The sequence below is a fragment of the Xenopus laevis genome, chromosome 9_10S, assembly GCF_017654675.1.
Source record: "Xenopus laevis strain J_2021 chromosome 9_10S, Xenopus_laevis_v10.1, whole genome shotgun sequence".
Lineage (NCBI taxonomy): Eukaryota > Metazoa > Chordata > Amphibia > Anura > Pipidae > Xenopus > Xenopus laevis.
Window position 1 is genome coordinate 31806324 of NC_054388.1, and position 72089 is coordinate 31878412.

Genomic DNA, 72089 nt, shown 5'->3' on the forward strand with positions numbered 1-72089 from the left:
TTTTATGTATTGAGTTTCCATATAAATGATCCAATACCTGTTTTTAAATATCATTTTAAACTAAATGGTACTTTGATACGCCTTTGCTTATTGAGTGGGACATTTTTAGTTGTACTTGAACAGCCAACACTTTGTCACATTGGTATAAGGTGTCAAAAATGCCTTCCCTTTACAGATAAGCATGTTAACAAAGTGCTTAATAGTATTGCCTTGCAGCACTGCTGTACTCTGATTTCTTCCCATATTACGAAAACACACAGGTTGTCTCCTGACCAAATCAACCTGGGACGTATAAATGTGTTAGGGACCGAAGACTGGAAGCTCCACTGGGGCAGGGACTGATGAGAATGGTGGGTGTCTCACTCTGTCCAGCTACAGTCAGGTGATTCCAGTAATGGCCAATAAAAGGGCAACCATGTTTGGGAGTTTTAAACTTCAAAGCAAGTGTTCCAGGTAAAACAGTCCCTTTGTTAAATAGAATAGAATTCTTAAAGTTAAACAACTTCTCCACAATTTAAATAATCCACAATGCTTTGCACTGTGACGTTCCATTCCTTATTGAAATTACTTGTGCAGGGAATAGTGGGGTTTGGAGGATGCAGGCTAAGGACAGATGGCTGCTGATACAAAGTAACATCAGTCAGCCAGCTCAAAGTAGTCAAACAGATCTGCAGAACAGGGGGCTAGGCTTAGGGAACTGTTCCAAACCATTAAAAATCTTGTAAAGTCTGCATATTTTTTAAATGATGAAATTATGTTTACTTATCAAAAAGCTTACGTTATATTTGTGTGGAGTTCCCCTTTATTGAATCAGATGAAAGTTGAGTTTGCAAAAAAACTGGTACCCTCCGAACCACCATGAAAAAAAAATTACTTTTGGTAAAAATTTTGAAAAATCTGGCTATTAAACTTGCACCCTCTGATGCCAGGAGAAAAAATAGCCCAAAAACTCAAGATCACTTTTGGTCAATTTCAGTCATTGAAATTAGTAAATTGTTTAGTGAAATGTATCCATTGTCCATTTGTTTGCAGGACAAGCAGGCAGCTACTCACAGCTTTCCTAGGAAAATATCTTTAAAAAAATCTATGGCCGCCTTAACTCCTCCACTTAAGAGCCAAACCAATCGCCTGCGACCAGTCTTCACCAACGCCTAGGGTTGCCACCTGGCCGGTAAAAATGATGGTTAATTCCAATGTTATTAATAGGAAAAAATTATAAATATATAGGAAGGCCGGTATTTTTTCCCAGAAAAGGTGGCGACCCTACCAATGCCCTTTTTGAGGCCCTGGCACTTTCTGCAGTGGGACTGACAGGGAACCCAAACACTTCAGAGTTAGAACCACAGTAAAAGAAAAGATTATTATTATTTTGATCAAATTCACTCTCTAACTCCATGGCCACCCTATTTTAAATTGTGAAAAGCCTGGCCCTTGCCTTACACACACATAAAAGGAGGGGCGGCTCGAAAATAACCTCTCACTTGTCGTCCTAGTTTGCACTTTCCCGTTTTGGTTAAATTTGAAAAGAACACTCTGAAAGTAGAAGGTATTCATATCAACCATATATTTGTTGTTTCTCAGAGCTATGAGCAGAGACAAAAAATAAAATAAACAAAAACAGGCGTCGAAAAGTGCACACAAACTACCGCGTGTAACTAGTGCTTTATACTGAAGCGCTACTGAAGCGCACACGCTTGCTCTCCACGCCCCCCCACTAAAAAGGGCTACGTACGCGTCACCGTGCTTTAATATTCATGACGTGACGTCATATTTTCGCGACATGAGCTTCATGACGTCTGGATTAGCTGGCCGGCAGGAGCTGGACATTTAAACAGCGACCGGGGAGTGCGGGATGTGTTGAGAATCACGGAAAGCGGGACTGTTAGGCGGTATGATTAGGCCCCATTCTTATTTCAATCACTCCACTCATTGGCATAAAATGTTGGCGAGTAACAAAGCTCTCTAGGAACTTATTAACAGTAACATGCAGCAGGAGGCTTCTGCTATAAAATAAATGAGATTACATAGTAGCTGCCATATCGCTTGCCTCTGCTCTTACACATCTTCATGCATTACAAGTGTGTGGAGATTGCCTCCACTCTGTAGCAGCTCCCACCTTTCCTTTATGCTTTACTGTGTTTTAGTGGATAATAAAACGAGTTAGTCTAAGGCTGCATACATCTGAGAATAGCTGAGTAACCCAGGAGACATTGTACATTTACTTTTAGTGGACACTTTACATTTTGTCCTGTTATTAATAGACTAGAAATCGGTAGATTCTGGCAATTGCCAGAGTGGCTGCCATAGATAGATATATAGTCACTATTGGGTCTTTGGGGGCTGTTTGGGCTTCTATAAGCTTGAAATGCCATGGTCTGTTTTTTATTTGAATGTGATGCTATTAAAGTAATACACGATAGATCAGGTGCTGCCTACTGCGCTATCCTGCAGCTGTGGTTGTTGTGTAGATTCTATTTATATGAGGCCTGATAATTTAGTCAATACTAGAGCAGGCACTCAAATGAAGGCAGTCTTCCACCAATTTGTCAAAGCAAAGTGAAAGTTTATTGTGTCCCACGCCTTACGCACTTCGTGTCTTCAACACGATGATTAATCACAGCCTATGATTAAGTTTTGAAGACCTGAAACGCGTAAGGCGTAGGACACATTAAACTTCACTTTGCTTTGACAATTTGGTGGAAGACTGCCTTCATTTGAGTGCCTGCTCCAGATTTATCCTTTCGGTTGTCCGCTCCCTATGCTGAGGGTTCAGGGCGGTACAACATTTGCCACGTAATGTGGGGAGTAATAATTTTTATGGTGTGGAGACCCTCTCTATGTTTTACTGCACAATTTAGTCAATACTGACAAAGAGGAAGGGACAATGATACAGAGAGAAATGATGGAATTAGTGCTCATCTCCAGGCGTTTTATTCTGTACCCAATGTGCAGCATTTTATGGGACTCATCAGATGTCACCTTAGTGAAGAATAGAATGCAATGTGGATTTTTAACATATTCAGCTTTTTCAGATGGTGGTCTTCAGGTCTGGACTGAAAAATAAGCCCTGACATTTCAAGTATACAAAGGCACAAACGGCCCCCAACAGGTCCAATATATGGTGACTGTCTGCGGCAGCTTACACAGCCCCTCTGCCATTTGCCAGAATTTACAGATGGCCAGTCCAGGCCTGGTTGTCTCCCTTTATCGTGAGCCTTATGAAAGAATCCTTGGATACTAATATGATACTTTTTGCCTTACTGCCAGCAATGATTTTAGAATAGAAATGCTTCTGATTCCAGTATTACCGCTGTTGTTCCAAATACAAGTGACTGCTCTGGGCCATGCATATGGCAGGTTGTTGAAGAGCAGCAATTTAGGTAGGAACAGTGAGGGGTTACATCTTTAGTAGAGCACAATAACAACAGGGTATGATGGAAATGGTCTGCTTTATATAAGTAATAGTAATTTGTAAAGAGGCCCAGAATGGCAATCTGTAGATTTTGGCAAATTCAAGAGAGCCTGCTGAAAGATGCCATTGACAGTCTCTATTTATTGGGTTGGTAGTGGGCTGTTTGACCTTCTACAACTGCCAGGGCCTATTTTCAGTTTCAACCTCAGGCTGTGCTACAAATAATGATGTACCTGTCATGCTTTGGTGAATTAGGTGATTGTTGTGCTATTGATTATTTATTTTTCTTTGTTCCAAATTGACTGCATCAGCACTTAATATGTTGCTGTATATAGGTATAACGTGTGTTAATTAGGGATGCAACGAATCCATTATTTTATAATTTGGCCGAATCCTTTGTGAAAGATATGGCCGAATACTGAACCGAATCCAAACCCTAATTGGAAATGAGAGGGAAAGAGAACCGCATTCACAGCCCATGTGGGTACAAACTTTTTGACCTCATTGTTAATGTGATGAAAAATGACATGGTTGTTTGGATTCAGTTCGTCCAGGCATCTTGCCGAAAAAAGCCAAATCCTGGATTTGGTACATCCCTAGTAGTGATGTATGGGTGCTCCTCGCGGGTGGCCAACTTCAAATGCCGGCATCTGACTTCCGGGTTCCGGTTTTTATAGTCTTGCGTCTGCTCGCCCCGCCCCTTTTGTGACGCCATTGGCAGGGTGGGTCTATAAAAGGACCCCCGGAAGCGTGTGCGGGCACTGGTTGGAGCAGGGCGGGTTATGGTCGGGTACGGGTCAGGGAAACCCTGACCCACACATCACTAATCCCTAGTGTTAATTATTCTCCTAGTCACAGTTCTTCATGAATGCAGCCCAAGAGAATGTTTACTGAAGTATATACTTGGTATGCATCATGAAGTCAGGCTCTTGAGTCAAGGTTGTCACAGTATAAGTAGACTTATATAAACGTTAAGGAGGGCATTTATGTTGATTAATCAGGCAGGGAGCAGGGCTTTTTATACATACCGGTTGTTGTTATAGAATACAGTACATGGAGAAAAGTTAGTGTTACGATTTTTTTTGTTTTTTTTTTGTTTTTTTGCCCCATAGTCTAAACACATAGTCAATTCCATGTGCATTTGAACAGTAAGTTGGAATTGGATGAGTAACTGGTTTATATGGCAGTTGATACTTTATATTGTCTGTTGCTACAATATAGCAGAGTATTTGGGTTCAAGTTTCACTTAGAGTTCCAACGTTGGGTTAGGTGGTGATTAGTTTAAAGGAGAAGGAAAGCTAGCAAAGCAGTTTATTGCCAATAGATTAGCAAGTTATAGCACTATTTATTATGTAGAATGCTTTGCCATACCTGAGTAAACAGCTGTAGAAGCTCTCTTTAGGATAGCAGCTGCCATATTTTCTTGGTGTGACATCACTTCCTGCCTGAGTTTCCCTGCTCACTCAGCTCTGGGCTTACATTACAGGAGGGAGGGGAAGAGGAGCAAACTGAGCATGCTCAAGCCCTGCCCTGGATTTTTAAGTTGACAACAGGAAGTCTGCACAAGTCCATGTATACACAATAGAAGAAAATAAATGTTGTGTTTCTTTTGACAGAGGACTCAGAGTAACATTACTTTGAGGGTTTACTGGTATATTTATATAGACCTTTCTGATAAAACTTACTTAATTTTAGCCTTTCCTTCTCCTTTAAAATAAGGTTGCATATATTCTCAAAGGGGCGATTCACCTTAAGCTTATTTTTTGTATGTATAGTCTATTGTTATTGCTATTTTTTATTACTCATCTTTCTATTCATGCCTCTCCTATTCATATTCCAGTGTCTTCTTTAAATCATGGAGTGCATGGTTGCTAGGGCAATTTGAACCCTAGCAACAAGATTGCTGAAATTGCAAACTGGAGACCTGCTGAATAAAAAAAAGCTACATTTAAAATCCACAAATAATAAATGTGATTTAGAACACGTTCAGGAAATCATTCTGCGTTTCTTATGGATGACAAGCAAAAACCTATAATTTTTTGGATAGCTGTTTATGCAAGCATCTGATTGGTCTGTCAAACTTGAGCTACAGTTTTTCAGTTGCTGACCACCCTGCATAAAATAATGGCCGATCCAAGTGCCTGGCCGAACCAAATCCAAAAAGTCACTTTACTTTTTGTCACACAAAGAAAGAAGACTAGGGGAGATTGTGGATGCACACCTAAGGCCAATTTCAAAAAGTTTAAAGCCCTGTCTAAATGATTCAAGTAAATATGCAAGTGCATGTAATTTTGAAACAGGGTTTTTTTGTTACAAAGTTATGATCATAATATTGATAAGCCACCATACCACGTCAAGGTAAAACCCCACATGGTGGTCCCTAACTTATTTATCTTTAGTCATAGTAAAAAAGGAACATTACCTCTCTGTAGTAACAATTCTTTATGTAAACATCTCCTGTGCTTTGGTTTCAAACTCTGTGCTAAATCTTCACCCGCCAACTGCTAAGCGGCTTTTAAGTGGGAGAGACTGCCTTAACCAACGCCCATTTTAGAAAAGTAGAAGTCAGGTGTTGTAATTAAAGACAAAGTAGAGTGATATGTGCAGTTGCACAATAGTGTGTATTCATATGTAAGTGAAATGTAAAAGTGTGTATGGTAGTGGTAAGGGAAAGTGTATGTGTATTTGGGAGTATGTATGAAAGTAAGCATAGAATGAAAGGGTGTAAAAGAGAAATAAATGAAGGACACAATAAGTGTGTGTACATAGAGAAGTGTCTAATGGGACGTTGGTTTTTTCACGGCTAGATCCTCCCATGCCGCTAGCATCTATGGCTTTTAAGGGAGACAGATTGCACAAACCAAGGCACAACAAGTGAGGGGGACCACCAAAAGTAAAAAAGGGGTGGGTATGAGGGTGCAATAACCACATGAGCTTAGCCAAAGCTCCTGGCAAATACAAGACTAGGGGAGATTGTGGATGCACACCTAAGGCCAATTTCAAAAAGTTTAAAGCCCTGTCTAAATGATTCAAGTAAATATGCAAGTGCATGTAATTTTGAAACAGGGTTTTTTTGTTACAAAGTTATGATCATAATATTGATAAGCCACCATACCACGTCAAGGTAAAACCCCACATGGTGGTCCCTAACTTATTTATCTTTAGTCATAGTAAAAAAGGAACATTACCTCTCTGTAGTAACAATTCTTTATGTAAACATCTCCTGTGCTTTGGTTTCAAACTCTGTGCTAAATCTTCACCCGCCAACTGCTAAGCGGCTTTTAAGTGGGAGAAACTGCCTTAACCAACGCCCATTTTAGAAAAGTAGAAGTCAGGTGTTGTAATTAAAGACAAAGTAGAGTGATATGTGCAGTTGCACAATAGTGTGTATACATGTGTAAGTGAAATGTAAAAGTGTGTATGGTAGTGGTAAGGGAAAGTGTATGTGTATTTGGGAGTATGTATGAAAGTAAGCATAGAATGAAAGGGTGTAAAAGAGAAATAAATGAAGGACACAATAAGTGTGTGTACATAGAGAAGTGTCTAATGGGACGTTGGTTTTTTCACGGCTAGATCCTCCCATGCCGCTAGCATCTATGGCTTTTAAGGGAGACAGATTGCACAAACCAAGGCACAACAAGTGAGGGGGACCACCAAAAGTAAAAAAGGGGTGGGTATGAGGGTGCAATAACCACATGAGCTTAGCCAAAGCTCCTGGCAAATACAAGACTAGGGGAGATTGTGGATGCACACCTAAGGCCAATTTCAAAAAGTTTAAAGCCCTGTCTAAATGATTCAAGTAAATATGCAAGTGCATGTAATTTTGAAACAGGGTTTTTTTGTTACAAAGTTATGATCATAATATTGATAAGCCACCATACCACGTCAAGGTAAAACCCCACATGGTGGTCCCTAACTTATTTATCTTTAGTCATAGTAAAAAAGGAACATTACCTCTCTGTAGTAACAATTCTTTATGTAAACATCTCCACCATGTGGGGTTTTACCTTGACGTGGTATGGTGGCTTATCAATATTACTATTGATAAGTATATTAATTATACTTTTTGAAATTATACTTTTTGAAATTGGCCTTAGGTGTGCATCCACAAACCCCCCCCACACAAAGAAAGAAGTCAAACATTTTTCTGACGCAGGGGTTTTCTTTTCCCCTTATTTCCTCAATTTGCATATGCAAATAAGAATTTGGTTTGGTATTCGGCCAAAGCTTTCACAAAGGATTCAGCCTAATCCTAAAATAGTGGATTTGGTGGATGCTTTATGCTTGTTATGACCACCCTCCTCCCAGAAAAAAACATATATCTATTTTAGGAACAGCTGAAAATCTGTTTATCTGCAGGGCCTGGTCTCTGCTGTTTTGCAATTGCCCAGACCCTTCTGTATAATTGCTAGTCATTGGAGAGAGAGCTAGGCATGTATTTACATGTGATTGTTTGATGTGGAAGTAGACGCTGGGTCTGAGTCACACCTGGAACCTGCTCACTTCCTCAGTAGTGATTCATACACACTGTCACATAGACCAGACTATCCACATCTCCTCGTGCCTTGGGCTTCTTTCTAGGGGCTTTCCACTCTTTTATGTAGTACTTCCTCTTTGTATAGTAGGTCATCTATAAGAGTCTCTTTAGAGCCTAAAGGCAAAGCAGAAACCATTTTAAAGCCTGTACACACCTGTATGTCACTTTTCATGTGATCAGCATAATCATCCCATTTGTTTATTATTATGACCCTAATCTTTAATTTCTCTTTAGAGATGTTATTTTGAAACGGATGGCGAAGGGCTGGTCATGGAAGAGTCATCTGTTCAGAAGCAATCCACTAAACCCTTGTGCATCAATGGCTCTAGTGCTGATACTGTGCATGTTCTCCTTGAACCACTAGATGCCACCAAACAAATGACTCCCTCGGAACTGGGCAACACGGATATCATGGTACAGGATATAAGTAGCTTAGGAAGCCATAAGATGGACAGCCCTTTGACTGAGTCAGTCAATATACAGAGCCAAAATAAAGCATGCACTCAGGATCCAGATATAAAACTGGATGTAAGGCCAGATCACAATCATTTAGGTTGGCAAGGGCTGGAAATAAGACATAATTCTGGTAGCTTGGACTTGCATGAATCTCATATAAATGAAATTAGAGATGAGGAAAACACACAAGAGATCGCTGAACAAAGCCCAGGCAATACTGGCACCCAGGAGCTTGATACAAGTGAAACACCAAAAGACATTGAAAATCCCTTGAGTTCACAAGAAGATCTAAAACAGAACCCAGCCAACATGGACACTCTGGAACTGGCTATAATACAAACACTTCATAACATGAGTCATGCTATGAACTCTCCAGAACAAACTGTAAAGCAGATCCCAGGCAGTATGGAAATAACTGTAACTCTGCCAGATGATATTGATACAAACAGCCAAGCCATAAGCCAATGCCCACTTTACACACAGGACACAGATGTGACACAGAGCCAAGATATGGGTTCCCAAACTGTAAGCCAACATGCAGATAAAATGGACTCTCAAGAGCTGAGTATAAGAGTAGATAATATGGCCACACAAGTGTTGAACATGGAACCTGCACATGAAATGGACTTCAAGATGCGGAAAAGCATTATAGAGAGTGGGAAGCCAAGCAATGTCAATGTTCAGGATCCAAACGAGAGAAGGACTTTAGAGAACGAGTGCATCATAGATACTTTTTCAGCTCAGAGCTCAAAAAACATGGCTGTCCGGCAACCTGGCATTGTTCAGAGTTCTTCAGATCACATCTATATCCAAGATTTGGCCACAAGACCTAGCTCAATAACCATCGCTACCCAGAAAATGCACAGAGACATCCCATACCGTAGTTATCCAGTAAATGCCACCATTCCTATTCTTGTTGTTTGTGTTTTTTTTTCTATAAACTTCTCTTCTTATATGAATCCTATTATTTGTTGACTATTTTAAGGTGTATTTGTTTGTAGGAGAAGATCTCAAGTGTGCCAGTACCATCTATCCCATGTTCTGTGTCTGAAGCAAGTAATTCTTATCAGTCCCTTCTCTCTGAGGGCTCAAACTCCATTCTGGTTCAGTCGGACACAACAGCAACAGCCTTTTCCACCAGTTCTGTAGATGGGATCATTAATGCTTCTATCAATCCCCAGATCATTCAAGGTAAGAGAATACAAACTCTCTTAATTTATTCATCACCCACTCTAATGTGTGTTATGCATGTCTTTTATTACTACTCACTTCCCCATGTTAGATTTTCTGTGTCTTCATTATATGAAATGTTTAAAAAGATCTTTGTTTCCAGGCTGTATTGTGACAAACCCTGAAGGCAGTAACTCTATCACCCAATACCTGATCCTTCAGGAGCAAGATAATAGTGAGTATTGTGCAGATTGGGTGCATGTGTGATGAGTTGTTGATCACAATCTTTATATAAATGCACTGACACAGTTCAAAATTTACCATAGGCTTCTATAATTAAACATACTGTATATGTTAATTGGAATTAGAGTTGCATTGTGCTTCATCCTTTGTGGGAGTTTAACAAAATCTGTAGGGCTCTTGCTTACCCTTATCTTCCAAATGTAGTATGTGGCGTAATTATGGGTAATGGTAATTTTTTCAAGTGTTGAGCCTGGAGATAAACAAAACGTTGTGTCAAATGTTTCACATAAGGTATGTGAGATAATGTTTTATGGGTAATGGTTCTTAAATATTTTGCAGCCTCCTCCATGACGGTGACTTCTGTGCCTGTTGGTGAACGCTACCAATCCCATGGCTCTTCCTGTGCTTCTGAAAGTATGGCTGATGCAGAAAGTTTAGAGGGGATGATGGAAGTGGTCTTTGTGCAGCAATATAAGTGTAAGATGTGTAAATACAAGAGCACATCCAAACCTACCTTGCTTCGTCATGTGAGAGAGCGCCATGTTCAACCAGGTATTGGAGTGCTGCGCAACACCAAATCCAGATGCGTCCTGGTTTGCACATGGGTTGTTTTACTGACACATATACTGTGCATGTTATAAGCAATGTTATGATTTTGCAGAACCAAATATTTGGGTTAAACATGGCTTGTGGTGTAAAAGACAGTTGTTGACAAAGTCCAAGTAAAGCAGGAATACGTTCACAATTCCTTATAGGATTTCAAGACATTTTCAATAAAATCGTATCATTGAGATTCATATCCAATCATATTGTTTAATATTTAATTAAATATTCCTTTTGATAATGGGCAATGATTATTTATAAATTCAGTCAAGACAACTCGCTAAGTGCAAGGTTCATAAATGATTCCAACACTTTAGAGAATATATGAACTTGACATTATTTTTTCAGCTTCCAGAGAAGAGAAGAGAAGCCATGAAGGGAAAGTTGTGAGGCCAAGAGAGGAGGAAGAGGAGGAAGAAGATGATGATATTGTAGATGCTGGTGCAATAGATGACCAAAATGGTAATGGGCAGTACTGTTTTCCATGTTTTTGAACAATTCTTTTTATTTGGGTGCTGGATTATAAAAAGTAATGTAATATAAAGAGTTTTATGGAGACCTTGGTCATGCTTAGGGCCATACAAATTTCTTGGTGGACCTTATCTGGCCCACATACTTCCAGTTGAACAGCCCTGGTAATGGATATACCAAGATAAAGGATAAAAAGTTACATTACCTACTTCCCTCTTAACTGAAAAATTGAATAACCACTTATTATTAATACCTGTACATTCTTTCAGATGACAGTGATTATAGCCCAGGAGAAGATACACCAAACCATAACGTAGAATCAACTCATGGAATACTAATAAAAGAGAGACCACGTAGGAAGCCAGGTCGCCCACGCAAGATTCCTCGGATTGATGGTCAGAAATGTCCTCTTACTTACACACTGTCCATTTGCTATGATGTTGATATTAATCATATTGTACCTGCAGGTCCTAAACTAGACAGTGCTCCCATCCCAATATCCAGCAACGACAGCCAGACAGACCAGGGTGTTACAAACTCTGACCTTGAGAACAAGGACCCTGCTTCCTTGCCAATGCCTGAGGAGCAGAGTCCACCTAAGAGAATGCGAGGCCGCCCTCCTAAACACCTTCACGGAAAAAAGTACCGTAGATTCAGAGGTAGTCGGTGAGTTATAAGGAAAAGTGCAGTGAAGAATATATTTGTCAAGTAAAAATATAACGGAAGACATTTTCAGTGTATGATTTGTTACATGAGAAGTGTTTTTTATATAATTATTTTCCTTAACTAGATTTTAATGGTAATTAGGTATAGCTTATGGTATATGATCAGCATAGAATAAAATGGTGCAAATCGGACCATGATCATCTCTTTTCCCACAGGGTTTATAGAGTGCCTAGTAAATGTCTTCTCAGGCCCTTCATCTGCAGAATTTGCGGTTCCAGCTTCCTTACACATGATGATTTTACTTTTCATGTGACGTCGCATGTTGGTAACGACCCAAAAGCATTTCAGTGTCAGCAGTGCAGTTATCAGTGCCGACGTTGGTCTTCACTTAAGGTGAGTGAAACTGTGTGATTGGGTAGGTTGATACAAGGATATCTAACACAAGGTTGGTGCATGAGATTAGACACAACATGAGGCTAGTCTGACAACTGCTATTTTATCTGTTTTACACTAGGCGCACATGTTTAATCACAAGGGGATCAAACCATACAAATGTGAAGAGTGTGAGTACACAAGTGTTTACAAAAAGGATGTGGTCAGACACTCAGCTGTGCATAGAGAAGATCGGTAAGTCGGCGCGGTCTTGCTGCTATCCTCTTTTGTACAGCGAGTTTAAGCATTTTCTGTCTTTTAAGTCCTGTTACCAAAAACCTTTTTCTGTCCCCTTTAATTATTTGCATTTATTAAAAAAATAGATCAATGTGATACACCAGTGCCTGCAGCAAGATTAATACACAGCTCAGTGGTTAACTCACTTTCGCTCAGCGAGGCCTAGGTTAATTTCCTAATGAAGTCTTTGACCTTGGACATGTCCCTTTGCCTCAGGCACAAAACTGTAATGGCATGGATTTATTCTGCTTGAACATTGCATACAGTACTCATCACAATTAGTAGTTTTATACGAGTTAAAATAATGTAATTACGGTAGCCGTTTGTCATCTGATCTTGTCAGTGGTTCAGTTTGGGTCACTGGCTTTATTTATATTTTTTTAGTTACAGTACTACATTGAAATCTTGTGAGTGAGGGTTAACTGTTAGTATGATGTAGAGATGGATATTCTGAGACAATCGGCAATTGGTTTTCATTTTTTTTTTTTTTTTATTTGTGGTGTTTGAGTTATTTAGCTTTTTATTCTGAGTATAAGCGAGCCATAAAATTGCAGCCTCACAGAGCAATAGATTTTTGGCTGCAGGGGTCAGTGCCCCCTCCCTCCCCCCCCATGTGAGAGCTGCAAAGAGGCAGAATATAATGGCAAATAAGTTAAAGGTGAATCACCCCAGCAGATGTCCACCTCTATCCTATAGCAATGTTTATTTTATTATGCTCTGAGTCAACTTGTGTTTTGTACCCATTTCATGTACCTTGTATGAAACAGTCTGCTTAACTGTTTGTTATGTATGTATAATTTCTGTGCGTTTCAAAAGGAAATAAAACTTATCTTTCAAAAAAAAAAAAAGGTGAACCACCCCTTTAAAGAGGTGGTTCACCTATAAGTTAACTTTTAGTATGATATAGAATGGCCAATACTAAGCAACTTTTTGGTCTTCATTATTTATTTTTTATAGTTTTTTTTAAATTATTTGCCTTCTTCTTCTGACTTTTTCCAACTTTCAAATGTGGGTCACTGACCCCTTGTAAAAACGAATGCTCTGCGAGGCTACGAATATGTTGTTATTGCTACTTTTTATTACTCATCTTTCCGTTTATGCCCTCTCCTACTCATATTCCAGTCACTTATTCCAATCAGTGCATGGTTGCTTGGGTAATATGCACCCTAGCAACCAGAGTGCTGAAACTGCAAACTGGAGAGCTGCTGAATAAAAAGCTCAATAACTCAAGAAACACAAATAATAAAAAATGAAAATCAATTGCAAATTGTCTCAGAATATCACTTCCTTCGCCATACAAAAAAAAAAATGAACTCAAAGGTGAATAACCCATTTAAGCTAGACTGGAAGTCTTTGATACCGGTGTTTACAAGAAATAAATAACACACGCCAATTTTATGTGGTGAGTGTTTTATTCCCTACAAACTGTGTGCAATAATGGAATTTCCTTCTTTCTCCACCTTTTTCTTCCTTTTTTTTTTATTTTTAATTTTTTAGGAAGAAGAAATCTGAGAAGGTAAAAACATCAAACCCAATATTTAAGCTTTGCCTCGCAGAACTCTGACCTCATTCTACTGACTGCCAGTAGATGTGCTGATGATTAGCAACACTGCTTATACCTTAACTGCATGGTATTGCCTCCTCCATCCCTGTCTGCTCTTGTGTCCCCCTGTGTCCTCAAGAGTCCTTATCCTCATGTAACATCACCTGCTACCACGACTTGAGACTGATTTCTACAGGGATATTTACCACTCCAGTTTCTGTTGTTTCGTGGGGGGTTTAGTGAGGCCAAGGTCGCATAGCAATCCCTGAAGAAGAAGGTTAAAGCAACAGACAAGCGCAAGACTCTTTATTGGTGATTTTCCTACAGTAGACCGTATGATGCTTACCTCCCTCTAGCATTATTAATTGCTGTTAAAAGCGGATGGTCCTGAGGAAAGCACTTGCTATATTTAAAGGAACAGTAACAGTAAAAATTAAAGTGCTTTGAAGGAATTAAAATGTTATGTACGGTTTCCTTGCACTGGTAAAACTGGTGTGTTTCCTTCAGAAACGCTACTATAGTTTATATCGGTGATCCCCAATCAGTAGCTTGTGAGCAACATGTTGATCTCCAACCCCTTGGATGTTGCTCCCAGAGGCATCAAAACAGGTGCTTATTTTTAAATTCCTGGCTTGGAGGCAAGTTTTGGTTGCATAAAAACCAGGGGTACTGACAAACAGAGCCTCAATGTAGGTTGACAATCCACATAGGGGCTACTAAATGGCCAATCACAGTCCTTATTGGGCACCCAGGAACATTTTTCATGCTAATATTGCTCCCCAACTCCTTTTACTTCTGAATGTTGCACACGGGGTTCTAACGGTTAAACTGCCCTTTTACATCTTTTCTCTTGAACCAACATTTCGTGATGGTCTGTGTGCTGCCTAAGAGATCACCTGACCAGAAATACTGCAGCTCTAACTGTAAAAGGTGTGGAAGCAAAAGACAAAACTCTGTCTGTTAATTGGCTCATGTGACCTAAAATGTATGGTTTATTTGGTGTGTTTGTGTGCACAGTGAATCTTATGATCCCAGAGGGCGGCCCTTATTTTTTAATAATTTCACCGGTTTTATGGATAGATAGGGTGGTTCACCTTTAAGGTAAAGTTTATTATGTTATAGAACTGCCAATTCTAAGCAACTTTTCAATTGGTTTTCATTATTTATTATTTTATAGTTAATTGCCTTTTTCTTCTGACTCTTTGCAGTTTTCAAATTGGCATCGCTGACTCCCTTCTAAAAAAATAAAGGCTACAAATGTATTGTTAGTTTTACTTTTTATTACTAATCCTTCTATTCAGACTCCTATTCATCTTCCAGTCTCTAATTCAAATCAATGCATGGTTGCTAGGGTAATTTGGACCCTAGTTACCAGATTGGTTAAGATGAGAATTGAAGAGCTGCTAAATAAAAAGCTAAATAACTGAAAAACCTTCCATAATAAATAATGAAAACCAATTGCAAATATCACTCTCTACATCATGCTAAAAGTTATCTCAAAGGTGAACAACCCATTTAAGTGGCCTCTTCTGTAATGAGCCACAGCATCTCTGTGTTTTTCCATGCAGACTTCAAAACCAGCTTCCTACCCATGCCCTGTTTGTGGCCGTATATACACCATGCAAAAGAGGTTAACACAACATATGAAGATACACAGTGCTGAGAAACCTCACATGTGTGATAAGGTAAGCGCCTCGCATGTATTTTATTGGTGCACTTAAATGCTGGTAATGTGTTCTCAATAGCTTCTGTTTTACCTGCAGTGCGGCAAAGCCTTTAAAAAGCGTTACACCTTTAAGATGCACCTTCTGACTCACCTGCAGTGCGTGGGAAAGAGCAGGTAAGTGTCTCACATATACAAACCTGTCTGACTTTTACCTGTCCCTTTGTAAAGACTTTGTTACTGCAGATGTTATATCCATTTTGGATAACCCCTAACACCCACCCCCTTTCTGTAAGATTAAACCATCTGGCGTCTTGTAAGTTGATTACTATGGAAGGTTATAAATAAGTTTATGGCCAGCCAGTCTGAGAGAATAGCAACATAGGCAAGACAAAAATTGCAAGGTGAGCCAGTAAAACCTTTGCAGATTGTGCGAACTTATGTAATTATACATTTGCCTGTTAATATTTCATTGAGAGGAAAAACAAATGGAGGGACAGTCCCCAACTATAATCTATAGTGAGATTAATGCAGTTGCAGAGAGTAGCCTGGTACCTGAAAGGCTTACACTTTAGAGCATTGTAGCTTAAAGCAGCCGTTTAGCTTTCAATTCATTTTTAATGTGGTGTAGAAAATCATATTCTGAGACAATTTGCAGTTGGGTTTCATTTTTTTTATTATTTGTGGTTTTTGAGTTATTTAACTTTTTATTCAGCAGCTTTGCAGTTTCAGCCATCTGGTTGGTAGGGTCCAAATTACCCTAGCAACCGGGCACTGATTTAAATAAGAAACTGGAATTTGAATAGGAGAGACCTGAGTAGAAAGATGAATGAAATAGGGATGCACCAAATCCACTATTTGGGATTCGGCCGAATCCTTGGTGAAAGATTCGGCCGAATACCGAATCGAATCCTAATTTGTATATGCATGTCAGGAAAGGAAAAAGTGGAAAAAACTCTTCTTTTGTGACGAAAAGTAACGTGATTTCCCTACCCCCCCCCAATTTACATATGCAAATTCGGGTTCGGCCACGCACAAGGATTCGGCAAAATCTGAATCCTGCTGAAAAAGATCGAATCCCGAACCAAATACTGGATTCGGTGCATCTTTATTAAAAATAGGGATGCACCGAATCCAGAATTTAGCTTGGGATTCAGCCTTTTTCAGCAGGATTCGGGAAAATCTGCTGACCGAACTGAATAAGAATCCTAATTTGCATATGCAAATTAGGGATGGGGATAGAAATCGCGTGACTTTTTGTCACAAAGCAAGGAAGTAAAAGATGTTTTCCCCTTCCCACCCTTAATTTGCATGTGCAAATTAGGATTCGGTTCGGTATTCGGCCAAATCTTTTATGAAGGATTCAGGGGTTCGGCCGAATCCAAAATAGTGGATTCAGTGCATCCCTAATTAGAAAGTAGCAATAACAATGCATTTGTAGCCGTACAAAGCATTTGTTTTTAGATGGGGTCAGTGACCCCCATTTGAAAGCTGGAAATAGTTTTAAAAACTATAAAAAAAAATAAAAATAACGACAACCAATTGTACAGTTGCTTAGAATTAGCCATTCTATAACATACTAAAAGTTAACTTAAAGGTGGACCATCCCTTTAAAGTACCAAAACAGTAGAAACCCCCATTCTCCGTTTTTTAGGGGACCTGAAAGAAATTATGTAAAATCTGGAAAAAATGTAAAATCAAGGGAATGTTTTATGCAAAATATATCGGTGGGACCACAAAAAAACTACTAAATAAGGGAAAACGTAAAATAAGGGAATGTAAAATTGAGATTTCGGATAACCGAGCACATATGTACATTGTATTGCTTTCTGCGAGTGCAGCTGCAACGTTCAACTCTTTTCTTCTGACTGGATAGGTTTATTTCGAATTTTAGTGGCCTGCAGCCATTGGCTATATAAACCACTGTAGTGGGTAAAAGTCAAGAAGAAATCATAGTTAGTATTTATTATTATAGCACCAGGAAGTTGTGCAGCACTTTACAATAATTACCGGCAAACTGGGATCTTTCATAGTATGTCAAACTGAATCAAATTCGGATTGGAAGTTCCTGCTCACCAAAGCTTACAATTCACAGGGGAGACTTGAGACCGAAACTATATTTGACCCATTGTTATAAAAAGAACCTTTAGCAACCGCATACTCACAGATACCAACTTCCTAACCCCTTCCCACTAATCCCTGGCCATTGAGATTATATCCCCCCCCCCCACATAGCAGTACAGGTATGGGAATCCATTATCCAGAAATCTCTGAATTACAGAAGGACTGTCTCCCATAGACTCCATTTTGTCCAAATAATCTGAATTTTAAAAAATAATTTCCTCTTTCTCTGTAATAATAAAACAGTAGCTTGTACTTGATCCCAACTAAGGTAAAATTAATCCTTACTGGAAGCAAAACCAGCCTATTGGGTAGATTTATGGTGTGAAGATCCAAATTACTGAAAGATCCATTATCCGGAAAGCCCCAGGTCCTGAGCATTCTGGATAACAGGTCCTATACCTGTATAAAACCATTAACTGCATCAACCAAGATTTCAAGGAGATTTATTAGGCATGCCTTTCAGTTAAGGTAAATAACCCTGAGAAAGTTGTAAGTGATGACAGCGGCAGGAATGTGTTGTAGTGAGATGGTTGGAGCTCAGGACTTGCGTAACTCTGTGTTATTTCAGCTGTCCCCAGATGGTGGGATTCAGTTAAGTGCTGGATTTTCCCAATCTGTTTCCTGCTTTATTTATGCCAATTCAGGTCTTTAATGTTCTAAAATAAGATTTTTTTTTTCTTCTTCTCGGTTATAAAAACCACTCTTATTTTTAATATAGAAACCAAGCTATAATAATCTTCTACCTTAGCTTTTTAGACACAACACTTTAAAGGGGCAGTGTACCTTGAATTTAACCCTTCATGTAATATTGTCAGTTGTATCCTAAGACCCAAATGAAAATGTTTTGAGACTTTTGAGTTATCTATATTCTTGCACTGCATTTCTCCAGTTTAGAGTTTTAAAGCGGGTTTACCTTCAATTTAACTTCTATGCACCTTTTCAATTGGTCTTTATTTTTAATAGTTTTTAATTTTATTGCCTTCCTCTTCTGATTCTTTCCCACTTTCAAATGGGGGTCACTGACCTCAAACCACAGCCTAGTTGCTAGGTGAAATTGGGCCCTAGCAACCAGATAGCTGCAGACATTACAAAACGGAGAGCTGCTGAATATAAAGATCATTTAAAAAACTGCATATAATAAGTGATCAATTGAAAACTGTCACAAAATAGCACTCTACATACTAGAAGTTAAAAAAGGGTCAGGGCACACAGGCAGATTCGGGGAGATTAGTCGCCCGGCGAAATCGGGGTGACTACTCTTCTCATAAGGGCAGTTTCAGAAAACGAATTGCTCCGAGTGCCATCCCGCCGGCGATTTACATTTTAGCCGGCGGGAAGGCAGGGGAGGCAGTTTGGGGAGATCAGTTGCCCCAAAGAAGAGGAGATTTGTAATCTCCTCGATTCTGCCTGTGTGCCCTGATCCTAAAGGCGAACAACCCCTTTAAGCTAGGGTCTCTGTTTAATTTACAGACGGTGAAGGACTGCCTGGAATAAATATAGGAAACGGTGTAAATTTATTATATGTAATAAAAATGGATGTGGACGGACATGGGACATGGGGTGGGGGAGGCACTTCGCTAAAAAACCCAAAACATTGTTTCCTTCGTGAGGGTAATTGAGGCATTTAACCATCTACATTTTCCCACAGGTACAAGTGTGAGTTCTGTGAATATATTTGTGGGGATCGTAAGCAACTCCTAAAACACCAACTAACTCACATGAACGACAAGCCTTTCAAGTGTAGTCAGTGCAAATACCACACCTACCGACAGGACTTTCTGCTGTCCCACATGGCCACAAAACATGCAGGTTGGTAGATTACCAGGTCCATATTTTATCTTTGTGCCCAAATACATATGCTTATAGGGAAGTCTAACAAAGTCATTGGTCGCGGTTTGTTACTCTTAGGTGGGAAGCCCTTTGCATGTGACCATTGCCACTTTACTACCAAACACAAGAAGAACCTTCGGCTCCATGTGCAAAGCCGACATCCACTCCTGTATAGTGATTGGTCACAGAGACACCCTGAGGAAACTCCAAGTCGTAGAAGACCTTTTTTTTCTGTGCAGCAAATTGAGGAGCTGAAGCAGCAGCATGAACAGTCGGGGAACAAAGCTCAGGAAATGGTGGTAAGGAGAGTGGAGCTGAGTAGGGGAGCCTTGGAGGGGAGAAGGTGAGATTAGGTTAATAAAATGTTAGCTGTAGGGTTACCTGGGGTTGGCAGGGAAAGATTCCAGCAGAAAATGAATTATTTCTTCTGGCATACCAACATCAACTGGAGAAGGCTTAAAGGGCACCTGTCGGGTGCAGGCTAATAGAGCCCACACTCCAGTTGGGGTTAACACAATTTTTTTTAAATTGCCTCCCACCAGTGCTAAGCCACCCACACCGTGAGGGAGCTCCCAGTACGAGCAGCCATGTTGGGGCATAATGAGCGAATGCCGTGACTTGCTCAATATGCGCATGATGTCATTATGTGCTTCCACTATGTACGACATGGGGCAATTTTTATTTTTTTTAAAAAACTACTCCAACCGGAGTGCAGACTCTATTAGCCCACACCTTTGTTTGGGGATAATATTTGTGGCCAACAGGCACCCTTTAATGAGAGCATTGCGGCTGAGTTAAAGACTCTTGGCAAAGGCACAGGTACCAAAACAATAAGCAATATAATAAAACATAAATAATTCAGTACATTTACTTAAAGCAACAGTGTAAGAAATGCATGACACAGGGAATTCAGACTGAAACTTGAATGGTTGGGGGTGGGGGGAACACTATGGAGAAATAAAACTTAAAGGGATACTGTCGTGGGAAAAAAAAAAAATTTCAAAATGAATCGGTTAATAGTGTTGATCCATGACATAGGGCAGCTGGGAAATTGACAAAATGTCTAGCCCCATGTCAGATTTCAAAATTGAATATAAAAAAATCTGTTTGCGCTTTTGAGAAATGGATTTCAGTGCAGAATTCTGCTGGAGCAGCACTATTAACTGATTCATTTTGGAAAAAAATTTTTTTTCCCATGACAGTATCCCTTTAAAGAGGAACTAATGCCTTTAAAAAGTATATAGCTAGTAATATTTGTCCTTGCATCATGGATGGATCGGGGAAAGCAAAAAGGTTAAATTGGGGTGGTTTAAAGGCTTAGGTGGCCAGGGGCTCAATTTAAGTATATTACAAATTTACCAACTATATTTATCAACTACAGTTTTTTTTTTTTCCCAACTTTAGTTTTCCTTTAAACAGGTTGTTTAAATAAATGCTTAAGATGGTGACAGACTAGGATGATAGGGAAAAAAATCTAGACAAGCTGATAGAGATAGAGTCTATGCTAGGAATATGGTGGAACTGTAGATCAAAAATAGCTGTGACATAATATACCTGGTTCCTGAACAGATGGATGGAGCAGAGCTTACTTATCAAATACTCCAGCCTACAACACAGCCACCAGCTGAGGAGCAATCACAAAGTGGACTTGGAGCTGCTACCATCATATATGAACAAGGTGGGACTTTTGGGCCTGTTGTAGGGTATGAGCCAATGTAAAATGTATCTTTACAGGAGCACAAACATGTAATCTCCATCTTCTCTTTTGCAGGCGAGGAAGGGGAAGAATATGCAACTCGGGCTGCTCTTGATCTGCTCTTGAATATGAGCACTCGAAGGGAAGGCACAGGAGGCCCTCTGCAGGTATGTGTGGATAGTCCTGGACTGGTTCTTTTGTCTGCAATGTAAGGTTCATTTCTAATAACTTGTTTACAGCAGAGAGTGGCCAATCTGTGGCCAATTTTTTCCCATAAAGAAATAGGGAATGACCATAAAATAGGCTAAATGGTAAGAAACAAGAGGGCCCACTGACACCTGCTCCCACCAGTAGTTTACCTGGCATCCCGGTGGGCCAGTCACTGCCTACTAAAGCCAGCTGAATGCCTTGCAGGGACATTATATCACATCATCGTCTTCTAAGGGGATTATGAAGCTACAGGCAGACTATGGGGGCTCATAGCTAAATTTATGGCCAATAAGCCCAACATGTTCAACTTCAGTTTTAAGAATAAGGCTTATGCTGAACATACCTTTTTTTTTTTTAATAAAAATCTACTATTTTGTAATTTTTTGATCTAAACAGGGAAAAAAGCACTCCATGTTTTGTGGTTCTTGCAGATAAGTGCCCTGCCGAAAGGAAGAACTTTTCTTTAAACCGTGCCAGTCAGAATAAAGGGGTGCAGGGAAGGGGATATTTATACTATAAGCCCATTCACTCTAGTTGAACTAACTCTGCTTATTGCAGGGGAGGTATTACGTGTGAAAGCAAACCATTATCTATTATTGCTTTATAAAAAAATAGGCAAAAAAATCTGTTCAGCACAAGTCATATACTGCCCCTTTATATACCCACTGTGTCACTGTGTATCCCCCTGTCTGTATGCACAGAATATTGTATAAATTGTATGTGTGTGGGCAACACTGTTTTTCCCAGGTGGCCGTAGTACAAGCTGGCTCCAGTGGAGAGGTTCAGAACTCTCGGAGCATTGCTCATGAACCCCACATGGCTCAGGTCCTGACTCTACACATGGAAGGAAATGAAGTGACAAGTGTGCAAGAGGCCGCCTTTGAGGATGCAGAAGTTGAAGAGGTTGGATATGAAGGGGCTATACAGCAGATCACTATCGACAATACCTTCACAACTGCTGAATACAGCTTAATAAACTCTGAAAATATTCCGACTTCACTGTGCAGGTGTGAACCACGTAGGAGAGGAATGTTGAATTGGGCCTGAAGATGGAACAGTGAAAAGGGAAAGGAATCTAGAATAGATATAGAATAGATGCAGAAAAGGTTTATTTGGGTGGTTGAATGTATAGAAAGTGAAGTCTATGGGGACAAATTTGTTGTTTAAGCGATGTATTATTTTTTAACCCATTGGAGTCTATGGGGGTCTCTTATGACTAGTAATGGTTTTTTAGAACAAATGTAGCAAGACAGCTAACTACTGAGGACAGTATATTTGGACCCATACACAGACTTTCTGATCAATAGCTAACTGGGGTAGAAAGCAATCCGATCAGGTTAAAGAAGAGAGGGTGGTGGCACTGGATTCCTAACAATCTTCAAATTCTCTATTTTTGGTTGCAGTGAAACCAGTGGATCAACATTGCTAGGAGAAAACATAAAGGGCAAAATCCTGCACAAATCCCAGCAAGCTGAGGTGAGGCCTAATTTTGTAACATTTTTTCGTTTCTCAGCGTCCTATGTGGAATGCTTAAATAATTTGCACACTCCCATTCACCTAGCGCTCACTGTGCACTTATTTGTATTTTTTCCTCAGCATGCTTCAGATCAATCTCCTGCTGCCCCTGTAGCCAAGAAGTTTTGCTGTAAGCTTTGTGGTTCTACCTTTTTGGGTAGGTCTGAGATGGAGATTCACAAGAGAGCACATGTGCCAAGTGGTGGGTTTAAATGCCCAGACTGCATTTTTACTGCTGCTAACTGGCCAGAAGTGCGGGTAAGAATGCATTGTATTGCACCCTTCCTTCTTCCTTCACCTCGGCAGTGGCGGAGTCCTTACCATATTGGTGTAATTAGAAAACTTAAAATCTCTAGCTCCAGTGCACCCACAAATTCTTGGTAGTGACCATTGGATCTACTTTCTGGGATTTATAGCTAGAATTAGAAAATATAGAAGGGGTTTTTGCAGACCTCGAGCCTTGGTTTATGAGTTAGAATTTACCCAGGGGAAACCAGTGGCATTTCCTTTCCCAAATGCCTTGGATTTGGGGTGTGGGTGATAATGGAGAGGGGTTTTAGCAAGTCTTTAGTCACCAATAAACTGATGCCTGTGCTTTAACACACAGCCTGCCCATCTTGTTCTAAGGGTTATAAACTGATGAATGCTATTCCTCTCGGGGCAAACCATGGCCTAGCAAGGTCCAGTTAGCAGGAGAGGGGTTTTAGTGCTTTCCAGCCAATTACCTTCAGTGCTCAAGGGTTATCTCACACAAGTTCAGATTACAACAATAACATGCTCTTGATTTCACCTCTCTAAAGACATTTCTTTAGAGTTAACTGGTGTTGACAGGAGAATGACCCTCTAAAACTGGGTACGAAACAACACACAATTTCTGCAGCCAACTGTATATGAAGGGCTCCACACAGAAACATCTGATTGAGTAGCTGTACATCCCTTGTCCCAAAAGAATCTACATACATCTGTAAACACATGAAGGTCAAAAGTACATACATCAAAATAGACACTTGTGCCACAAGTGTTCATTTTTCCATTCCGTTTTCTGCTTATATCTCCTCTTTCTTCCTGCCTACTGTTTCCTGCAATGTCCTGCAGCTGTCCCTCAATGTGTGGCCTCTTTCAGAATCACATGTCTGTGCATAGCGATCGCCGACCTCATCGATGTGATCAATGCAGTTTTGCCTGCAAAAATAAGAGGGATCTGCGTAGGCATTCCATGATACATACCAACCAAAGGCCACACTCGTGCCACGTATGTGGGCAGAGGTGAGGATGGTCTGTTCCAGTTTTCCTCTTATACATTTCCTTACCAGTTCTCTCCACTTACATCTGATTCTTGTGCTGCTCTCACATCTATTTTAATTTTCTCCTCATCTGCACCTGCATGCTTTTTCACATTTAAGATAATCATCTTTTTTTTATGTGACCTTATTATCCATTTCAGGTTTACTAGGAAAGCTCATATGAAATTCCACCTCCAGAGGCTTCATCAAGGAAAGAACAACGGGCAGAATGAAGGTGAGGAAGGGAGGGAGAAATTTGTTAAAAGAAAGAGGTTGTAAGGTGAGATGTAGGACCCAATACTGTTTGCATTTTGTATTTGCAGAGCTGACACCTGGTCCATCACTAGAAGAGGAACACATCTTCATGACTCAAGAGGAAAACATGGGAAGCCAGGTTTGCAGGACAGAAATTTAGTTATAACTTTGTGACTAAATGTTGATCCTCCCTCCTCAAATTTCCTGTACTTTGCTTGGTTCTTTCTATGAAGTCATCCCAAGTCTGTCTTCTAGCTGGTTCTTTTAGGCAATATTCTAGCTACATTACTGTCCAACTCTTCAGCTGGCCATAGATGTAAAGATTTTTAAAAGATCCAATCATTATCGTGAGACGACGAATATTTTGAAACAATCGTTTAAATGTAAGATGTGTCCATCAACTAAAAAGACTATTTCAGGCGATATTGCCAGCAAAACTGAAGGCTGCCTGCTTGGCCCTGCAGACATAGATAGATTGCACTGAGACCGATAAAGATTTTTTAACCTGGCCGATCAATTTTCTGACAGATGTCGGCCGAAAAATGATAAGATGTACGATCGTTCAAATCCCACTAACCACATGATAATTTCGAAGGATTGGTCGGACTTCGCTAAAAACGGGCGTTTGGCAAGAAAAATCTTTGCGTCTATGGGGACCATTACTCCACTTTTCATAGGTCATACCATGCTTTAGTTTCAGATGTTGTAAGTGTTGGATTCAGCTCATTTCCCGCACATCTTTTTTTGTGATTTTAGGAAGATACAGCTTATATTCAAGAGATCACAACTGCTGATGGACAGACCCTGCAACAGCTGGTCACTGCAGATAACCAGGTAACAAGATCATAACCTCTAGCCTCTCTCTAAACCAGGGTTCCCCAACCTTTAGAACCCGTGAGCAACATTCAGAAGTAAAAGGAGTTGGGGAGCAACACTAGCATGAAAAATGTTCTTGGGGTGCCAAATAAATGCTGTGATTGGTCATTTAGTAGCCCCTATGGGGATTGTCAACCAACATTGAGGCTCTGTTTGGCAGTACAACTGGTTTTTATGCAACTAAAACTTGCCTCCAAGCCTGAAATTCAAAAATAAGCTCCTGCTTTGAGGCCACTGGGAGCAACATCCAAGGGGTTGGAGAGCAACATGTTGCTCGCGAGCTACTGGTTGGGGATCACTGCTCTAAACCAATTCTAAACCGGTGCTTATGATTTCTAACCCTGTTTTATATTCTCTTGCTTAATCCAGTATTTGGTCAATTGATTGATATTCCTTCCTGCCTCTCACTTGCACATCCTTTAACATTTATCCTTCTCTATCTCCTTCCCCCTGTTTAGGTACAGTACATCATTTCTCAGGAAGATATTCCCCACCTAATTCCCCAGGGATATGTTGTGTTACCAGATGGACATCATATTCAGGTATATATTTTTTTTTATAAGTTCAAGAAACCATTGAACTGCATCTTTTCTTTGGAACAAATGTAGCAGCAAGAAATTTGCAAGAAGGCTTTTTCTCTTTGTCCTGACCTGCCTGCCAGCCAGGAATTTGCACACTGTCTGTTCTGGTGAAAAACCTCAAGATGCAACTTTGAAATGTAATCATTAGGAACAAATGAGAATCCGGTCTAATCCACCATCAGATTTTACCTATAGTCAACATATGCTGGTGAAATGAAGCATCATGTAGTATCTGGGTCAGAAGATTTTTTTTTATACCTAGATTTACTTTGACTTTCTCTGCATCAGCTGATAGTTTTCCGGCTTTATCAGCCTATTGGTTTGCTTTCAGCAAAAAAAATGTGCAGCTCTGCATTGTGCCTGTATGTGTTTATCGCCTGCTAGAAATGCACATGCTGTTAATAGTGATGTAACTCTTTTTGGTTTTTCCTTCTTTGTGTCTTGTAGGTTCAGGATGGTCAGATAACACACATTCAGTATGAATCAGGCACCCCTTTCCTGCAAGAACCCCAGGTAACTATTCCCTATATCCAAAAATGGATAAGGAAAAAGTCTGCAGCCGCAAAAAACACAACACCGCTTATAAACTTTTAAAAGTTTTAACCTTTTTTTTAATTTTAACTGTTACAACAACAAAAGTGCAATTTGTAGGCCTACTTTGAAATAAATTAAATACTGAATAGCCCTATTAAATGCTAGTGTTCTCATCTGTTTAAAGGTGAGGGCTATAGACGTCATTAAAATATGTGTCACATCCACATCTATAGCCCTCGCACCTGCTGCAGTTGGACTCTGGAGGCTTCTCTCTTGAGTGTGCGACCGCGGTAAGGACCATGATGAATCATCTTGCTACTGCTCGGTCTTGCCTGGGATGTCTATACAACCCTCGCACCTGCTGGCGGCTTTTTGAGCTGCCAGCAGGTGCGAGGGCTGTATAGACGATGTGACAGGCAAAGCCGCAAGACTGACCGCAGCAAGCGGGATGAAGAGCCGCATGAGGCTCCGGAGCCGCAGGTTGCCTACCCCTGTCCTAGATCTTGTGCCAGAATATAAATGCTGTTGCATTTTTGCACAATTCCATTTTCGGATATTAACTGTCCACACCCCCATTGATACTGGAATATTCTAAGCTTGCGTGTGCCTTCTACTGACTACTTTTATATCACAGCAGGGGGGGCTATGGTGCAAGAACATTCTCGGCCAGCCAGACTCTGAACATTACAGTTTAATGCTGTACTAAGTGGAGAATTGTAGCACCATCATAATAGGAAGGGAAAAACAAAGTAATAGGGTAATAACTATGCATTCACATATTAATATTTATATTGGGCAAATATAAAGAAAAATTAAAAACAAAATTATACTAGTCACTAGTATTCTATTCTGCCTGGCACCACTAAATAGAAGCTGCACTAATGCACCACAACCAACAGTATTTAAATAACTTGGTACCAATTCTGCATTCTAACTATGGAGTTGCTTTTTGCAGATCCACTTTGTCCCCATGTCCCCTTCTCAGCAGCTCATAACCCAAGAACAGCTCCAAGCTGCAGCACACTCTGCTGTTACAGGTAAATCTCATCATGTGTGACTGATACACGCCTGCTATGCATGTGGTGGTTGCTGTTTGCTTACTCACTATATTTCTTCTAGCCGTGGCAGATGCAGCGATGGCCCAGACGGTGTTCAGTACAGAGACGGAGCAGCCTCTCCTGCAAGAGATTGAATATGATATTATCACATTAGGGGAATGAGTACATCTCTGCTGGGGCTGACATCGGCCTGTGCTGGGATTGAATCCCTACAGCAATGCCTTTCAATGCACTTTGTTTTATTCTGTATAAAATGTACCTAACCAACTGCCGCCTTATAACTACTGGATGATTTTGGGGCAGAAGATAATATATATTTTGCTACAGTTTACCTCATCCGTTATGTGACGCATGTGTAAATGTGGTTGTTTTATGCAATACAGGGTGGTTTCTACCAACAGCTGCTCTTGAATTTTTTCAAAATGTACAAAAAAAAATAAATCATTTCAGTTATTAAAAAGTGAAAGTGGAGGAAGCTGGCAGCGGTGTTATTAAATGCAGCTGCTGCCTACACCATCACTTTACCCACACACTGTGCCGGGGCAGAGAAAACATTTCATCTGTGATCTGACTCCCACTCTCTTTATAAGATTAATAAGGATCAGGGCAGATTTGGGACATAATCTTCTGTAGAACATAGATAATCGCAATACAGAGTAATCCCTCCCTGTCACCTTGTTGTATGAATTTCTGGCCAGAGACCCTAGGTGCCTGTTATTCCTGGGTGCCATGCTCTGGCCTCTTATCCTTTCAAAGATCAACTGATAACCACCCTGACTTATGCCTTCTACTCCTGCTTTCTCTGCTCAAATCCCCCATTATATTTGTATTGTCTGGCACTTGCTCTGTGTACCAGTGTTTGGGGGGGGGGGGATTGGTGTGAATATACTGCAGCTAACATAGACCACTCAAAATATCTTTACTTCATTTTCATCCTCTTTCCCAGTAGCAGCAGATGGGGTTGGTTTAGTTTTCTATTTATAGATATTTAAAGGATTAGGAGAACAGACAGACTACCCTCTAGTGGTTCATTCACTCACATAAAGCCATTGATTCTTTGTAGCCCCTTTTTATGTAAAGGTATAATTATCAACATGTTGTATCTTCAAGGCTGAAGATTCCTAAGGCTCTTGTAACTTGTGTGTGTGTATGTGACCTGTTATCCAGAATTCTTGGGACCTGGGGGCTTTCCAGATACGGGATCTTTCTGTAAAATCTTCTAAACATTAAACCCAATATGATTGTTTTGCCTTCAATAAGGATTAATTATATCTAAGCTGGGATCGAGTATTGGATCCATTATCCGGAAACCCGTTATCCAGAAAGCTACGAATTACGATAAGGCTGTCTCCCATAGACTCCATTATAATCAAATAATCCAAATTTTTCAAAATGATTTCCTTTTTTTTGTGTAATAATGAAACATTACCTTATACTTGATCCAAACTAAGATATATTTAATCCTTATTGGAAGCAGAACCAGCCTATTAGGTTTATTTCATGTTTACATGATTTTCTAGTAGACTTAAGGTATGAAGATCCAAATTATGGAAAGATCCCTTATCCAGAAAAACCCCAGATCCCAAGCATTCTGCATAACAGGTCCCATACCTGTACAATGTATTGTTTTATTATTACAGATTCTGAATATTTGATCAAAAATGGAGTCTATGAGAGATGGCCTTCCTGTAATTAGATTTCTGGATAATGGATTTCCGGATAACGGTGTGTATCTATTTATATACCCCTATCACTCAGGGTTTATTCTGTAACAGGCCTATAAAACCTTGAGTTTTGCAGCCCCCAAACAAATAATGAACAAATTAGGCGTTTTAACATTGGGATAAGTAATATTGATAGGGCCTAAGTAAAGCCTCTGCATTCATATTGAGTAAATAAGGCAACAAAGATGGCTACAGTGCTTTCCTGATATCAGTTACTACATACAGACTTCACTTCCTGGTTCTGTTGCTATGCCAACCACAGTCTCCTGGAGTGGAATGAAGCAGAGGATGACAGATTTCCCATTAACATAAGCTGATATTGAGAGCGCTTTGCTGGAAGCGTGCATTCCATACACCAAAAGTTACATGCCTGATAGCAGCCTTTGTAGTACAGAAGCATTTTTTCCCGCAATTTGTTGGTTGTGACTAATTGGACAGAAGCTGTGGTCATGTGAAAATGGCTTCATTGGTCATCATATATTTACTCATAATTCTTTAGGTGCAGATCTGGCTTTTGACACAGCTGACAGTGGGAACCATGGACTTATCCCCATGTTCAGGGTGGTGGTAGCTCCAGGGTTCCCCATGCCAATAGATTCACTTGAGCACAATTCCTCAGGCAGACTGGGTGGGCACAATTGTGCAAATACACATTAGTACAGGGAGAATGTTTGGACATCAGTACCTATTAATCATGGCACCCATTTTATTGTGTCCACAACATAAATGAGCCTTATAGTATCTTTTGGCATGTTTCCTTTGTGATTTAGGCAAGTATTTTCTGGCCAAGCAGTCTTGTATTATTAGCAGCCACAACTGGTAAATAAAAAGACATATATGTGCCATCAAACTCTGTGCACATCATTGTTACAAAGTGCCACACCTATTAATATGAAGAAGGCACAACTGGTACAAGTAAAGGCTCACGTTGCACATTGCCTCCGTTTGCGGTAAAACTTTGTCAAAGCAAAATTTAAAATATACTCCCATGTCCTGTCTTAATTGCGTCTAGTTGTAGCAGATGGACACGCTACTCAGCAGTGAAGCACCATTGGCAGGAGTCTGCCTATTCCTAGTTCAGATGTGTTTTTATGTAAATACCAGCTGGGCTTGCTGAAATTTTTTTAAACACCTAGAACATCCATATGTTGTAGGTTCGATGTAGTTAATTCCATGTACTTACTGCACCACAAGCATAATCAAACAAATGATTTATGCTTTCAAAGTTGGTCACAGGGGGTCACCATCTTGTAACTTTGTTGAACATCTTTGTAAGACAAAAACTGTGCACGTGCTCAGTGTGGTCTGAGCTGCTTAGGTATCATCATAAATTATCAAAACAGCACAAGTCAAATAATATCTGCCAGAAGCCGATACAGCAAGACTGATTAATAATCAGAATAGGCAGACTGCACTGGGTCCTGTGTTGTCATGTAATCTAATGTGGATTTTATAGTTTTTTTATTGTATACAAACTTTCTCCAACTCTGCAGAACCAGTGGCTGCAGCAAAATAATCCTCCAGATAGAATCCCAGTTTATCTGTTTAAATGTGGCTCAATGATCTTTGTCCCTGCAGCTGGACTTCGAAGCAGTAAAGGGAATGTAAGGGCAGAGACACACACTACTATTTTGGGAGATTAGTCGCCCAATTGCTTCCTCTTCAGACGACTAATCTCCCTGAACGGCCTTCCTGCCGGCTAGAATGTAAATCGCCGGAGGGATGGCACTGGGATCGCTTTGGCTTTGTGAAGTCACCCAAAGATTCCTCATGAGCTTTGGAACACGTGACGTTTTTACACTGTGTTTTTAAAAACGTGCAGCCAAGCATAAATACACAAAAAATGGACCCCTATTGGATAAAAGAATATGCACTATAGCAATTATGAGGCAACATCCGCCACACAACGCCGGTATTTGCGTTTTTTAGCAGAAACGCCAATACACCAAGGAAACTCCATATTATTAAACTCTATGGGATCTGCAGGTTTGGGAATACACTTCGCTGAAATATGCAGCGTATTTTCAATATGGTGGCCAAACTCTCGCAAGATGGATTGCGCATAGATGTATTTACGCCGTTGTATGTTGATGCTGTAATTATGTTGCCTAATGGAGATCAGTATGGCTACATTTTGCATGTAAAATTCTTCCAAGTGGAATTGTGGGACGCGAGAAAAAACAGAAATGAATGTTGGTAAATTAAAACTACAGGCTGAAAAATGCATATTATCATGCATGTGTGGTTTCATTGGCATATTTACGCTCATCCGCGCGTTTTTATCCCTTAGTACTGATGAGACAAATCCAAACAGAATGGGACACCATAAGTGCTTTGCAAAATGTAGGCAGCCAATGGCGCACCATGAATGCAGATTTTTTTTTTAATGGTAATAGGACATATTATATATAAAGGAAAATACACCCCTTTATTGTAAAATAATAATATTCTAAGTCACTGTCCAGATAAAGTAAAAAGGCAGGTCATGGAACGCAGAGGTGGCTTCCTATATTCGTATAATTTACAACAGGGGATATACTATATATATATTTTTTTTTATAATACGCAAGTGAGTCGTGACAGAAATGAAAAGCACCAATTATAACTGATGCCTTCACCAAGCACTGTTTCTAAGGATATAAAGTTAGGCCCATAAATCTTTGGACAGAGACAACTTTTTCTAATTTTGGTTCTGTACATTACCACAATGAATTTTAAATGAAACAACTCAGATGCAGTTGAACTGCAGAATTTCAGCTTTAATTCAGTGGGTTGAAAAAAAAATTGCATAAAAATGTGAGGAACTAAAGCTTTTTTTTTTTTTTTTTAACACAATCACTTCATTTCAAGGGCTCAAAAGTAATTAGACAAATTAAAAAACTGAAAATAAAATGTTCATTTCTAATACTTGGTTGAAAACCCTTTGCTGGCAATGATAGCCTGAAGTCTTGTACTAATGAACATCACCAGATTCTGGGTTTCCTCCTTTTTACTGCTCTGTCAGGCCTTTACTGCAACAGCTTTTACTGTAGTTGCTGTTTGTTTTTGGTCCTTTCTGTCTGAAATTTAGTCTTCAACAAGTGAAATGCATCTCAATTGGGTTCAGATCAGGTGACTGACTTGGCCATTCAAGAATATTCCACTTCTTTGCTTTAATAAACTCCTGGGTTGCTTTGGCTGTATGTTTTGGGTCATTATGAAACACCTCCCAATCAATTTGACTGCATTTAGCTGGATTTGAGCAGACAGTATGTCTCTGAAAACCTAAGAATTCATTCGGCTGCTTCTGTCCTGTGTCACATCATGGATAAACACTAGTGTCCTAGTGCCACTGGCAGCCATGCACGCCCAAGCCATCACACTGCCTCCGCCATGTTTTATAGATGATGTGGTATTCTTTGGATCATGAGCTGTTCCATGCCTTCTCCATACTTTTTTCTTGCCATCATTCTGGTAGAGGTGATCTTGGTTTCATCTGTCCAAAGAATGTTTTTCCAGAACTGTGCTGGCTTTTTATAGATGTCTTTTTTTAGCAAAGTCCAATCTAGCCTTACTATTCTTGATGCTTATGAGTGGCTTGCACCTTGCAGTGCACCCTCTGTATTTACTTTCATGCAGTCTTCTCTTTATGGTAGACTTGGATATCGATACGCCTACCTCCTGGAGAGTGTTGTTCACTTGTTTGCCTGTTTGCGGTTTCTCTTAACCATGGAAATGATTCTGTGATCATCCACCACTGTTGTCTTCTGTGCACGTCCAGGTGTTTTTGCGTTGCTGTGTTCACCAGTTTCTTTCTTTCTTTCTCAGGATGTACCAAACTGTACATTTTGCCACTCCTAAAATTGTAGCAATTTCTCTGATTTTTTTGTTCTGTTTTTGCAGCTTAAGGATGGCTTGTTTCGCCTGCATGGAGAGTTCCTTTGACTGTTGTTTGTTATCTAGATCTGCTTATATGTTGGAAACATTATCGGTTATGATCCAATCAGTGGCGGAACTACCGGGGGAGCAGGGGGTGCGAGCGGGCCAGGGCCCGCACCCCCTCAGTGCCCCCCGGCAGTCCGCGCGCCACTAACAAATGCGGCCGTATGGAGGGGCGGGGCCCGGCTGCGCGTCACGCACCAGGGTCCGCCCCCCTCTAGGATCGCTACTGGATCCAATCCATCAGTACCACTCATTGATCACAATACAAGTGCAATAGAACAGTACACCCTAGTCAGCTGATGACCCCATGCAAATGCTGATGTTTACCAGCAACAAGCCAGCATTTCCATTAGTGAGTGGTGATCATTCTCAAATACTTTCAAATATGGCCCTTGTCAAGAGTGGGTTATTTTAGTAAAGTAAAGTAGTAGGAAATTAAAAAATATGATGGCACAGCTGAGCTGGTGGAGGTCCAGTGCCTATTTATTATATAATCTGGTCTATGAAGGTCCATCCACTCCATTGTTACTCTAGCTCAGTACCAGTGTCTTGTAAGCAACATGTTGCTCACCAACATGGCTGAACTACTGGTGGTGCATGGGATGCGATTGCACCCGTGCCTGCACCTCCTCGGGGTCACACATCAGTTCACACACATGCAAATCCTCTGCAAGGGGCTGCACAGCCTGCACCCGGGCCCGCAATGTTGCTCCCAGTGGCCTTAAAGCAATCGCTTATTTTTTAATTCTGTTTTGGAGGCAACTTCAGGTTGAATAAACACAGGTATACTGCCAAACAGAACCTCATGTAAGCTGCCAGTACACATAGGAGCTACCAAATAGCCAATCACATCACTTATTTTGCACCAGCCATGAACAGTTTTCACTTGTAACTCTTTTTACATCTGAATGTGGCTCACAGCTAAAACCTTGGTAAATCTGACTCGCGTGCAACAGAGCGGCTAAAAACAAACAAGACGTTAGGACACATTATTTTTGCTGGTATTAACTTTAGCTTCAATCAAAAAGGTATGATTTTATGATTATGAATTTGCATTGCGTAGCCAAATAAATTGGAAAATCAATTCTAATTTGGGGTGAGAAAAGGCCACTGGGAGCAACATTGCGGGCCCGGGTGCAGGCTGTGCAGCCCCTTGCAGAGGACTATATAGGAGAAAATATTTTTTTAACTGTATTTCAAGAAGAGCTGCTTCATCAACAGCATAGCCTGGTGGAAGCCATGCACTGCCGGCACTGAGTAGTTATAGGAAAACTAGCTCCTTATCATATTTTAACCAACAGGCATCCCCTGCTTAGTCACTAATGACTGACAGATGTCATATTTGGATGTGTCACTTTCAGTGCCTGGATCACTGGAACTGATCATTGACAGTGAGTCAGGACCACATGCTCTTGTTTAGTGATTAGGGCCAGGGAGCCTGTAACTGGGGAGAGGCGTTGCATGTTAAAAAGTGATAGGGGAGTTTGGTCCCCATTTAAAGTTGTCATTGGCGGGGCATAATTACAAAGGATGATGAGTTTTTACTCAGCCCTATGATTTTGGGGATTCCTGTGCATAAAAATAATAAGACCCTTAAAACACAATGGGAGGTGGACATAAAACTGTACCCCAAATATTAGTCATAGTTATGTAGTTCATTTGGGTTGAAAATAATAGAGAATAGTCCATCAAGTTCAACAATATCAATACCAATTTTCTTCTGACTCTGAGGAGTCAGCCGAAACGTCAGTCTGCTGCTATTTTATTAAATAAATTCTGTTTAATTTTTAAGACCTGATTAGTGCTGATCCCCTTTTTGCAATTTTATATATATATATATATATATATATATATATATATATATATATATATATATATATATAGATAGATATATATATAGATATATAGATATATAGATATATAGATACTGTATATACACACACACTCATACACATAGATCTTGAGATTCCTGGAGCCTGTCTCTCTTTCTGCTATCAGTTGGGCCCATGTTGAAAAGGTGCTGGTTAAGGCGGGTGTCCATTGGAAATCTTGGGAACTACACACCACTAATCCCTCTTAAAGGGGAAGCAAAGTCTAAAATAGAATAAGGTTAAAAATTTTGTATACTGGGGGTGCAAATGGTCCAGGGCCTGCACCCCCTGCTGGAGTCGGCTGCAGCGGAACAGAAAAATCGCGCACACGAGGGTGGGGGCGGGCCCGTCTGCACGGCTTGCACCAGGGCCCGCCCCCACCAAGTTACGTTACTGCTTTCACCAACTCTGCAGAACCAGTGGTTGCAGCAAAATAATCCTCCAAATAGAATCCCATTTTATCTGTTTATCTGCCTCCATGATCTCTGTTGGAAACAGTAAAGGGGATGTAAAGGCAAAAATAAAATCCAATACCAATCTCTACACAGTCACCGACTGCTCTACAGGGAAACAAACAAAGCTGCTTGAGTTCTGCATGGCTGGGAAGTAAGGCAGTGCTCCCCCTACTGTTCATAAGTATGATTGTTTCCCTGCAGAGCATCTAGGGACCATCAGAGAGTTCCTATCCACAGCAGTCAGAGCAAGAAAATGAAGGGAAAATTTCACTGCATACAGTCAGGTTTCTTATGAAAACGGTACACATTTTTTACTTAACATATATTGGAAATAGGTTTCTTTTTCATTAAAAAAAGTAAAAATGGGATTTAATTTTTTTGCCTTTACATGCACTTTAAAGGCATCAATAGAGTCTGCCATCTTAGTTGCATTGCCCTTACTCTAAAGAGCCATTTTTGCTAGTTCAATAAATGTTCGACTCCTCAAGTATAAACACGTGGCCTCTGGTTCTTTGTTCTTTTCTATGGGAACAGTAACGAAGCTACCGGCAGAGTGCAAGCTAGTCACACGCCCCGGTAGTTCCGCCACTGTATGGGAAAAAAGAATTCCATGCTATCTCTCTATAATGCCCTCTAATGAACTTGTAATGAGTAATCATGTCCACTTGCTAGCACCTTTTTTCCAGTGAACCAACCCCAACTTTGCAAGCCTACCCTCGGTGTAATTGTTCAATTTACTTAGCAATCTATTTGCATGTCTCTGTACTCTTTCCAGTTTATTATATTATTCTGGAGCCAAAAACTGCACTGCATACTCAAGGCAAGGCCTAACCAGGGACCTATAAAGAGGCAAAAATTATGTTTTTATCCTATGAGTTAATACCAGATGCAAACCAGTACTTTCTTTGCTTATAAAGCCACAGACTGACACTGCCTGGAGTTACACAGCTTGTTACCACCAAAATCTCCACATGCTTTTCAATTAGGAGGTACCCAACAGACCTACATGTGGGGGCCGATTCACTAAGGGTCGAATATCGAGGGTTAATTAACCCTCGATATTCGACTAGGAATTAAAATCCTTCGACTTCGAATATCGAAGTCGAAGGATTTTAGCGCAAATAGTGCGATCGAAGGATTATTCCTTCGATCGAACGATAAAATCCTTCGACTCGAACGATTCGAAGGATTTTAATCCAACGATCGAAGGAATATCCTTCGATCAAAAAAAGTTAGCCAAGCCTATGGGGACCTTCCCCATAGGCTAACATTGACTTCGGTAGCTTTTAGATGGCGCACTAGGGGGTCGAAGTTTTTTTTAAAGAGACAGTACTTCGACTATCAAATGGTCGAATAGTCGAACGATTTTTACTTCGAATAGTTTGTTTCGAAGTCGTAGTCGAAGGTCGAAGTAGCCCAAATAAAACTTCGAAATTCGAAGTTTTTTACCTTCGAATCCTTCACTTGAAGTTAGTGAATCGGCCCCTTAGTATATAACTAGCATTTATCTTATTTCTACCATCCACATTGAACTTCATTTGCTGCTCACTTTTCCAATTTAGCTAAATCTTTCAGCAGAGTGGCAATATCCTATATGGAAGGTATAAGGGGCAATTTACAACATGCAAGGCAAGGTGCAAAAATGGGCACAATCCACAAAGTTTTTGCATTTTTTACCTTCTGCATGCTAAATAAATTGCCACAGGTCTTCATTCCAAAAAATAGTACACAAAGTTGCATCTGCTCTTATTAATACAGTGTGGCATGCTTTTGTAAGCAATGTATTTATTAAGGAGGGGTGTGTGCAGTTTTCTCCTTATAGGAGCACCAGCCCAGGGTTTCAGGTAAGTAAATACAATCACGTGGGGGTGCCTAACCAAGTGGATGCAGCCTTTCCTTCTCCTTTAATAAAATGGTGCAAATTTCAAAGAGAACAGATGCACAACACCGCAATGCACAATTTCTTGCACCTGACAGTAAATGGCACATTGAAAGGTGCACGTTTTACCCACCATTGGGGGTGGGATATGGGGGCATCACTTTGCAGACTCCTTAAAAACATGCCATAAAGTAGGAGCAGCTATGAATGCAAGTTGCATTTAATATAAATTTGCTGTTCTGCACTGGGTATATGCAGTATTATTATTATCCTTCATTTATATAGCACTAACATATTCCACAGTGCTTTACAGACCTTATACAATACATCCACATCAGTCCATGGTTTTCCATGATAAAATTAACCCAGGTAACAATAAGAAGCAGTGCTCATGATGGCAAATTTAAAAGATCTGAATAGTTAGCAAGCATTTGCTAGAGGTAGTTTTATTTCTGCTCATCATCATTGGCTGTAGTGCTACCTGTGTAAAACCACAGATAGGTCAATAAATATTTTATTATTTAAACCTGATTATTGTTTATCTTGCAGCAGTAATACAATTTTTATTATGATAAATATTTATATATTGAAGTTTATATAATTTATTCCTTAATTTCCACGATCAGAGATGCTATTCGCTTACCTGAGTACTTGTTCTCAGCTCAGGACACATACTGTATACCTGACTAAATGCAGTCACGTCTACATGCATATACATCTATCAACCAATGGAGAATAAAGATTCCCACAGGGGACTTCAGCGTAAGAATAATTTGAGGCTACAAGCAGCACCTTGGTGCATTAATTAATATGATGCTAGAGATGCCATTTGGAACAAACATACATACTATAGCAGTTGTTAGGGTAGCTATGTAGGATCATCAGATTTTATAAACGCAGATCACCAAGGGACACAGTGGTTGGTGATGCCTGTAATGGAATCCAGAAATTCACATTAGAACAGAGTACAATCTCTGTACACACTTAATTCAGGATGGATATACAGGTCTGGCATAACCTGAGTATGTATGTAGTAAACGTTTCCACCCAAAGGGTATAGTAGAGTGTAGGACTGGGCATTTGTAGTTGGGTGTGACAGTATGGAAGTTTGGCACAGACAGTGGGGGTGCTGGTGGCAATGTGTTGGCATAATATATTTTTACTGTGCTGGTAGGGTACAACACAAAATTGTATCAGTCAACAAGGCTGGCAGCCAGCTCATGGCACAAACACTGACATAAGAGGCAAAGCACTAGGGTGCATGGCACTAAACTAACCAGGACAATGCCAAGTGGAAGTTGTTGAATCATCAGGAGGTACACACCAAGAGGCAGTGAGCTAAAGTACACGAGGCACAGAAAACCAAGAAGAACTCTTGGCACTGGCTGGCAAGGGCAACATTGATGAGGAGCACAACAACCAGGTAGCCAGGCTAGGCTGGATGAGATCTTCACACTCAAGATATCCAACACTGGCAAATCTTCTCCCAGCCCTGGGGGCTCCTCAGAAACCTCCATGATGGTAATGACCAGGCACTCAGAGGAGCTAGGACCCCCACATAGGTTTCCAGGGCTTAGGAGAACCTCTGGGGCAACAGAGAAACCACGTTTGCGTGTCCACTCAATGCAGCTGAGCTTGGAAATCAGTGAGCTGTCATCTGGTATTAGCTGTAGGTCCTCAGGAAGAAGAGTTTCTTGTCGGCAAAATGGGCAGCATAAAGAAGTGGGGGGCCCAGGACCCCAGGTATGGGCCATCTTTCTGAGGCAACGGGCACATAGGCGGTGGTCACAGCCCAGTACTTTGGGCCGGTGCTGCTTTGCATCAAAGCCATTATAGCAAATCTTGCACTCCAGCTCCAGTGGGCCCAGCAGGGGTTCTGAAGAATCTCCATCAGGGCTGGACATCCTGGCTGAGGGACCTGCAAAACTGGTGTTTGGGAAAACTCGAAGTTTCTAGGATGAGAAATATAAGCCAAAAAGTGTTTGTAGAAAGGAATACAAGGAGTGTCTACAGGTGGGGGCAAAAAACAAGTGGATGGAGGAAAGACATTTAGGTTGTAATGAAGAAGAACTTCTCCCACATTCTACACTCCCCTGCATACAGCACACAATCCCACACATACCCACCTCTCTGCACTCTGTATGCTTCCTCTCACTCACTCCCCCACTCTGTCTCATGCAATGTAACCTCATTGCTGATTGGTCTCAAAGAGTGTGGGGGTCTTAGGGTAGTGTGGGTGGGGGGTGTTACTGACCTTGCAGTTGTCAGAAGCAATCCAGTTCAGAGGGGGAGAGAGCGAGATAAACAGAGAGATGTATACAGAATTGGGCAGAAATAATGTGAAAAACAAGGAGAGAAGGACAGAAATGGCAAGAGAGAGACGAAAAGGGTTGGAATTAATGTAATAGGTTTGGAGGGAGGATGAGGAGAGTTACGTAGCAATAGATGCAGCGGACATGAAAAAGACCCAGAGGTTGCTATGGAAACAGAGAAGGTACCCAGCTACCACTATGCATCATAATGCAGCATCCACAGCTAGACCATGGGAAAGATGTAGCTCTCAACTCATGCAGAATCAATGCCATGCTATAGCCCTAGTGCTTGATGATTATTATCTTTTATTTTAAAGGTCACACCTATTCCCCAGAGTTGCACCAAGGGGGAAAGGCAAATACATGTATATGTATATATATATATATATATATATATATATATATATATATATATATATATAATATATATATATATATAGAAAGAGAGAGAGTGAGAGAGAGAGAGAGAGAGAGAGAGAGAGAGAGAGAGAGAGTGAGAGAGAGAGAGAGAGAGAGAGAGAAATCTTCAGAAAGACCCGCACTCCAATTTGTTGCAAATCAAATTGTGTATATCTGTACATCCAACGCTTCGGGCCTTTCTTAAGGATACGTGAATTCAGTGACTTAGTACATTTATACCCAATGCATTCTTATTTTCAAAATAGTGCCAATTCTGACATCACACATACCAAAGTTGTACATCACCGCCCTTCCCGAAAAAAAATTTCTTTGTAAAATGAAAAATATACCATCTCACCACAAGGTGTCATTGGTGCGCAGTGAAAGTGGTAATAGTCCATTCAAACATCAATTAAAGGGCTGAATTTACATAACGGGTGTTTTTAGGCCTGCTGTCATTCCCTCTCTTTTATTCACTCAAATGTTCATCATGGGGACTGGAGCAATGGGGATTGGTGCACAGGGAATGTAAAAACGATTGGATCTCCTTCACATCCCCGGTGTTTCTGAACCAATGTGGGTGTTGTTGGGCAGCATGCCGCCCCCTAAACTCCTGCCACCCTAGGCCCAGGCCTTGGTGGCCTCTCCACAAATCCAGGCCTGATCAATTCCGTCAAAGGCTCTGCGTTTAATTGATCATTAATAAGTATTATTATTTCCTTCAGCTGTCCACCCAGAATCCTTCTCAGAACCATCCTGCTAAGAGGCATAAGAAAACAAAACAATTTCAGTGCAGTGCATGTTGAGAGTATGTGCCGGATGATTATAACAAGAGACTATGTAAGGACTGCGTAACTTTTGTTCCTTCGAAAGAAACAGGAAATGTTCCTGATTCCTCCGCTAAATGGATGAAGGACCTTATAAAAAGTACTATGCAGGAAATGTTTTCTCAGCTTCACTCCCAATCCTCAGGGGACAGGGCATTGGAGTCTACAGTTCCCAAAGTTTCTAATCCTGTGTGTTTGGATTCTTCTAAAACTTTTTCTGAAGATGAGGAGTCCCTTACTCTCTTTCCTCATGAAGACATTAATAGACTGACTAAGTGAGAGCTACTGTGGATTCTCTGGATGAAGTTGAGCAGACATCTTCTCAGACTAAAAGACCCAAAACATTACCAGTGCACGGCCATGAAAGAGCTAATGACTAGGGAATGGAGAAATCCAGAGAAAGCACCTACTATTTCCAAAAGACATAAAAGTTTATTTCCGATCCAGGAGGAAGAGGTAAAAAAACTGGGAAGCTCCACCTAAAGTCATAACCATTGTTAGATGTCTAAAAAGTCTATTATCCCTGTGGAAGTAGTCCATTCAAACATTTCTGTCAAAGGACCTGTGAAGTTTATAAAAATTGTATACTGAGTATCACAATCAACAGTTGTGCTTAATAACATTGTAACATAATTTAAAACATATGTAATTTAAAACCAAGATTATTTATGTAAAGTTTCAATAAAAACATCCTGCAACTGTGCAACTGTGCAAATCTTAGTTGGGATCAAGTACATGGTACTGTTATATTATTACAGAGAATAAGAAAAGCATTTTTAAAAATGCTAAATATTTGATTATAATGGAGTCTATGCAGTTTATAAGAGATAGCATTCCTGTAATTTGGAGCTTTCTGGATAATGGATATCCTATACTTGTTTCTTTAACTTCTCATTAGTTTAGAAGGGCTGTAACCAAATGATGTAGAAGAGTGATAATCCGAGACAATTTGCAATTGGTTTTCATTTTTTATTATTTGTTTTTTTGCAATTTCAGCAATCTGGTTGCTAGGGTCCAAATTACCAACCATGCACTGATTTGAATAAGAGACTAGAATATGAATAGGAGAGGCCTGAATAGAAAGATGAGTCATAACAAGTAGCAATAATAATAACAGTACAGAACAGAACATTTGTTTTTATAGATAGGGTCGGTGACACCCATTTGAAAGGTTGAGGTGTTAGAAGAAGAAGGCAAATAAACTATAAACAATAAATAATGGAGTATAATTAAAAAGCTGCTTAGAATTGGCCATTCATTAACATACCAAAAGTTAACTTAAAGGTGAACCATACCTTTAAAAAAGGAGACTGAATCCCAAAAATGTGAAAACCATTAATGTAAAGGCACACGGCTGTAGGAGTTATATAGGTTAGGGAACTCATGTATTATAAGGGATAATGTACCCCCTGCTGTAAATTATAAAGGATATTAGAAGTCACCTAGGGGTTCTGTGACTATATAAAGACACAAGGCTACAAGCTGAGTTATTCAGGGAATTCTGAGTATCACTCATGTATTATAAGGAATAATGTACCCCCTACTATAAATTATAAGGAAACTAGAAGTCTTTGAGGGGTTATGTAACCATATAAAGGCACAAGCTTGCAGGCTGAGTTATACAGGGAATCTGTGAGATGGCTTCCAATATACTTGTATTTTAATAAAAGATTCCATTATTTCTTATAATATACGTTGGAGTGTCACTGGCATCATAAGTATAATTTAATATCAAATATGCCACAGTAAAGATGTACCGAAAGCTGAATATTCCAGAAAAAGGTTAGTCTGAATACCAAACTGAACTCAAACCATAGTTTGCATGAAGAATCTGAAAAAATGCATATGTGAACAAAAAATATTTATTTATTTTGCAGAGACTTTCCAGGCTCCCAGGGGGTCTGATGACCACAAGAAGCTTCACCCAAGGGGTCGGATTTTATTGAGGCAGTTTGGAGTCTCCAGGGCATTGGATTCTTCTGATATTTCTTCTGAAGATGAGGAGTTCCTTACACGCTTTCCTCATGAAGAAATTTAAGACTGAGTAAGAGCTACTATGGATTTTCTGTAGGGAATAGCAGTAGAAGCAGACATCTTCTCAGACTAAAATACCCAAAACATTACCAGTGCACTCAGTTATGAAAGAGCTGATGACTATGGAATGGAAAAATCCAGAGGAAGCACCTACTATTTCCAAAAGGTATAAACGTTTCTTTCCAATCCAAGAGGCAGAGGTAAAAACTCTGGTAAGCTCCACCTTAGGTGGATGTAGATGTTGCTAGATTGCCTAAAAAGTATATTATCCCTGTGGAAGATGGTTCAGGTTTGAAGGATCCCATGGATAGGAAGACTGAATTCTTTTTAAAACGCCCTTATTTAGCAGTATCGGCAAGTTGTAAGCCAGCATTAGCAGCAGCCGATGTTGCCTGTTCCATCAGGTTTTTGCTCAAGCAGATGGATGAAGACATTTCTAACAATGTTCATAGAGAGGATCTCCTTGACTCTCTGGCTAAAATTTCTATGGCAGTCAACTTTCTCTGCAATGCTACAGTTGAGAATATTAAAGGGATACTGTCATGGGAAAACATGTTTTTTTCAAAATGAATCAGTTAATAGTGCTGCTCCAGCAGAATTCTGCACCGAAATCCATTTCTCAAAAGAGCAAACAGATTTTTTTTTATTAAATTTTGATATCTGACATGGGGCTAGACATATTGTCAGTTTCCTAGCTGCCCCAGTCATGTGACTTGTGCCTGCACTTTAGGATGGAACTACTTTCTGGCAGGCTGTTCTCCTACTTAATGTAACTGAATCAGTCTCAGTGGGCCCTGGATTTTACCATTGAGTATTGTTCTTAGATCTTCCAGGGAGCTGTTATCTTAAAGCTGGCCATAGACGCAACAATCCGATCGTACGAATCGTGGATTCTGGATTCTGGAAGATGCTATCAGAGTCTTTATCTCTTCAAGGGTACTAGAGCCAGAACTTCAGAAATTTGGAAATTTCAAAAATATTCCTTCAAGAGTATTCCTTGAAAAAGGAAGGGATCACAATAATTCTTTACCTCAATGACTGGCTTAGTGGTCACAGCCTCTTTGCTAAAGAAATAACTGGACCAAATCTCTCCTTCAACAGTAGGATTGGGTCATAAACCAGGAGATGTCATCCCTGATCCAAATCAGGTCCATTCAGTTTCTGGGGTTCAGCATTTGTTGCAGATGAAAGTCTATCTCTTCTGTGGACAAGATTGCCAAGGTGATACAGACAAAAAACATTTTGATTTCATCTCCAGTGTTGCCCTTTTGGGATATACGATGAGCACATTGGGTCTGATGACTTCAACCATAGAGGTAATACCCTGTGTGAAATTTCATTTTAGGCCGCTTCAAACAGAGATCCTGTCAAAGTGGGAACGGAAAATCACCTCTTTGAAGAAAACGGCAAAAAAAGAAATGTCATCCAACTTCAGGGAAACGAGGGTGGTGTTTGAGGCTATCCAATGCTTTCATCACAGCCGAGAGAACATTATGTTGGACAACTCTATGGTAGTTGCATACATAAGCAAGCAGGGAGGGATTTGATACTTCTTACTGAATCAGGAGATCCACAAGATCTTGGGCACAGATTCATGTAAACTGCATCATGGCTGTACACATAAAAGATAACCAAAACCTGTTGGCGGATCATCTAAGTAGGAATATGGAGAGAGTGGTCTCTGGACCAGGAAATCTTCCAGGAAATTGCTGAAGCTTGGGGTCTCCCCTACATAGATTTCATGGTATCCAGATTGAATTGCAGGGTATCAACCTTCTGCTTTCTCAACAATTTGATCACCCAGACTACATATGCATTACATGCAAAGTCATTCAAATGGGAGTTCCCCTTGCTGTACATTTTCCATCCTCTTCCCATGTTAACCAGAGTTCTTCTAAAGATCAGGGAAGAACAAGTCAACACTATCCTCATAGCCCCCTTTTGGTCCAAGAGGAGTTGGTTCTCTCTTTTGAAAAGGATGGCCAAGGATTTCTGGATTCTTCAGATAATAACCTCACTCTTGTCTCAAGGAAATGTTCTATGCCAGAATCTTCCCAGCTTGAAATTGACAGCCTGGATTCTGATAGGTCCATTTTAGAATCTCAGGGATTATCCCCAGAGAGGTTTAATATTCTCATTCAATCAACAAAATTCTTGTTCCGAGTCGACTATTAACACTATTTTCAAGAAGGACCTTGCTGTTAACACCATCAAGGTGCAGATTTTAGCCCTAATGGCTCTACTAGATAGATATCTTTCGTCCATCCCACTTTATAAGAGGTTCATCAGAGCTATCACCAAGATCTGTTCTAGGATTCTTCAGTCTATTCCAAAATGGGATCTACACCTTGGTGTTAAACAAGTTGCGTGAGTCTCTTTATGAGCCTGGGGAAGATTGTTCTCTCAAATGTCTATCCTTCAAAACATTGTTTCTAGTGGCCATTACTTATCTGTCAAGGAACCTTACCTTTTATTTCTTCCAGATCGAGTGATCCTGAAACCTATTCCAAGCTTTAGACCTAAAGTTTCTTCCTTCTCTAATATCAACAAATAAATTGTTCCTCCAAATATGCAACAAACTCAAGATGGGGATGACTAAGCTCATCTCTTGGATGTTGGTAGAGCTCTAAGACTCTCCATTGATCACACTAAAGATTTTTAGAAAGTCAGAACACCTCTGACTCAGTTTTACTCAATTTACTGTCCAGAACTTAAAACACACAACTTTACGGGATCTAAATTTGTCCAGTTTAACAGTAAAATCCTTATTTTATAAAAGGAACATACTTGGCCAGGGTGCAGTAACCCATAGCAATCAATGAGATGTTTGCTTTCAAAACAGATGTAAATGCTACCTGAAGATTGGTTGACATAGGTGACCAAACATCCATTTATTACATAACTATATTATAAAAAAAAACATTTTACACCTTCTATGAAGTATAAGGTTATTAGAGGTCAGGTTGGAGTTTCCTAACCTGTATTATAAACCTGTATGGTCAGTGTCGGACTGGGACACCAGGGGCCCACCCAAGAACCTTAGACCAGGGGCCCACCCAAAAACTTTAGACCAGGGGCCCACTCTCAGTACTATTATTTTTCCTCTTCTCACTCAACCTCTATTCTTCTAATCTCTATTCTTTACATACTAAAAACTATTATTCCATCTATTTAGCTTAATAGAAATAGGGAATGATCATGAAATAGGCCAAATGTTTAACAGCATGAGGGCCCACTGACACTTGGGCCCACCGGGAGTTTTCCTGGTATCCCGGTGGGCCAGTCTGACACTGTGTATGGTTAAGCAACTCATCAGTGACTTCTAATATCCTTATAAATTACACCAGGGGACACATTATTCCTTAGAGAAATGACAGGAAAACATAATTATAAAAATGTCTGTGTATTTTATAGACTTAATAGATAAAACTGCCCTGCAGGGATGAGGTGTATTGGCAGCATAACACTAGACAGAATTCCCTCTGTGCATAATATACTGGAATATTTATATATAAGAATATTGAACCCACGAGAACATCACTGGTTAGCAGAGTCAGACCAGAGTCATAGTGCACATTTTTCAGATGCAAGTTTTAAACTTTTCATCAAAAGATAACCTAAATTCTGGTGACAGGTACCTTTAAGGAAACTTCATATCTCAAGCAATAATACAGAGTGACTAAAAAGTCAAATTATTTCCATTTAACACTTTGTGTACATAACGCTCCTCTTGGAAGCCAGCTGGGTGCAGCCACACAAATCGAGTAGGGTTACTACTGTGGAACATGGTGGGAAAAAATTCTCTTTTGCAAATGTACATGCTCACTGTGATTTTATTTAGCTGCATTTAGAGAGCAGAGCAACTGCAACATCTAGGCAAACTGATGATTAATTATGCATATGCCAACATTTATTATATTTATCATGCATCATATTGACTGTAATACACTGGCAAGCAGGCCACAATATTTAGGTTGGTAGAAAGATACCCTTATAAGTAAAATAGGGAGAACTGGTGCATATAGTAGCAGTGGGGAGAATAAGGGAAGGGACTGTGGCTGCAGGATAGCAGGTATAATAGGAAGACATGGTGCCTAGTAGCAGTAGGGATAATAGTCATTGGGAAAGAACTGTGACTGTGGGATAGTAGGTATAGTAGGGAGAGATGGTGCCTATAGTTAGGGCCAGAACTAGGGGTAGGCAGAAGAGGAAGCTGACTAGGGCGCAACAATTGGGGCCCTGGGCAGCTACCTCTTTTGTCTATCCCTAGACTGGACCTGGCACTAGACTTGTGCCCTTGAATGTTTCTGGCATGTATGCGCACACGAACCCTGCTGACACACATTTGCACGTGAGCACTGCACATGTGTGTACTCATGCGAGCACCCGACACACGGATGGGAAACAAGCTGGCCGGCTGGGCAGCCAGGGTGCCCGGACAGCAAGGCCCATCTCTGCCCATAGTAGCAGTGGGATAATAGCTTTTGGGAAGAGACTGTGGCTATGGGATAGCAGGTATAGTAGGGAGAGATGGTGACTATAGTAGCAGAGAGATAATAATCTCTGGGAAGGGACTGTGATTGTGGGATAGCAGGTATTGTAGGAGGAGATGATGCCTATGTTAGCAGTGGGATAATAGACTCTGAGAAGGGACTGTGGCTGTGGGATAGCGGGTAAAGTAGGGAGAGATGGTGCCTATAGTAGCAGTGGGATAATAGTCTCTTGGAAGGGAGTGTGGCTGTGGGATAGCAGGTATAGTAGGGAGAGATGGTGCCTTTAGTAATAATGGGGATAATAGCCCCTGGGAACGGACTGTGACTGTAGGATAGCAAGTATAGTAGGGAGAGATGGTGCTGATAATAGGAATAGTATCTGGGAAGGGAGTGTGGCTGTGGGATAGCAGGTATAGTAGGGAGATATGGTGCCTATAGTAGCAGTGGGATAATAGTATCTAGGAATGGACTGTGACCGTGAGATAGCAGATATAGTTGGGAGAGTTGGTGGAGAATAGTATACATTTTATGTACCCCTAGCTACTTAAGAATTTCCTTGTCCTACCATGCACAGAGACACATGTATAAAGATTATCCAGCTATCCCAAGAAGAGGAGTTGAAGGATTTAAACTGTAGCACATTTGTTAGAAATGAAAAATCTAGAGCTACACGTATTATTACATTAAAAAACATACTGCTCTTGAAATTAATAAATTCCCCACAATCTGCTGCAACCTCATGGTGAGCAGCCAAGAGCAACACTGCCATCTCCAGGAAAAAAAGGATAACAACAACCTGTTCAAAAAAGGCTGAGGGGTGGTTTGATTCTGTCTGGAAACCAAGAAATATGAAAATGAAAATTGCATTGGTATCTGAAATTAGGTCAAATCTCCGAAGTCTGGAAATGAAGCTGCTGTTGCCCACAGCACTCTGGGTAACTGACACTGTAAGTTTAAATAAGAATACCTTAGAGGATTTGCTAGAAAACACACATAATGAAAGTAGTCTAGAAATGAGGGAAAGGTTATAAACACAGCACAAGCAATGTTGTTTCATAATTATGTTCTGTATCCTGCTTAGAAGACTACTGAATACTATTTTGTGTGGATCAGGCAAAGCCAGGCCAAGTACTATTGCTGGCCAGGAACTAGCGATGCTGCCCCACCTTGGCCCACCAAGACACTAGATAGGCAGGAAGAGCAATGAGGGCAGAATGGCTCTGACCAGCCTGTAAGTCCAACCTCCTCCCTGCTCACATCCTTGGTGCCACTGCCCTCACTACCCTTTTCCCCCTTCTGGCTATCATTTACACATTTTGCTGCTGCCTTATCTACCCACTTATCCCTTCTCAACTCTCACTCACTTATATCCTTCTTCAGTCTCCTGTCACCTGCAACTACTTCCTCTAGTGCACTCTAGGCACATGTCTAACCTGCTAACCCTTGGTTCTGGCCCTGAGATCAGGTTAAGGACACCCTATTTATAAAAAAACCTTGAAGTACTGGGTCAAGGTGTTCAGACACCCAAAGCCAGGGTGGCAATTTGCAGCTTTTTTCATTAACAAAACTACAGACAACCCTTTCCCCCCCACCACCACACCAGGCACCCTAGGCATGTGCCTACCTTAATTCTAGCCGTGGTTTTGGGAGTCTCTAACCCCTAAAACCTTTAAGAGCTAGGTAGAGGTAGTCAAACACCTAAACCAAGGGTAGCAATTTGCGGCACGCTTCAATAACAATAGTAGACACCAATTTTTCCACCCCCACCACCCTTGTCCACCCGTATCTACCACACCTACACTTAATTCAAGCCCTGAAATCACTAGAAGAAACTGTAGGGGTTAGGTTCCCAGAATGCTGTGGTTTTATGTATAAGAGGTCTTTCCATAATTTGCATCTAGATACCCAAATATAATAAAACAAAATCATGTAAACATGAAATAAACCCAATAGGATTGTTTATCCTCCAGTAAGGGTTAAATAGATTCTGTCATGAAATTTATGGTGTACTTTTTATTTCTATATTACACTGTTTACATTGCAAATAATTCACTCTACAATATAAAATTGCATCCCTGAACCAGCAAGTGTATTTTTTTCTTTGTAATATTGATGTATAGGCAGCCATCTCAGGTCATTTTGCCTGGTCTTGTGCTTTCAGAAAGCACTTTAGGATGGAACTGTTTTCTGGCAGGCTATTGTTTCTCCTACTCAATGTAACTGAATGTGTTGCAGTGGGACCTGGATTTTGCTATTGTGCTGTTCTTAGATCTAACAGGCAGCTGTTATCTTGTGTTAGCGAGCTGCTATCTGGTTACCTTCCCATTGTTCAGTTGTTAGGCTGAAAGGGAGGGGTGATATCACTCCAACTTGCAGTACAGTAGTAAAGAGTGACTGAAGTTTATCAGAGCACAACTCACATGACTGGGGCAGCTGGGAAACTGACAATATGTCTAGCCCCAAGACAGATTTCAAAATTAAATATAAAAACATCTGTTTGCTCTTTTGAGAAATAGATTCCAGTGCAGAATTCTGCTGGAGCAGCACTATTAACTGATGTGTTTTGAAAAAAACATTTTTCCCATGACAGTTTCCTTTTAATGATATCTTAGTTGGGATCAAGCCCAAGGTGCTGTTTTATTACTATAGAAAAAAAAGAAACCTTTTTAAATTTTAATTATTTGATTAAAATCGAGTCTATGGGAGATGATCTTCCCATAATTCAGAGCTTTCTGGAGGTACCTTTTAATATATTTTTTATATTTGAAAACACAGCAATAAAGACTAGTAATTATAACACAGCATGACATATACCCCAACATGCAAGAGTATTAAAAAATTGTCTAATATATAATGCCCTATGTTACCCTGCATACCTAAGCTACCATACTGTAGCCCTCCTATAGGCCATAGGCTAATTTCCCAGGGGAAAGGTGGCATCTGCTACTTGCAGCTGGCTATAAAAATGTCTCATAGAATTCCATGGGGTTTGATGTCTACTTGTGACAAGAAAAGCAATAAAACCTGCAGCTAAAAGTAGCAGCTATTAATCTCCCAGTGTGACGTTTTACTTGCAAATACTGTATGTAGCTTGGGGCAGAACCTAGCTGCTTAGGGCTGTGTTCCCTGCCTTTTTTGAGTCAATGTCAGCTGAACGGTTAATAAATCAAATAATCCTTAGCAGACATTCCCCTGTGTTGAGTGGGATTCTGCATAAAAATGAGATGATAGTGTCCCCTTTCAATATCTACACCTGTTACTCTTTAATAAATGACCTCTGCTTTATGAAAGGTGTGCTGGGAAGCTGATGTGCTGTCAAAACAGAGATTATAATTATATATTCTATATAAAGCCCCCCCCCCATCTGCCTTCAAAGAATTGCTTTCCAGACAGCCAGTGAATTCAGAATATTAACATATTTGCAGCGTTGCTCTTATTACTCATATTGGAGCAAAGAATAATAAACTATTCACTGGAACACAGCACCATGATCTTCCACTAACACCCCATGCAGTCAATTCATTAGGCCTAGCAACTGTCAGGATAAATTCAATAGCTGGGGAGAATGAAAACAAAATAGAACTGGCATTTGGGAGGATTACTGGTTAATACATATTGATCCAGAAATAGGTCACCGTGGCCAAAGTGCAGCTGGAATGAAAGTTAATCAATGCGGCTTTGGACATTTTCCCATTGATTCCTGTTTCCCCTTCACTGATCTATGACCCACAGTGATCTGTTTTAGAATGAATATATATTGGAACAAGATTAAGCCCGCATCTGGGAACTGATATTATCAAGCATGACATTATCACTGACGATGCTGTCACCTTGGTCTATCAGGGAAACTGAAACTGGATTATGATTCTCAGTGTCCTCGGAAACCCAAAGGCTGTTATAGGATGTAGGATTTTGTATTATCTCAACTGCTACTCTAGGCACCATCTGACAGCCGCAATCCCTTCCCAGCCCAGGGACTATTATCGCACTGCTATTATAAGCACTATCTTTCTCTACTATACCTGCTATCCCACAACCAAAGCCCCTTCCCAGAGACTATTATCCCACTGCTACTATCCCACAGCCACAGTCCTTTCCCAGAGACCATTATCAACTGCTACTAATAAAGATGAAAAAACTTGGAAGGTGGACATATGTAACCTGAAATCTGAGGCATATGTTCATATGCCCCCCCCCTTGAACGTATAAATATTAGCCAGGGTCCCACTTGATTGTAAAACCTTTGGGCAGGGCTATCCTTTAAAAGTACAACCTTTGGTTAGGCCCCCCTTGAAAGTACCTTTGGTCAGGGCCTCCCTTCAAGGTCCAAACACTGATTAGGGCCCCTTGATGGTCCAACTTTTGTCCAGGCTCTCCCTTGAAGGTCCAACCTTTGGTCAGGGTCCCTTATAGCTCAAGAACGGAGTACAGAAACATATAAAAATACATAATTCCCGAAATAGCACTCTTATAGACCTGCAAGCTGATCGTTCAGGTGTATATTGAAGAGGAGCCCTAAGAGGCATTCAGGTGGAGCCCCCACTACTCCAAGCCCCCAAGGAGACAAACCTTACAATTTAGAAACCAGTGGTCCATGTAAGATGCCTCAGCTCCCACATTACTTCTTCTAAATGCAAATCTGCAAAAATGGAAAGCTCTACACACGTAACATACAAAGCTTTCACACACTTTATTAAGGGAATATGTATATATCATTACACAGACTGCACTATGACCCCTTATTATTTTTAGCTTCTTTCCCAAAGAATTCCGGAGCCACGGCACGTGCAAATTAATTTGCCCTCCTGTGCATCTGACTCAAATTCTTGCTTTTAGATCTCTGAGGTTCAAGCCCCCCCATCTACTGTTCTACAGTTTGGTAGGTCCCCATCTTACCATGTAACAAAGTACATCTGGGAGTAGCAGTAGCATGTATTCCAGCAGGAAAGGGGCACCAGGTGATTATAAATAGTTGGAGTAGTAGTAGCATTTATTCTGGCAGGCACTCACATCCTCTCCTCTGCTGGAGCCTTTCACACTGATGGGGATCCATATTTTCTGCAGCTGAGTCTGTTTGAGCTCTCGCAGTATCTCAGCCATGTGCTGCTGGGGAGTCCTGAGCACTTGGGCTTTGCCTGGTGCTGTTGCCTGCTGGGGCTTGGAATAAACCCTGTACTCATTCTGCATGCTCAGGGTTAACCCGTGGCACTTTTTATTTTCTTTTTCCCCAACTGTCAGCTGACCCAGCTGTGCCTTGTGTGTGGATGAGCTTGTGGGTTAGTAAGGGGCAGGCGCAACGCCAGATGCTTCTAACTTCTATGAGATTAGCAAAAGTTCCCCTTTCCTCCCTCCCTACCAAACTAGGAAAGGAGCCAGAAAGGGATGGATATAAAGGCTGATAGTGAAGCAGCAAAGCAAACAAGCTAATCTGCATCAGCATACAGGAGCCTAACAACAGACTTGCTATAGACTTGTTAGTATAGAAGTTGCACAGGGCCTTACTCACCTTTTGTACCGGTATTGATTGTGATGTATGTAACTCCATATGTTCTATGTATATAATTCATGTGATTTAGTTGTATAATCACATTTACTTTACAGCGCTACGCAATATGTTGGCGCTAAATACATGTTAATAATAATAATAATACTATGTTATAGAATGGCTAACTCTAAGCAACTTTTCAATTGTGATTTTTTTTTTTATAGATTTTAAATTATTTGCATTCTTCTTCGGACTCTTTCCAACTTTCAAATGGAGGTCACTGACCCCCATATAAGAAACAAGGGCTCTGTAAAGCTACATTTGCTATTGTTATTGCTACTTTTTATTACTTGTCTTTCTATTCAGTCCTTCTCCTATTCATATTTCAGTCTCTTATTCAAATCAAGGCATGGTTGCTAGGGTACCTTGGACCCTAGTTGTCCTATAGTTCTGTGGGCCCAGTAACAAGTGTCAGATTGGGGGGGTCTGTGGCCCAATGAGGCAATTGCCTTAAGGGCCCACACATCCCCTTTGGGCCACCTTTCCCAGCTATAACTCCCCACATGTACCTTAAGTTCTCTTCTTGTACTGCCTTTGGGATCAGGGAGGAGCACCCAGAGTTTTATGGACAGGTTGGGGATATAAGGGGTCATACTGACAAATATAATGGAAAGCAGGGTTTCTTATCAAACAAGAACACAAGTAAGTCTTGCTTTCATTCTTCTTTAACTTTTCAGTGTTTCTTCTCTGCTCATTTGTTCCATTCCCAAGGCAATGCCTGTAAGCTATGGGGGGCTTATGGCAGGGGGGTTTAGTTCTCCTTTAATCCTTCTACACTGTTATTAGAAACAGTATACCAATGCATAAACTACAGATCACATAATGCACTTTGAGGTCTTTACTCACTATAAGGCATGTGATATTGAGCTAACAAAAATGTTGGGCAACCAGGATGTAGACTTTGCTCACTGGCATGTGGAAAGGGCCTTCATCTCAAGAGGTAAAAGAGTATAAGAGGCAACACTTTATTGACTATAATGTCATGATCAGGGCTGGCTTGTGACAGGACTACAGATCCCATCATGCACTATGATTCCTTGGTTATATTAATACAGGGAAATCCTATTGCTTAAACATAGATAATAGCCACAACAGTACCCCAATTAAAGTTATAAAAATCTTCATTTATTATGCTTTGCTTCCTCAGGAGCCTGTATTGTACCCAATGACATATCAATGAACAGGAACATTATTTGGAGTGCTGATTCATCCAACTATGGTGCCAACAACATCTAGTATCAGAATATGCATCCATTTTGCTTCATCGGATATTGATATACCCCTGAGTAAAGGAAGGCATATTCCTATACAGTACATACCTTGTGCCGTACGATGACACTGCATAACAGGGTTTCTGCAAAGAGTAAATAAAGAGTTATTCAAGTGAACACATCAAGAATCCAAATAGCTTGTAGGCCATTAAAAGTAAAAATGATACTTTCAATGATACTTTACTGTCAATGGTTTCAATACTAACGAAATATAAGAGAGACGGAAAGGCCAATTTAAAGTCAAGATTTACCTTAGCAGAAACAGGTTTTTCATGCCTGCTATTCAGCCTGCGCTTCCGAGGTCTCCTCTGCACTCTGTAACATCAAAGGAAGGTTTGTTACTCAAGTAAAAAGAAGTACTTGGCCCCAAAGAAAGGCTCTGAAAAGAAGAGGGTCTGGAAACAGGAACAGACAATCTTCATGTTATTATCGTGCAGAGGCAAATACTTACTCTGTAAGGAAAGCCAGGTTAATAAAGGATCTTGAGGATTTTTTTCACATGCATTGTGTTTTACGTGAAATCCCTTTGTCCATAATAAATTATGTAAATGATGATGATGAAGAAATGTAATACAGGCAGTCCCTGGATTACGTACAAGATAGGCTCTATAGGGTTGTTCTTAAGTTGAATTTGTATGTAAGTTGAAACATTTACTTATTAAATGCAACTTAGACAGATGTTTGTCTTAACATAGTATTTATTTTTACATTCTGTGCTCTGCAGTAGAGAACACATGCCAGAGGGGATTGGGCAGGTGGTTTATTCAAGCTAAATGCTAATAAAGGCCACGCAAACCACAGTATGTTAGTGTAATAGCCTCTGTTTGTAAGTGTGGGTTGTATGTAAGTTGAATGTTTATAACTGGAGGACTCCCTGTACTGGTTCAGTACTGGCAATTTGCAGCTACAAAATCTGGTAAATAGATTTGCTATTTTACTGGCTTAGGAAAAACCTAACCTTTGCATTTCCAAGTCCGCCAGAATGAGCTCCAGTTCGAAGGGTGATGGAGGAAACGGCTCCCGCAGCTTAAGTTTTTCCCTCTCAGGTAGAGGACTGTGGAAAAGTTGAGTGAAAAGGTTACATTTCAGGGCTTTAAATATATTTATGGGATGTACTAAGTTAGAGAACATGTGCATACAGTAACATAACTAGGCGTGTCTGGGTGCAGAATCTCCACCTACCCACACCCCCTGAACTGGTCTCCCACCCTCCACTCCCCTGGGCACCAATATCTTTCTATGTCCTTCCTGATACACCCTGTGGAGTGTGAGCCCTTGTAAAATGTCCTGCACCATTGGTAGCTAGACCACTGTGCAGAGAGATCTAAATCTGTACAGCAACACCAATGGGCATATTAAGACCTGCATCTCGGCAGTTACTATCATAAACAGGAATGTCTCAACAGAGCCTGAGAGATCTCATAGTTGTCTGTGCATAATTCCTTTAAAGGAGAACTAAACCCTAGCACTAGCCCAAAGGTTCAGCATCTGTATAACAGTAATGAGCCGTGCCTTCAAAGTGGCCACAGGAGCTCATAATCTGATTTTCTTTTTGTTGACACTGGGCTCTTTATTTCTAAGGGATCTGGATAAGGCCTAATGGATTCCCGCAACCAGTCACATTATCAGCAGACTCGCTTTAGCAGTAGATTTCCTGTGTAATGTAAGAGAAAATACTTACTAGACCTCGATTTCTTGCCAGTAGTCTGGCATTGTTAAACGTGTCAGTGGTGCTGTCAGGTCCATTGGTCTGTAATAAAAGACATCGTTATTTAGGGATCTATGCTGAGTGCTGCCTAATAGAAAAGAGGTACATATTTTGTGGCTAAAGGGTAAAATTTAAGATGAAAACTCAGAAACGCTGCAAAAATAACATGCAGTTAGCTGGGATGCACTGACTCATCCTCTATAAAGGCAAGTTAAACCCAAATGCATAATGTAGCATAATGTAGAATAATGAAAGCTAATTTCTTTGAAATCCTTTTTTTTTTTTTTAAATACTATAATTGCAATTTTTGGTTCCACAAGTTATTTATAAATGTAATTGCATTGAAAGCAATACATGTATTTATTTACTGCACTGCCAGTCTTGACTACATATACCATTACAACAATGAAGCAGTAGTCAGCTCCCCTCCTGGAGAAATGTGATATTGGTTCAGACCTCTTACATTGCTGCAGCTACAGTATATGGTAAATAGATTTGCTATTTTCAGAATGGCGGTTTACACTTTTGTTTTCTGTAAATTACAGGGTAAAGTGGGGATGCAAACTGCTGCTGCTCTTTCTTTCCTCTATATCAGAGCTCCATCCAGATACAGACAACTCCATTTGCCCAGGACGCATCTCTTTGCCTTGATGAGCTGCATTTTACTGGCTAAGGAATAAGGGCAGCTGGGGAAGGCAGCTAAGAGTGGTGGAGCCAATGCCCTGTGTGTCCTTGGCTGAACGAAAACTTAATCTGTGCCATTGACTCACCTTATTGGTGGCCCCATAGGGGGCAGACTTAGCCAATCACTGCCCGAGGTCGTCTTCTTCTGCTCCTCCATTGGAAATAGCAAGGAGGACACAGGTGGAGCCTTGGTCTTCATGTTCCTCCTGAAGAGTGGGGTTGAGTGAAGGCTAAAAAAGAGAAAACAGGTTATATTTCAGGGGTTTAAATACACTTATGCGGTTCAGAAGGTAAACCTCGATTTAAGGGTTCAGCTTTGACCAGTATATAAATATAGGCAAGACCTTTCTTCGTATCCACCCTAGTGTTCCACAGGCAGGAGGTATGTGGTAAAACAGGGCTGTCCAACTGGCGGCCCGGGGGCCACATGCGGCCCACGACCTCCCCTTATCAAAGTCTGCCTGCTGTGTCTGTTTACCATATGTACGATTTAAAAATTATCACTACAGATATTAACTGGCCCCTGAATAGTTTAAACTTTAAATTCACACATGTAATCCCCCCCTGCATTGTTCACACTTGTGACACCTCTATTTTTCACATCCTAAAACCCTGTACTGTTCACACCTGAGACCCAGATTGAAACTGCCCACATTGTTCACACTACAAAATGCTAATGCAGCACTAGGACTGTGTCACTGTATGTAGTACATATTAGAGTGGTCCTGATTCTCCTGTCTCCTGCTCTGTTCTGCCTTCCCTATGCTCCCTGTGTGTGTCATACTTTGTCTGACCTATGATCTCTATGGGACATAAGCCTGGTATTTGTTCTGGGGGTTTGTTAGCATTTGAAAATAATTGTTAGGGGCCCCTAAGGTGTTTAATCATATGCTGTGGTACTGTATTATACACAGGGGAGGAGGAGGCATATGGATTTATGGGTATGTCTTAATATGACTTAACTTTTTCACATATGAGTGGCATCCTTGCCAGTGTCGGGCCAAGGTAGTTTGGCACCCTAGGCAAGAGATTCAATCAGCGCCCCCTGTCCTGCATTACCATTTACCTCCTTACCATAATGGTTTTTAAATAAAGAAAGCAAGACAATGTACAACGCTTTTTCATTTATATTACTGCCCCCTGTACCAGCAAGCCCAGCAGCCATCCATCATGCTGCCCCCCCATACCTGTGCCAGCAGCCATCCATCATACTGCCCCCCCATACCTGTGCCAGTAGCCATCCATTATACTGCTCCCCCATACCTGTACCAGCAAGCTCAGCAACCATCCATCATATTGCCCCCAATCTTTACCTGTGCCAGCAGCAGCCAAAAATAAATCTGATCACATCATATTGCCCCCAAGTATTTATGTACCTGTGCCAGCGCCCAGCCCAGCAGCAACAGCAAACATATGGCCCCCGGCCCAAAACTGTACCTGGCTGTGCCAGCAGGAAGTTTCACACTTTCACAGAAATAGAAAGAATGTCTTCAGTTCAGTGCAACTTTGCAAGGCTGAGAGCAGCAAGAGCCACACCAAGCAGGCCGCCAGCTCTCAGCCTCTCTCTGCCACCCAACCAGTGATGTGATTGACGGTATACGCACGTCATGCGGCACTGCTGCACAGCACAGAATTAGCTATTACTTGCTGGCAAGAGGGAGAAGGCGAAGGAGGGGGATTCCACCCGACTGAGTGACCATGATTACTGAAACAAATTATTAAATAAACGCTTGAAAAAAAAGTAAAAAAAACCCCATTAAAAGTGCGCCCCTCAATGACGGTGTCCTAGATAGTGCCTACTCTGCCTACCCCTAGTTCCAGCCCTGATCCCTGCAGTGAGCACCAACCATCTGGTTTTTTGGTGTGCTATTAATGTGGACATGATCTTGCGGTAACATGGGTGTGTTTTAAAGTGGGTGTGGTCTAAAAACAGGGAGTGGCTGACACTGGCTTCCATTATCGGCCCTCCACCATGTAGATTAGAAAAATTCCTGCCCTCTGTACCATATAAATTGGACAGCACTGTGGTAAGAGATTCTTTTAATACCAAAGATGTATTTAGCAATCCCGCTCACTGGCTATTGGTAGGAGGTAAGGAATGGTTTACTTCTATTGGAAGGAGGTAAGGGTGGGCCAGGGCCGGAACTAAGGGTAGGCAGAATAGGCATGTGCTGGGGGGCACCAGGCGCGTACCTTCTCTGTCTCCTAGTCCGGTCCCTGCTCTAGCTGAACGTTTTAGCGCACAAATGCGTGTGTGCAAATGTGTCTTCGTGCAATGGTAGACGTACCAGATGGGCACCGCGACCAGCCATGTTGACTAGGGCATCTGGCCAGTCAGGCCAGGCACTGGGGTGGGCCTATTAATTGTTTGAAACCTCTGTGAGGTGCAGAGAGCAGAGGTTACAGGCGCAGGGCTCTGTCCTTACAGAGAAAGATTCTCCAAAGAAAATCTTTCTTCTCCTCTGACTGCAAAGCCAAAAGTTAATTTCTGGCCCTAGATGGTCCTGCCGTGCAGCCAATCAGAAGGCACCTTATTAGAATATATTCAGCAGCCCAAAATATATATTATTATATATGCTATGTGAGGCCTGGGGGTGCAATACTAAGGGTTTTTGTCAGAACTACAGGTCAAAGGCTACAAATACTGCACCTCACATGTCTCCTGTACCATCCCAAAGCCACCATATCCCTTTAGTAATGAAGATCTGTGCCTCTAAAGATGCCCCCAGTTGTTACCACCAAGCCACTCTGTGGGGGGTGTGGGGTGTGGGGTGTACCCTGCATTGCACTCACTTCAAGTCTCTGAATTTCAGAGGGCAAAGACCTAGATTACTCTTATGAATACAGTGCTGCCTGTATTTATGCTGTATTCATGAGGGGCAGGAGCTATACAGGAGTCCCTACACCCCAGACAGATGCTGCTTTCCACAGCAATTACATTTGCAAAGATCTTTAAACCACTGAACATTTGAAATAAATTTACACTGGAAACTTACAACATTTCTTAAATGTTTTATTTCTTATTGCCAAATCCCAACATGGTCATTGTTAGAATGACAGCACAGAGGGGTCTTTACTGTACTTTTTATACACAGCTCTGTATACTGTAGAGACTGAGGGACAGATGGATACACAGACATAGTTGTGCTGATGCAAGAGCAATATACTGTGTGGCCCTCTGCAATGTCCGCAAATACTGCCATCTTATGTCTGTCAGTGAAAAGAACACAAGTTATATGAATTCCTACAATTCTTCCCATTATTATGTCTTCTATAATATAATGTATAATGGCCAGGAAATTCAAATTTGCACCCAAAGTCACCCTTCTGTTACTAGTATATTTACTACATGTTTCTTAGTATATTTCAGCTGCAATACATCTTTGCCCGGCTCATGCTTTCTCTGTGTATTAACTCACCATGGTGGTCTAGTGGCTTCGAGGGGCCACCCGCAGTGTTAATCCATGAGCGCCGATTAGGGTTGCCACCTGGCTGGTATTTTACCGGACTGGCCGGTAAAAATGATGGCTGATCGTAATGTTATTGATAGGGAAAAAAGATAAATGTATAGGAAGGCCGGTATTTTTTGGCAACCCTAGCACCGATGCACACTTCTCCTATGGTGCGTGACATTATCACGTTGAGGCGTGAAAATTCAAGTATTTAAAGGGGCCCTGGGCATTATTCATTGCCCAACATAAAGGTATTTTCTAAAGTTCCTGGGTGTGTCTATTGTGTATTGTTTCTGTTTCTGACCCTCCCTGTACCTACTTCTCGTCCTGTCTGCTGCCTGTCCTGATTATTGCCTGGTTTTGACTACTCTATCGGATTCGGAATTTGTACTGCGATTCTGGTGTGTTTGACCTGGCCTGTGACCCTGACCATCCTTACGTATCCCACATCTGTACCGTACTGCCTGTTTGTCAGCAACCCGGCCTGGCTTTTGACTACATTCCTTGTTTCCCACCATAAATTAATTTATCATTTTGGATTATTGTTTCAAATCATTTGAAGTCTAGAATGCTTGAAGTTTTTAATATTCCTTCACCCCTTGAATGTCAAAACACAAGTTTTAAGCAACATTTAAAAATAAAAAAGTAATTAGGAACTCTCAGGCTCTAATAATATCAGCGGTTTTGTCTGCTATTAAACTCTTTGCTTAACTTATAACGCATCTGTGTATGACTCCTGCACTGTACGGAACGCATTTGAGGACATCCTGCAGCAAAATACATGTCCTTCCTGCAATGTTCTATGCCTTCGGAATGCCGCATTGGTTGCTTTTACCATCACTCATCGTCAAAATCTGCAATCGCCCCTCTGTGCTCTACCCTCCCTTCTCAGCCGTCAGTCATACAAACTCTGCGCTCAGCCTTCTGCCCTTGGACCTCCATCCTCCGCCCTCTTTTAGACCTCCATCCTCCGCCCTCTTCCTTTTAGTCCTCATCCTTTTGCCCTCGCTGCTCAGCCCTCCACCCTCTTTCCTCAGCACTCCCCCCATAGTTCTCTCTTTTCAGTTGACAGTCTTATCCATAAGTTTCTAAAGTGGTGAGGGCGGAAGGAAGAGGAATGAGGGCGAAAGGCAGATGACTGAAGGAGGAGGATGGAGGGCTGAGGGCGGAAGACTGAGGGCAGAAGGCTGAGGGCGGAGTCCGTATGACTGACGGCTGAGAAGGGAGGGTAGAGGAGGGAGGTGTGATTGCAGATTTGGACGATGAGTGATGGTAAAAGCAACCGATGAGCCATTCTGAAGGCATAGGACATCACATGAAGGACAGGTATTTTGCTGCAGGATGTCTCCAGCGAAATACATCTCCTTCACCTCTGTCCTCTACCCTCTCTTCTCATCCATCAGTCATACGAACTCCGCCCTCAGTCTTTCGCCCTAAGCCCTCCATCCTCCTTCTTCAGTCATCTGCCTTCCGCCCTCAGTCCTCGCTCACCACTTTAGAAAGTTATGGATATGACTGTTGGCTGAAAAGAGAGATCTGAGGGGGTAGTGCTGAGGAAAGAAGGTGGAGGGCTGAGCAGGGAGGGCGGAAGGAAGAGGACTAAAAGGAAGAGGACTGAGGGTGGAGGATGGAGGGCTGAGGGCGGTGTTCGTATGACTGACGGCTGAGAAGGACGGGTAGAGGACAGAGGTATTTCGCTGCAGGATGTCCAGGATGTCCCAATGCGTTCAGTAGCGCCGATAGTACGTGGGTGTGGGCTGCGGTCTCCATGGTTAAGGAGACAGGCGCATGCGAGTGACGTCAGGGCGACTGTGTTGTGTTTGATGTCCGGGATTCGAGATGGGAGCCTGGAAGGATGCAGAGACTTTATCGCACAGCGGTGATGAGGATCCTGGGGCCGCGGTGAGGAGGGAAGGGAGTGGCCTCTGCTGAATGTTCTCTTGCGCCTGTATACACACAGTAGCCCCATACAGACACTGTGATTCGGTGATTAGGAACTTGTTAAGGGTGTGATTAAAAGATGTTCTAAAGCCAAATGAAAGATCAGCGTAAACACATAGTGTTCCCCTGAGCACTTGTGTCATGTTTATTGTTTCAGTGGTTTCATAGTTATTAGCAGTTTCAGATTGTCAGCTTGTTCAGGGTCACTAGGGTTCACTGACTGTCGCTGGTTCTCTGACTCTTAAAGGGATGGTTCACCTTTAAGGTAACTATTATGTTATAGAACAGCCAATTCTAAGCAACTTTCCAATTGGTTTCCACTTGCAATTTTTATAGTTGTTTGCCTTTTTCTTCTGTCTCTTTGCCTCCTTTCAAATGGGCGTCGCTGACCCCTTCTAAAAAAACAAATGTTCTGTAAGGCTACATATATCACTGATCCTTCTATTTAGGCCCTCTCCTATTCATATTCCAGTCTCTTATTCACATCAATGTGTGGTTGCTAGGGTAATTTGGACCCTAGTTACCAGATTGGTTAAGATGCAAAAAAAAGCTAAATAACTCCACACCCTTCAATAATAAAAAATGAAAACATTGCAAATTGTCTCAGTCACATGACTAGGGAAGCTGGGAAACGGACAATCTGTCTAGGACCATGTCAGATTTCAAAATGGAATATAAAAAAATCTGTTTGCTTTTTTGAGAAATGGATTTCAGTGCAGAATTGTGCTGGAGCAGCACTATTAATTGATGCATTTTGGAAAAAAACATGCTTTCCCATGACAGTATCCCTTTAAACAGGAGCCAGTGAGCAGAAAGCCTAGAATTTGCACTGTATAGTTGCTAATCTCTTCCAATTCACTAAAGTCATTTCATTTTCTAGTTAAGTTTCCATCCCCTTTAATGAAGATAATGGTTCAGAATTTAGGCTTAAATGGACGTAATGTAGTAAAGCTTAAAAAAAGCTGCCGACACAGTCGGCAGCTTATTGGCCCGTGTATGGGGCCCTCCGACAGGCTTCCCCGATCGATATCTGGCCGAAAGTCGGCCAGCTATCGATGGGACGGGACTAAAAATTACGTTGGATTGCGGCCGCATCTGTTAGTTGATGTGGTCCCGCGATCCGACTGCCCGTTAGCCATCGTTAGGATCCGATCGTTGGGCCCTAGGGCCCACGATCGGATCAGCACAATATTGCCCACCTCAAGGTGGGCATATCGGGGAGAGATCTGCTCATTTGGCAACATTGCCAAACAAGCTGATCTCTCCGTGTAATTGGCCACCTTTACTCCTTGCATGTGGTCAGTTTGAATTCCTTTGTCGTAGTTCTTTCAATCGACAAGAAAGACAATGCCAACATGGAAAAAAACGTAGTGGGAATAAAAAGACTCAGCAGCAGGACTTCATTACTGGCAGATGCCTGATGAATGGGTCATCCCCGAATCATGGAAAAGCAAAATTACCGGCACACAGGGCACAATGCAAGTGGGGGAAACCCCTGTGTATTTATTAAAGTGTAACGTTTCAGGGGCACACTCCATCATCTCTGAATCATTCCATGTAAAATGGCACAATAAATGCACATTTGCAGGGAATGAAGTCTTGCTGCTGAGTTTTTTTGTTCCCATTGTTTTGTCATGCTAGCCATACATGGGCCAATATATTATAAGCTAGGAACAAAGCAGGATCCCGCACACCCAACAGATAACAGCAATATGCCTGGTGCTCACTGGCAGAGGTTCGGCAGCCCCACAACAGAGTACAGCAAAGGAATTCCAACGGCACACAGGACTGTGAGAAATCTTTAAAAATTTATTTCAATGCGGAGTGCGATGCAACGTTTCGGGGAGTAAAACCCCTTTGTCAAGCATGCTTGACAAAGGGGTTTTACTCCCCGAAACGTTGCATCGCACTCCGCATTGAAATAAATTTTTGAAGATTTCTCACAGTCCAATATATTATAAACCTCCAACTAGTGCAGTTTTGAAAATCCCTCCCTCTTACACGACTGATATCTGTAGGCCCACATTGTAATCCAATAGCCCATACGTACTGCTTATGTGTTTTTATACACGGCAGTTTTTTTTATTGACTTGTTGGTGCCCATGGGCCTCCCATAAATGCCTTGCCTGATACTTACAGACCATTTAGCCCAGTAATGGGCAAAATAAAGCAGCCTCTATGTTAGACTCTACATTAGTTGTTTTTAGTTAAACTGTGTATATAGATGTGTGGGTAAATCACTAGAACGAGCTTTGTATACACTTTACCACACCATTCTTATATTCTTTTCAAAATACATATATCAGCAATTAACTTCAGTGGCCATAAGCAGCAGTGTTATAACACAAAGCACTTCAGCAGGTGTTAAAAAGGTCAGTTACTGACAGTGCTCCTGAAATATGAGTGCTTTTCTGCCAAATAAATTGGTTCATTAACTTTTTACATATGCTTCTTGTGATCTGTTATAGGTTAGGACCCCGTGTCACTCTATAGTAAACTGGTTACTGTAACAGTTGACACAGAAATTTCGGCATGTTTCTGTGCTATCAGATTTTACAGAACCTTTTTGCTGGGTGTATTCTCCTTTCACTAGAGGCTGCTCTCCTCTAAAAACTCTTATTCTGCATTTTAGATCCCACTGGCCGTGCGTTACAAAAGGAAATCGACCCCAGTAGAATAAAGACAACACAAAAATAAAAATCTAGGTTTGAAGGGAACCTTATAACTGTAGCCAGAAATAATTTTAGGGCTAAACTACATGGGAGATTTTGATCAGATTCCGTGGGTCAGATTTTATTATCTGATCTTGTCATGCAACACCACGCTAAAAAAAGTTTGTTTTGTAAATTAGATCAGATAAAGTCGGATGTCGCGTTTTATTAATGCATCAAGTCCGACATTCAATATATATATACAATGAGAGGAATATGTTTGCCAGATTTAATCTTGTCGAATGAAGATGCAGCATGCATAGTTCACATCTGACAGACATGATGGGATGCAACAAATCCTCAATGTAGTTTACTCAGATTTTTGTATCAGTACCATTGTATTTTGACCTATGCGACTACATCCGACTTGTAGGATGCGATCTGTCGATCCAACACCATTAGACAAAATCTCCCATGTAGTTTAGTAGGGTTTGGAGGAGGTGAGACAGAAGTAGGCAAAACATTTTGTGACCTTTATCTCTAATTGTATCCTCGCACTTTTCCAAGATTGCTAGCTGCTCCTTCATCCCTTGACCAACTTGCCCCTCCTGGTACTTAGTTTATTTTTAGCAATTCACAAATATTACCAGACATGCAGTAGGCATGATTGTATCCTATATTCACTGATAGAAAATGTTTTTCCCCTTCAGAATCCATGGAACGTTATGATAAAACATCGTCAGGTGCAGAGGAGGGGACGACGCTCTCATGTGTCTGTGAGGTGAGACCAAGCTTGCTTTCTAGTGAACTTCTGAAAAGCTAACACTTTTAAAAAAAGACATCTATTTCTGTTTAAAAGACTCTTATATCCAGTACCATTAAATAAGATAAAACCTTTTTCCTACTTACCATTGTAAAAGGAAAAGAATAAAGCTCTTCTTTGGTTTGCAGATTACAAGGAAACTTCTACATTTTTACAGCAAAGGAAAGTAGTATTCCTTCTAAGAGTGCTTAATGTAAATAAACCATTTTCATAATAATATACTTTTTTAGTAGTATGTGCCATTGGGTAATCCTAAATAGAAAATTGCCATTTTAAAAAATAAGGACCGCCCCCTGAGATCGTAGGATTCACGGTGCACACAAACAAACTATACGTGTTAGGTCACATGAGCCAATTAAAAGACAGAGTTCTGTCTTTTGCTTCCACACTTCTTCCTGTTACAATTATTGAGTTTCAATAATTAATGAGTTTCATTATTCCTGGTCAGGTGATCTGTGAGGCAGCACAGAAACCATGACGAAATGGTGGCTCAAAACAAGAGATGTAAAAGGACAATATTTATTTAAACATATATACCAGTTTGTTAAAATTCTTTAATACGCCACTTAATCTGTTGCTTAAATATTCATTTTGGGGGTAAAGTTTTTCTTTAAAACACATTTATTTAGAGAAGCCTACCCTCATTCAGATAAGCTACTAAATGCAATACCATATGCTACATTTCTCACTTGCTTACTGCTGATCTTGCCCACTCCCACACCTTGTGTCTCAACTCCTTTTACTTTTAGATTGCAAGCTCTTTTGGGCACTGCCCTCTTTACCCTTTGTATTGGTTTCTGGTTGCTACGTATGTAATTCTTATTAATAATACTATGAGATCCCACATCCCAAGTTTATCATTTAACCTCCTCCCCTAGTCCCAGTTGTAGCAGTTCAGCTGATGTTTGATGTTCGATTGTGTGCCTTCAGCATACAGTCTGGACTCCAGTGTCAGTTGTGCTGCATGGATAAGCTCTGCTGTGATGCAGACTCATTCTTTGATTCCTAATCCAATGTGAGATTTTAGTTTGATATTTTGATACACACCCTGTATGTACCACCAGCAAGGAGGCATTTACTAAGACCTGTGGGAGTTCCCTTTCTTTTTTATAGTGCACCTCAACATAATTTAGTAGAAGGTGGAGGGAGTTGCTGACATCATCATTTATACATCAGGTCCTCTGTGATTTTCTGGATTTTGAGACTATATATTGTTATATTGTTTAAACTGGTCCTTCTGCTCTGACCTATCTTGTGTGTACAGTGTCAGAATGGGATGCCAGGGGCCCACCTTAGATTATGGGCCCACTCTACAAACTATTATTCCTCCTCTCCTCACTCAAGCTTTTTATTCTGCTAGTCTTGTATATCTACTTACTATATTCTTCCATTATCGTGCATTTCCCCCCATAAAGAATTAGGGAATGACCATGAAATAGGCCAAATATTTAGCAGCAAGAGGGCCCACCGGGAGTTTTTCTGGAATTTCGGTGGGCCAGTCCGACACTGTGTCTGTATATAATAGGCCTTTGCCTCTTTTAGTTTCACAGACCCTGCAGTCTCAATGGATCTATTACGAGCAGTACTGCAGCCAAGCATTAATGAGGAGATAAAGAGTGTTTTTGATAAGTACATGAAGGTAAGAACTGCCAGACCTGGCACTTTTAATGTTTGCAACTAAACCATGTGCCACATAATGCTTTATTGTATCTGAGCCAGTGGAAATGTATTTGATAAAACCTTTTTGCATGTATTTTTCCTTTAACCATATCCATTGGCAGAGCCATGGTTCCTTAGTTAGTTACCTTTGCTTGTTTAGTCTGCAGTATTTTTGCTTATCTGGGAGTCTGTTTTGCACTTTAATGCTTTTATTTTCTCTTACAGTTCTTTCAGAAGGCTGCAAGTAATGTAAGGGATAATGTTGGAGAGCAGGTGGATCCAGAGCAATTAATTCACGAGACCTGTCGTAACTGTTTGGAGCAGGTATTAAAATGAATAAATATTTTGATAATGTTGAAGAGCAGATGGATCCCGGTCAATTAATTCATGAGACCTGTCGTAACTATTTGGAGCACGTATTACCATGAATAAATATTTTAAAGGTCAGATTTATCAAAACAAAAAATGGCTTTAAAATGTGCAGTACATTGTGATAAAAGGAACTGTTCAACACAACACAGGTTTCTACAGCTCAGATCCATAGGGTTCTGTTCTGCATCTTCCAAATCGTATATGCTGTATTTGCTTGATTCCAAAATATATATGGCATTCGTGCATCCCTAACTTGAAAACCATAACCTCTGGCAATTATCAGCTGCTAGAGAGTATGACATTAGAGCTTTTGAGGCAATAAAGCATGACCCCATTGTCTCTGTGCAGAAATGAGTGGTTATTTTTTTTTTTTAACACTAAGGACTGGGCACATGGGACAACAAAGTCCTAGTCATGACATAATTCCAAGTGAGATGAATAGGAAGCAACCAAAAGTCATCCACCTTGTGTGATTATTGCCAAACAATACACAGCATTATAGGTGATTTCCATCTAACATAGCCATAGGGGTAATAGAAAATGTGGAAAGCAGCCACTAATTTCAACTTTTCCAATGCAGGCAAAGGTTCTCTTTATTGACAAAGAGAAGGGACTGCCACGGCCAGTATTAGACAGTTCTTCCATAAAGGTGAGTATACAGATTTGCTAATGACATAAATTCTTTGTTTTGGGAAAATGGCATGGTGTAATATTAAAATATGCATTTCTGCGATAATTATTTTAAACCTAACCTGTAATTTTAGAGAGCCAGACATGGAGAAGATGATCTATCAATGCGTAGAAGCCCAGTGCCAAAAAAGGTAATATATAGAATGCTTCCAGCTGGGGTGGGACAGGACAGCTTTCCCTTCCGGTTAAGACACACTAATTCGATTTATCTCTATTACAGAGGAAGGGAAGGCCATCCGGGCATACAGTGTCCAGCGACAGAGCCAGTTTAGGATTTACACCGTAAGTAAAAATAAATATATGGTTACAATAATACGATAATAGCAAGGAGTGATGTATTTAGAAGGGCAACTACTCCTCCAATAAACAGATACAGACTGCTTACCTTTTGAAATTGAAATTCAGAACTCTCTAGTGCCAGCCAATATATATAGATATATATAGATATATATATATAGATAGATATATATATATATAGATATAGATATAGATATATCTATATATATATCTATATATATATATATCTATATCCATGTTAGCCAATTTTAACTTGGCACTCAGAATGTGCACATATGCAAGACTTGAATTTCCTTTGCATAGGAAAATACATTGGCACTAGCTACATGTTAAAGAGCCTAACAGTGCCAATATCATTTCCACCACCTGAAAAGCAGGTTATTTCATCCCTCCTCTTCTCTAGGAGTGGAGTGTATGGGAAAGAGAAACTCAATAGGGAGAATGGCTCTCATCAAGCAGTATGGCAGAACCTCTGTTCATAAGTATATGATTGCAGATTGCTTAGAAATATTTTTTCTGCTTAGTTAATACTACAACTTCCAAACACCAGCTGATAAATCTTGGAGATGATGTTATGCAGCCACTACGTGGCTCCTAGTTTGAAATCACTGCTCAGCAAGTCACACAAAGTAACTTTAATAACCTGATGATGGAGATTGTGCTTTCTGTCTTGCTTGTAGCCAACCGAATATTGACGGATGGGTCAGTCAATCATCTTTTTAATAGAACTAGCAAATTAGCTAAAATCAGAGAATTGTTTCATATAAAATCCACAGCCTTCATAACTTACTGAACTGTGTGTAACATGACGTCTATTAAAACTGTATATCCGGCTGTGGTTTTTAAAAGCAGAATATGACTTTATCTGCTTTCAATGATGAGAATGAAAATGTAACATTAGCTTCATCATATAGAATTAGGACATTTTCTAAATATGATCCACGATAATCTCCCACCCAAGATGCGCCGGGCGGGGGGGGGGGGTTATTCACTTGTTTGGCAAACGAGCGAATCTTACAGTGTATGGCCAATCATGCAATCTTTTAACATCAACAGAAAACCTTTCTCTGTACATGCAGGATTTGGGCCAAATTAATTTTGTTACTTTTTGTTTCAACTGGAAGAAGTTACTTGTTAGCTAAAATACATTTGGAAGGAAAGGGAGCCCTGCCTTAGAGATATATTATATCTAACTGTCATTCAAAACCTTACTCCAGACTCCTGAATGGAGAGAAAATGTAGAGAGACAAATGGTAAGAGGGGGAGAGTGAGGATAAACTTGATTATTTCAGAAACAGTACAGAATTTTTGATTATAATTAGAAAATGTATTATCTCAGAATGATAAAGCTTATATTAAATTTCTATTTAATATAATGAGCTTTTCCTCACTTTTTTTTTTGCATTTCCAGACTAAAGTTTAAAGCTACTGAGCCCATTAAACGTGAAGGGCCAAAGGTAATGTGGAACTGATGCATGCACGTATGGGAGTGGGGGTAAAAGACTCTGGGAGAGTATTTTAGGCCCATGTGCATTACTATGAAAGAGTTCTTCTGTCTTCTCATGCCTATTGATTTTCTTCTGCAGTGGGACCCAGCGAGACTAGATGTAAGGACCACTTTTGTGCTTGGTTCACGAGCAAACAAGTAAGAAAGGCGTATCTTTGTTTGTTATGCCCACCTTGTGCTGGGAGATATTAGGCTTAGCTTTAAAGGAGAACGAAACCCCCCCTACCAAAAGCCCCCTTAAACTTTGTGGCATTGCCACCCCATCCCCTCTCCCTTCCCGCGTTGTGCATTACTAAAAAAAAACCTTTAAAAAAATCTGACCGTTAAAGGACCAGGAACAACGAAAAAAAATTCGTTAATACACATCAAAAAATAAACACCAACACAAATTATACTTTAAAATCACAAAGCCTTTATTAAGAAATAACTTACAGAAACTGCACTGTCCTGTACAGAAAAGGCAACCATCAATCCTGCTGAGCTCGATTTTTGTCATTTTTGGTTGCGGCGAGGAGAACCTCTCAATAATCCTGTAGTTGCTGCCCAGGAGCGGAATGGGACCAAGGACCTCTGCTGCCGAGAAGAGACAAACCCCTATCACTGGCAAAGACCAGGCTCCCTTTGCAAATACTCCATCAGACTGCATACCAAGAATTTTTGCGAGTCTGCGCTGTATCCTGTACCATTAGCGCTACTGTCCTGTACCACCGTTTCTCATCAGTAGCAATAACGATGTCAGGTAGAGTGTAAATGCTGTGTGTGGCATTAGTCACAGGATACCGCTCAGAATTCTTCTTCCCGGACTTGACCCACTAGAACGATTGCCGGAGCCACACGGGGCCTGACTGTGGGTGTTGTGCTCGGGCTTGGAGCAGCGCTGCCACTAGACACCGGCTGTAAAGTTCATGCAGGTTCCTTCGGGATGCGCTCAGGAGCTGAGGGGTCAGATAATCCTGCCGTTGTACTTGCAGCTGCTCATTGCTATTTCCGTGAATGGGTTTCTCTCCCCCTGCGCTGGCTGCCGCTTCTCATCATCAGCGACATCATCTATCGTATAGGAGGAGGAAGCGGGCCCGGGCAGTCACTGCATCGCATCCATGAGGCATCCATGTTGCTCCTTCACACGCTGTCAGTAGAGTAGCCAGGAGGAGAAATCGAGCTCAGCAGGATCGATGGTCGCCTTTTCTGTACAGGACAGGAAGTGCAGTTTCTGTAAGTTATTTCTTAATAAAGGCTTTGTGATTTTAAAGTATAATTTGTGTTGGTGTTTATTTTTTTGATGTGTACGAACGAATTCTTTTTAAAAAAAATTTGATGTTACTGGTCCTTTAAATGCAGAGAAGCACAGCAGAGCTCTTGGTCACCATCTTCCGTCGCTTTCTATTATCTTTAAGTCTCAACACTGATTGACACTTGCGCAGTTGAAGCCGATTCCTGAATTGGTCCGTCTGCACATGCTCCCACAGGCTTCGTGTCGGCGTAGAGACCCGAAGACAATACAAATCGACAGAAGGCCAAGAGCTCCACTGCACTTCTCTGCATTTATTTCATTTCATAGCCCCAAACAGCTTAAGTTATCAACATTCCACCACCTTGGCTCTACTTATTCTTTATTGTTTAGCACATTTTCCATCCATTTTTGCATAATGAAAAAACATGAAATTCTAAGAAACTTTTCAGAATTCATTACTTGAAAATTTGCCAATGGTCCTAAATGAACAGAAACACCAAAAATTAAAGTGTTTTAAAGTAATGAAAATATATTTTACTCTTGGTCTGCCCTGGTAAAACTGGTGTGTTTGCTTCAGAAACACTACTATATTTCATATAAACAAGCTGCTCTGTAGCAATGGCAGAAATTAAAAAAAAGACTATATGGCACAGGTTAAATAGCAGATAACAGCAGATAAGCTCTGTAGAACATAATGGTGTTATCTGCTGTGTAACCTGAGCCTTTTCTCCTTTAAATAGCTGCCCCTATTGCTACACAGCAGCTTATTTCTATAAACAATAGTAGTGCTTCTGAAGCAAACACACCAGTTTCCAGTGCAGGGCAACACTGCATTATATTTGTATTACTTTAAATCACTTTTATTTTTTGATGTTACTGTTCTTTTAACAGTGAGACAGATGCATGAGCCCTTTAAGAAAGTTAGCTTCACTTTGGTATGTTATAGGA

General features: G+C 40.8%; 3 protein-coding genes across 6 annotated transcripts in view; 2 read left to right on the forward strand and 1 right to left on the reverse strand.

The window, feature by feature from the left end:
• The first annotated feature begins 1741 nt into the window (after window positions 1–1741).
• Window positions 1742–27848, forward strand: znf335.S (zinc finger protein 335 S homeolog). 2 transcript variants are annotated; one of them, XM_018238375.2, is made up of 28 exons: window positions 1743–1889; window positions 8184–9296; window positions 9407–9596; window positions 9739–9810; window positions 10158–10370; window positions 10770–10883; window positions 11162–11287; window positions 11360–11558; window positions 11774–11951; window positions 12073–12185; window positions 13725–13743; window positions 15339–15455; window positions 15534–15610; window positions 19206–19366; window positions 19466–19686; window positions 20957–21065; window positions 21159–21250; window positions 22041–22300; window positions 22697–22769; window positions 22890–23066; window positions 23932–24074; window positions 24253–24326; window positions 24415–24485; window positions 25103–25180; window positions 25681–25764; window positions 26251–26316; window positions 27293–27374; window positions 27457–27848. In XM_018238375.2, exons 2-28 carry the CDS (start codon window positions 8220–8222, stop codon window positions 27555–27557), a joined length of 4287 nt encoding a protein of 1428 aa, XP_018093864.1. In that variant the 5' UTR covers window positions 1743–1889; window positions 8184–8219; the 3' UTR covers window positions 27558–27848. The 2 variants fall into 2 exon arrangements, 1 of the variants encoding a protein (XP_018093864.1); XR_005964515.1 differs by lacking the exons at window positions 24415–24485; window positions 25103–25180; window positions 25681–25764; ... (1 more) ...; window positions 27293–27374; window positions 27457–27848 and having other exon boundaries at window positions 1742–1889; window positions 23904–24074.
• A 10386-nt stretch (window positions 27849–38234) lies between these two features.
• Window positions 38235–52508, reverse strand: LOC108702380 (E3 ubiquitin-protein ligase RNF182). Of its 3 annotated transcripts, none has more exons than XM_041578724.1 (2): window positions 52207–52508; window positions 38235–39197 (listed from the first exon to the last, which is right to left on the reverse strand). In XM_041578724.1, exons 1-2 carry the CDS (start codon window positions 52240–52242, stop codon window positions 38439–38441), a joined length of 795 nt encoding a protein of 264 aa, XP_041434658.1. In that variant the 5' UTR covers window positions 52243–52508; the 3' UTR covers window positions 38235–38438. The 3 variants fall into 3 exon arrangements, with proteins under 3 accessions (XP_041434658.1, XP_041434659.1, XP_041434657.1); XM_041578725.1 differs by lacking the exon at window positions 52207–52508 and adding an exon at window positions 39500–39610; XM_041578723.1 differs by lacking the exon at window positions 52207–52508 and adding an exon at window positions 39372–39463.
• A 9275-nt stretch (window positions 52509–61783) lies between these two features.
• The window catches only part of dnttip1.S (deoxynucleotidyltransferase, terminal, interacting protein 1 S homeolog), a 14016-nt gene continuing 3710 nt past the window's right edge, over window positions 61784–72089 (forward strand). The window contains 9 exon segments of the mRNA NM_001089773.1: window positions 61784–61872; window positions 65273–65343; window positions 66928–67024; window positions 67270–67368; window positions 67997–68065; window positions 68181–68237; window positions 68327–68388; window positions 69815–69860; window positions 69990–70048. Of these exon segments, the coding sequence (NP_001083242.1) occupies window positions 61810–61872; window positions 65273–65343; window positions 66928–67024; window positions 67270–67368; window positions 67997–68065; window positions 68181–68237; window positions 68327–68388; window positions 69815–69860; window positions 69990–70048 (623 nt within the window). The 5' untranslated portion in view covers window positions 61784–61809.

Coding starts and splice junctions, on each gene's coding strand:
- znf335.S (XM_018238375.2), top strand. CDS start 8,220: ATGGAAGAGTCATCTGTTCAGAAGCAATCCACTAAACCCTTGTGCATC. Junction 21,066..21,158: donor TACCATCATATATGAACAAG/GTGGGACTTTTG, acceptor TCTCTTTTGCAG/GCGAGGAAGGGGAAGAATAT. Junction 27,375..27,456: donor AGCACACTCTGCTGTTACAG/GTAAATCTCATC, acceptor TATTTCTTCTAG/CCGTGGCAGATGCAGCGATG.
- LOC108702380 (XM_041578723.1), bottom strand. CDS start 39,437: ATGAGGTTACATTGCATGAGACAGAGTGGGGGAGTGAGTGAGAGGAAG. Junction 39,198..39,371: donor AGCATACAGAGTGCAGAGAG/GTGGGTATGTGT, acceptor TTCTCATCCTAG/AAACTTCGAGTTTTCCCAAA.